This window comes from Triticum urartu, chromosome 5A, assembly GCF_056163025.1.
Source record: "Triticum urartu cultivar PI428250 chromosome 5A, HENAU_Tu73, whole genome shotgun sequence".
Lineage (NCBI taxonomy): Eukaryota > Viridiplantae > Streptophyta > Magnoliopsida > Poales > Poaceae > Triticum > Triticum urartu.
In genome coordinates this window covers 262,981,729-263,053,817 of record NC_141877.1, presented here as the reverse complement: position 1 = coordinate 263,053,817, position 72,089 = coordinate 262,981,729, and the positions used below count along the sequence as shown (strand labels likewise).

At 47.5% G+C, this 72,089-nt stretch overlaps 2 protein-coding genes across 12 annotated transcripts; both read right to left on the bottom strand.

The window, feature by feature from the left end:
- Nucleotides 1-34,357: 34,357 nt before the first annotated feature.
- Nucleotides 34,358-52,065, bottom strand: FUT13 (fucosyltransferase 13). The gene is made up of 4 exons (XM_048673127.2): nucleotides 51,326-52,065; nucleotides 35,981-36,154; nucleotides 34,800-35,376; nucleotides 34,358-34,718 (listed from the first exon to the last, which is right to left on the bottom strand). The coding sequence occupies exons 1-3, from the start codon at nucleotides 51,872-51,874 to the stop codon at nucleotides 34,807-34,809; spliced, it is 1,293 nt and encodes a 430-aa protein (XP_048529084.1). The 5' UTR covers nucleotides 51,875-52,065; the 3' UTR covers nucleotides 34,358-34,718; nucleotides 34,800-34,806.
- A 3,616-nt stretch (nucleotides 52,066-55,681) lies between these two features.
- Nucleotides 55,682-59,958, bottom strand: LOC125508415 (uncharacterized). 11 transcript variants are annotated; one of them, XM_087525860.1, is made up of 7 exons: nucleotides 59,556-59,958; nucleotides 59,332-59,421; nucleotides 59,187-59,257; nucleotides 58,426-58,514; nucleotides 57,387-57,507; nucleotides 56,823-57,293; nucleotides 55,682-56,654 (listed from the first exon to the last, which is right to left on the bottom strand). In XM_087525860.1, exons 1-6 carry the CDS (start codon nucleotides 59,684-59,686, stop codon nucleotides 57,142-57,144), a joined length of 654 nt encoding a protein of 217 aa, XP_087381986.1. In that variant the 5' UTR covers nucleotides 59,687-59,958; the 3' UTR covers nucleotides 55,682-56,654; nucleotides 56,823-57,141. The 11 variants fall into 11 exon arrangements, 5 of the variants coding, with proteins under 5 accessions (XP_087381986.1, XP_087381983.1, XP_087381985.1 ...); XM_087525857.1 differs by having other exon boundaries at nucleotides 55,682-56,132; nucleotides 56,555-56,654; nucleotides 59,332-59,952; XM_087525859.1 differs by having other exon boundaries at nucleotides 55,682-56,128; nucleotides 56,555-56,654; nucleotides 59,332-59,952.
- Between the last annotated feature and the right edge of the window lie 12,131 nt (nucleotides 59,959-72,089).

The following is a 72,089-nucleotide window of genomic DNA, read 5'->3' as shown; positions in this document are numbered from 1 at the left end:
TCAACCTTGTTAATGGATTCCTTTTGATGAGCATGAGATGGATGAAGTTAGAAAGCACAACTCTCTGTACCCTCCTTTTACTTTCTGTTATTTAGATTAATTAAAGCAAAAATAGTATTTTCTGTTGTTACCTGACTTATCCTTGCAATAAAAAATACCCCGAAAATTAAATCTCCCCAAATGTCCTGAAAATTTTATATGATTTTTTCTAGAATATTTAAGAATTATTAGCACTGAGAACACACCAGGGGGACCCACCATGTGCCCACGAGGGTGGAGGCGCGCCCACCCCCCTGGAGCACACCCCCCTGCCTCATGGACCCCACGTGGGCCCGCTCCACTTATTCTTGCACCCACACACTTCGTCTTCCTCCAGAAAAAATCATCCACCATCTCAAACCCGAGTTCTAGCTCATCTTGCTGCCATTTTCGATCTCCTTGCTCAAAGCTCCATTCACAAAACTGCTTTGGGGGATTGTTCTTTGGTATGTGACTCCTCCAATGGTCCAATTAGTTTTTGGTCTAATGTTTTATTTATTGCAAATTTTTGCTGCTTAGGTGACACTGTTCTTGAGCTTGCATGTAAAATTTATATGGTCCCAAGTAGTTTTAATGCATGATATGGCCTCTAGGCACTTGTAGGAGTAGTTGCTATCAATCTTGTTGAGTTTGATTCACTAAAAATTTCAGAAATTTTTTAGAGAAAGAAAATGATGAAGAGATTGTTGAGGGGCTCTGAGGGAGTCCTCGACTAAGGGGTCCTCGGGCGTCCGACCTATTAGACATGGGTCGGACTGATGGGCTGTGAAGATACAAAGGCCGAAGCTCTACCCGTGTCCGGATGGGACTCTCCTTGGCATGTAAGGCAAGCTTGGCAACCAAATATGAAGATTCCTTTCTCTGTAACCGACCTTATGTAACCCTAGATCCCTCCGGTGTCTATATAAACCAGAGGGCTAGGTCCGTAGACATATATCCTGATAATCATAGTTGGACATGCTAGACTTTTAGGGTTTAGCCATTATGATCTCATGGTAGATCAACTCTTGTAACAGTCATATTCATCAAGATCAATCAAGCAGGAAGTAGGGTATTACCTCCATAGAGAGGGCCCGAACCTGGGTAAACATTGTGTCCCCCGTCTCCTGTTACCATCGACCTTAGACGCACAGTTCGGGACCCCCTACCCGAGATCCGCCGGTTTTGACACCGACATTGGTGTTTTCATTGAGAGTTCCACTGTGACGTGGTCAAAAAGTTTGATGGCTCCTTCAATCATCTACAATGACGCTGTCCAAGGGGAAGTCTTCCTCCCCAGACAGATCTTCGTGTCCGACGGCATCGCACTGCGGGCCAACTCGCTTGGTCATCTAGAGCAGATCGAAAGCTACGCCCTGGCCACCGGGTCAGATTTGGAAGCTTGAACTATGTCGCGGATATCCGTGGAGACTTGACCTTCGATGGATTCGAGACCACGGCAGCCGCTCCCTACCACCATGATGAACATGACGTAAATCTGTCATTGGTCCATACGCAGGAGATAGTACTAGTAGCTGCTCTGGCCCTAGATCTGGAGCAGATCACGCCATCCGAAGACGGGAAGCTCAACCCCGCCGCAGAAGCCGCGGACTCAGCGACGTTGGAGCCGCACACAGACTTAACTTGAAGTGACATCGATATCACCGGAACCATGGACTCGTCTCCGGCTACAAGTTCTGAACCTTGCGCGTCCACGTACATTGAGCTTGATCGGTCATCGATCGTCGAATTCAGCTCCGCGGACATCTTCCGACATTCACCCTTGGGCGACGTGTTAAACTCGTTAAGAGCACTATCCTTAGCGGAGGGCCCACAGCTGAATTGTATTCGGTTCGAACCGGAGGCTGATGACGGAGAATTTTGCTTCCCACCCACCACCCACTTCGTAGCCACTGTCGAACTTAACTGACATGCTCGATTACGGCTCCGACGACATTGATTGTATGGACGAGGATGCCGGAGAAGAGGAGGCTCAAAACCCGCCGTTCACCGGACGCTGGACGGCCACTTCCTCGTATGATGTATACATGGTGGATGCACCAAAAGAGCATAGCGGCGATGACAAGGAAGATCCAGTTGAGGATAAACCTCCTGAGATACAATCACAGCGCCGGCGTCAACGGTGCCGCTCTAAGTCACGCTACAGCAAAAACAGCAACACCGGCACATGAGAGGATAACACTCCGGAAGGTGCCGAAGACAACGAAGACCCCGTTGATGCAACTGCTGAACAGGATGAACGGGAAGATGGGCAAGTTAGCCCTGGTAAAAAGGCCACGCACGAAGACTCGGAGGACAGTAATTATCTTTCGCTCTCCGAGGATAAGGCGAGCCTCGGCACTGAGGATTTCATCGTGCCTGAGGAACCTCTGGCGCAAGAGCGCTTCAAGCGCCAGCTAATAGCCACTGCAAGGAGCCTAAAAAAGAAGTAGCAGCAGCTTCAACCTGACCAAGATATGCTCAACGATAAATGGACCGATGTCCTAGCAGCCGAAGAATACGACCTCAAGCGCCCAGCCAAAAGCTACCCGAAGCACAAATTGCTACCTCAGTTTGATGACGAGGCGCTGGAGTACATGCCACTATCACGCAATGCGGCTGACCGACCACCACGTGGTCGGGATAAAACGGCAACTCAAGCCGAACACCAGCCCACCCCGCCTCATCGCAAATACAGAGGTAAAACAGCTCGCGGTCATACATATGAACTTTGACAGGACCTGAACAAAAGAGAAGGACATACCAGATCGATCTACGGATCGCGAGGACGTGCCTTGACACGTGACGACGGCTATCTATTTGGACGTGACAAACCTAGTCCCGCCCGGGCCGAAAGCCGCAGACGGACTCCATCGGAGCTACGTTGCGATGCGACCCGATATAGAGGCGCCACACACCCTCTTTGCTTCAATGACGAAGTCATGGAACATGAATTCCCAGAAGGGTTCAAACCCGTGAATATCGAATCATACGATGGAACCACAGATCCCGCGTATGGATCGAAGACTTCATTATCCATATTCACATTACCCGCGGCGATGACCTTCATGCCATTAAATACCTCCCCCTAAAACTCAAAGGACCAGCCCGGCACTGGCTGAACAGCCTGCCCAAAAATTCCACCGGCAGCTGGGAAGACTTGGAAGAAGCCTTCCTTGACAACTTCCAAGGTACATATGTTCGACCTCCGGACGCTGATGACTTAAGCCATATAGTTAAACATCCCGGAGAGTCATCCAGGAAATTATGGACTAGGTTCCTAACTAAAAAGAACCAGATCATCGACTGTCTGGATACCGAAGCCCTAGCGGCCTTCAAACACAGCATTCACGGCGAATGGCTCGCCCGCCACCTCGGCCAAGAGAAGCCGGAGTCCATGGCAGCCCTCACGGCACTCATGACCCGCTATTGTGCGGGTGAGGATAGTTGGCTGGCCCGTAGCAAAAACAATGCATGCGACGCCGGCACCCCTAAAGCCAGAAACAGCAACGACAATCCCGACGCAACAAACACAAGCGTCGAAACAACAATGACACCAATGATACGGTGGTCAATGCTGGATTCAGTGGCTCTAAGTCCGGTCAGCGGAAGAAGCCGTTCAAAAAGAACAATTCGGACTCATCCAGCTTGGACCGCATACTAGATCATCCGTGCCAAATTCATGGCACCCCGGACAAACCACCCAATCATACCAACAGAGATAGTTGGGTTTTTAAATAGGCCGGCAAGTTAAATGCTGAAAGCAAGGAGAAGGGATCACAGAGCGAGGACGACGACGAGGAGCCCCGGCCATCGAACACAGGGGGACAGAAGAAGTTTCCCCCTCAGGTCAAAATGGTGAACATGATATATGCTACCCACATCCCCAAGAGGGAGCGCAAGCGCGCGCTCAGGGACATCTACGCGATAGAGCCAGTCGCCCCAAAACTTAATCTATGGTCGTCATGCCCCATCACCTTCGATCATCGGGATCACCCGACCAGTATCCATCACGGCGGTTCGGCCGCACTGGTCCTGGACCCAATAATTGATGGGTTCCACCTGATGCGAGTCCTCATGGACGGTGGCAACAGCCCCAACCTGCTCTATCAGGATACAGTGCGCAAAATGGGCATCAATCCATCACGGATCAAGCCCACAAAGAATGCCTTTAAAGGAGTCATACCAGGTCTAGAGTCCCGCTGTACGGGCTCAATCACACTAGAGGTTGTCTTCGGATCTCCGGACAACTTCCGAAGCGAGGAGTTAATCTTCGATATCGTCCCTTTTCGCAGTGGCTATCATGCACTGCTCGGACGAACCGCATTTGCTCGCTTCAACGCGGTGCCACACTACGCTTATCTCAAGCTCAAGATGCTCGGACCACGAGGCATCATTACAGTTAATGGAAACTCGGAGCGCTCCCTCCGCACTGAGGAGCACACCGCTGCCTTAGCAGCAGAAGTACAGAGCGGCCTTTTCAAGCAAACCTTAATTCGGCGGCCGATCCCCCGGACACTGTTAAGAGAGTCCGGACTATTCTGCAGCAGGACAGCTCGGCTCGTCAAGAGCTCGACTAGCAATTCGGCCTCCGTCCCAGTCCCGACCAAGTGGCGGCAATTGTACCACACGTACATAAATACGCACTCAAAATACCATGGGCATGGATGGAGGCATAACCAGCTTGTCATCCACAATGCGGCTCGACCGCCCCGGACACACATACTTTCATCGCTTCCTTTTTCCCCCTTTTTCAAGTTTCTTTTTCACAGGCCTTCCCTGACGGCTTGACCATTGATTCTTTTCGAAGGATAAATACACCAAGATGACAGGAAGCATGGACGCACTGGGGAAATTTTAGGTGGTTTCTTTAACGATCCCTCTACCTGTTTTCAGGACCCACACGCAGCTCTCCCTTGGTCAAGGCATATTAAATAGCCTTCTGCTTATTACACTACTTGTATAAATGCGCCTTTACGCACCAATGAAATTATAAGGGAAACAGTTTGCGGCCCAAATTTTAAGGCTCTAACTTACTACCTTTTCTTCTTTTTCTTTTTGGTAACTTTATCAGATAGCACCCGTACACTCTGGTGCGTTCCAATTTGCCAGGGGCTTCATAGCGCCCCACAACATGGCAACAAAAGTTCGAACACTTATACAGTATTGTTAGGCACCCCGAATTTAGCACTATATGCATTGGTTCTGAATCATGTCTTTGGTCAATAGTTGGGTTGCCCGGCTCCTGTGCTTACTACCTTACGTTCCACTGTATCGGCTAGGGTAGTAAAGGGAGAACTACTGCGAGTGTGCCCTGGTTTACCCGAATGAGCACCTCAGTAGAGAAAGCCGAAAACTAACTGCCATGATGCAGCGAGAGCCGGTCAGCTCTTCGGAGGTCTCAAATCCTTAGAGATTTTTCCCGCATTACACGAGGGATTGGTACTTACCCGATCAGGTGTTTACAGCATCCTAGTTCGGATACTAGGGGTTGCGCCTATATTTCTATTGTCAAACTCCTATGTCTAAGTGAGGGTGCTAAAGCCACATAGTCCGATTACCTGGTTCGTCGCGCTAAACACCTCCTTCAAGGACCAAACAATTGGATCAAGAGTGTTTAGATTACATCCCGAACACCCCCGTACTGCCTACGTGGGGGCAGAAGCCGACGACTGGCCAACTCTCAGATTTCACACAACACGGCCGCACAGGAGGAGAAATTCTTTAAATAACAAACATTATATTACATAATGACTTTGTTTCATCATACAAGGCAGAGACAACATAAATGTATTCATTCGAAAATAATGTCTTGTGAACATTGCGTTGCCACAATACGAGACCCCTCCAGGACATCTGCAAAGTATCGCTCGGGTGTGCGGTGCTCCTTTCCCTCTGGCGGTCCCTCGGTCGTAAGCTTGACGGTGTCCATCTTCGCCCACCACACCTTGACGCGGGCGAAGGCCATGTGCGCACCCTCAATGCAGGCCGATTGCTTGACAACGTCCAGCCGAGGACAGGCGTTCACCAGCCGCTTCACGAGCCCGAAGTAGCTGTCGGGCATAGCTTCGGCAGGCCACAGCCGGATTATTAAATCCTTCATGGCCAGTTCGGCCACCCTATGCAACTCGACCAATTATTTTAGCTGGTCGCTAAAGGGCACTGGATGTTCCGGCGCAAGATATTGCGACCAGAACAGCTTCTCCATTGAGCTCCCTTCTTTGGCTTGGAAGAACTCTGCAGTGTCAGACACACTGCGCAGCAGATCTGCAAATTCCCCTGGAGAACTCCGAATCCGGGTTAGTAAGAAATACTTCTTCTTCACATACTTGCTTTCCATACTAAACGCCTTACCCGCCGTGATTTTCTTGGCCTTCTGGATCTCCTGGAGGGCGCCCTGGGCCTCAACCCGGGCCTCCTCCGTGCTTTGGCGGGCCTTAGCGAGTTCGGTCTCTCGAGCCAAAACATCGCGCTCCAAGGATTCACATTTATTAACTACATCCTGGAGCTCTTGTTGGACTTCATCAAGTCTGGCCTCGTGCTGCTCTCGAGCGGCTTTTTCCTTGGTGGCCTTCTCCTCGGCCTCGGCCAGGGTCTGTTTAAGGACCTCGACCTCGGTCGCCGCTCCTATGCATGCCAAGGCACTACGGTCAATACGCATTAATTACTCTTTCCAAAATATATAGCTAGTCAGTACATACCTTGCTGGTCTTCCAGCTGCTTTCTCGCTTGGTCGAGCTCCTGCTCGACCCGCTCTAGTCTCTGCTTTAGTCCGGAGACTTCGGAAGTGTGCGCGGTCACGGCCAGCAACGACGCCTGCTTATTCATATAAGACATCTAGTTAGTTCCCTGCAAAAGTAAATTGATCCTCTGTCCGGCTCTTCTTTCCGAACATCGGATAGTGTCTCAGGGGCTACTGTCTATATTAGGACTTTTTCCTTTTTGGCGACACTTACCTCAAAGCCTGTCAGCAGGCTGCCGTAGGCTTCGTCAGTCCGTTTTTGACAGACTGAACCCTCTCAATCACCGTACCCATAAGGATACGGTGTTCATCCACAATGGAAGCACATCGTAGCGCTTCCAGCAGATTATCTGGTGCCTCTGGTTGGATAGAGGTCACCGGTGGAACAGCACACCCCCTTCTTTCGAAGGAGGTTGCTTGTCGGATTCCGGAGCCGTATAGGTCTCCGGACTTGTATTCGGCTGGGGGCCGAATTGAGGAAGGCCCCCATCCCCAGACGCCATGGGGGTTTGCTCCCCCATGTGTCCGGCGGCTGAGGCTTCGTCCTCTGGCGCCACCCTGGCGGCCTCCTGAACCTCTCCCTGGCCGGGGAAGGTCCTTTGGGACAACACCTCGTTGTCGCCCTTGGCCGTGGGAGAGTGAGCGGCTGACGGTGACTCGTTGGCCATCGCCTTCGAATCCAACGAACCTCTTGATGAGGATCGCTGGGAGCTGTCGTGGGCCGGACTGCAACGGCATCATTTAAACATATTAATATCATGAAGCAAGAGAGGCCGGATGTATGGACGTATGCGGGTTTTTAGTACTTACAATGCGGCCAGAGGCTTGTTTCGGGGGCGTCGCTCCGGGCTGCTGTCGACGTCCCACGCGGAGTTATCCGCAGGGGGACCCTTCCCCCTCTTGGGAGCCTCAGCCTCCAGATTTTTGGAGGCCGCCCTCTTCTTCCTCCCCCCATCGGGGGGAGAGGTGCTTTCTTCCTCCTCCTCGTCATCGTGTTCGGCGGCAGAGGAGAGAGTTTTGTCTTCAGACAACACGTCCAAAGCCCCCTTGCGGCGGAGGCCACTCCGAACCCCCTTGGCCTTCTTCTCCGGCGCCTTATAAGGCGCTGGCACCAGCATCTTTGCCAGGAGCGGGATGACTGGTTCTTCAGGCAGCAGAGCCGAACAGTGAATCCGCTCCGCCCTCTCCGTCTATACCTGAAAAAACAATAATAATAAAGTTTAGATATCCTCCTTGAAACAAGCAAGTCAAGGATGCGCCTTGGGACATGAAAGACTTACCGCATTGGCATGATGGGTAATATCGTGCCCGCGGTCTGAGTCCATGGCTGGCGGCATCTCGTTGCCTTTGAAGAGCAACTTCCAGGCATCTTCGTGAGTGGTCTAAAAGCCTTTCCAAGGTTTGGTGCTTCTTCGGATCGAATTCCCATAAGGGGCAGGTTCGGCTTTGGCATGGGAGGACTGGCGTACCAGCATCACCTGGATGACATCGATGAGCTTGATGTTTTTATCCACCATGCTTTGGATGCGCGTTTGCAGCACTATCAGTTCGTCCGACGAAGACCAATTTGGGACCTTCCCTATCCAGGAGGTGAGCCGCATTGAAGCTCCGGAGTTGAATTCAGGAGCCATGGCCCAGGTGGCGTCGCGGGGCCCTGTGATGTAAAACCACAGTTTCTGCCACTCCTTGACGGTCTCCACGAAAGTACCCTTGGGCCATGTGACATTGGGCAGCTTGCTCACCATGGCGCCTCCGCACTCCGCGTGCTGGCCATCCACCACCTTCGGCTTCACGTTGAAGATCTTGAGCCACAGTCTGGAGTGGGGTTGGATGCAGAGGAAGGCCTCACACATGACAATGAATGCCGAGATGTTGAGGAAGGAGTTCGGGGCTAGATCATGGAAATCTAGCCCGTAATAGAACATAAGCCCACGGATGAAAGGGTGGAGAGGAAACCCTAACCCGTGGACGAAATGAGGGATGAACACCACCCTCTTGTTGGGCTTCGGGGTGGGGACGATTTGCCCCTTAGCTGGAAGCCCGTGGTCGATTTCTTTCGCCAGATACCCGGCCTCCCAAAGCTTGGTGATGTCCTTCTCCCTAACGGAGGATGCCATCCACTTGCCTTGCCCTCCAGATCCGAACATGGCTGAGGGCTTCCTTGAGGCGGAAAGAATGAGAACTTGGGCGCTGGAGCTCGAGAACGGAAGGGCGGAGAAAGAGAGAATGCGTGGGTGAAGAAAGGGAGTCCTTATCTCCTTATAAAGGCAGTGAATATCAAGCGCCTCCCCACTAGCCTTAAAACTCGCATGTTCCCAAGGGTTGTGTAAACGGCACGGTTATATTACCCACGCTCGTATTGATGAGAATCCCGCAATAAGGGGACACGATCTCTGCTTCGACAAGACGTGCCTATTAAAACCGTGTCTCAAAACATGGAACGGCAGACGGAAAATGGTTCGAAATGATAACCAAGCGGACGTGATGTCACATTACAAAAAGTTGACACCGGATTGGACTCGTGCAGTATTATATTCTCTGTGGTTGTGTGTGGTGCTTGTATTACAGATCCGGACACGTTCATTACGTCCGAAGACTATCTTGGAGTATTCGGAAAGGAGAACTCGCCTTGCAATGTCGAAGACAATCTGCGCGCCGGACACCTCGCCATTGAAGCCTGGTTCAGGGGCTACTGAGGGAGTCCTAGACTAAGGGGTCCTCGGGCGTCTGACCTATTAGACATGGGCCGGACTGATAGGCTATGAAGATACAAAGGCCGAAGACTCTACCCGTGTTCGGATGGGACTCTCCTTGGCGTGGAAGGCAAGCTTGGCGACCAAATATGAAGATTCCTTTCTCTGTAACCGACCTTATGTAACCCTAGATCCCTCCGGTGTCTATATAAACCGGAGGGCTAGGTCCGTAGACATATATCCTAATAATCATAGTTAGAAAGGCTATACTTTTAGGGTTTAGCCATTACGATCTCGTGGTAGATCAACTCTTGTAACACTCATATTCATCAAGATCAATCAAGCAGGAAGTAGGGTATTACCTCCATAGAGAGGGCCCGAACCTGGATAAACATTGTGTCCCCCGTCTCCTGTTACCATCGACCTTAGATGCACAGTTCGGGACCCCCTACCCAAGATCCGCCGGTTTTGACACCGACAGTCTCTTCGAGCCGGAGCTCGAAGGATAAGCAAAGTGAAGAAAATAAGATGCCCAAATATAATCTCCCTCGCACTGCGTAGGCTTCACCGACTTCCTCCATGACCAGCGCGAACGGCACATACCTCATCTTGCCGAAGGCTGTTTATACATACTGGAGCCTGACACTAGCTCCAGAGCCTGAGCCGGAACCACCACTTGACCCTTATCGACACTCTGTTTATCAGTGGAATCCATAGGATATCGCCAACCAGTGGCACCCAGATGACACTCCTCCGCACACCGGAGAGGGTCACTTTGAGCCATGGCCATATACCAACTTAGGCCAAAAGCCTAAGCTTGGTGGGCACGTATTTCTCACCGACATTACATTCATGTTCACACACTCATGCCAGTTGTCGGTGCTCATACTTTTTCATTGTATCATCCATGCTAGTTTATTTTCTTTTTCAGTATTCTTCTTGTGTGTTTGAAAAACCTTAAGAAAACCCAAAAAAATTAGTTGTAGCTTTTAGCTAGTTTACTTTACATGCCTGTAGTAGTAATAATTAAAAGAAAACCCAAAAAGATTTCTCGTTCTTCTTTTGCTTGTTGGGAGATTTCCCGTGTAAATAGTTTTATTTCTTTTCTTGTTCTTTGGGGGTCGAGAGGAGAAGACCATAATGAAAATGTTGAGTGGCTCTTATATGCATTATTGTTGATCTAACCAAGAGCCCATATTACCTTGTCTTCTCCCTTGTATTGAATTCTTGCAGATTCCAGCTTAGTCCAATGCACGTGCACTATTATTATTATCCACACTTTTCGGTTGTGCAAGTGAAAGGCAATAATGACGATATATGATGAACTGATTGAGATGAGAGAAGGTGGTATGAACTCGACCTCTCTTGTTTTTGTAAATATAATTAGTTCATCATTCTTGATTCGGCTTATTATGAATGAAACATGTTTGCAATGACAATTAGAGATTATAGTTGCTCATGACATGCTTAAGTAGCTAGGAGTTTATAATGGTTTACCTTGCGTGCCAACATGCTATTAAAATGGTTGTGATGTGGTATGATAGGGTGGTATCCTCCTTTGAACGATTTGAGTGGCTTGACTTGGCACATGTTCACGCATGTAGTTGAAACAAAATCAACATAGCCTCCAGGATATTTATGTTCATGGTGAATTATATCCAACTCATGCTTGCATTCAGTGTTGATTAATTTTAATGGATGTTCATGATTGTTGTTGCTCTCTAGCTGGTCGCCTCCCAGTCTCTTTCTAGCCTTCACTTGTACTAAGCGGGAATACTGCTTGTGCATCCAACTCCATAAACCCCAAAAGTTATTCCATATGAGTCCACCATACCTTCCTATATGCGGTATCTACCTGTCGTTCCAAGTAAATTTGTATGTGCCAAACTCTAAACCTTCAAATGAAATTATGTTTTATAAACTCGAATAGCTCATGTATCAACTAGGGCTATCTATATCTTCCATGCTAGGCAGGTTATTCTCAAGAGGAGTGGACTCTGCTCCTCATTCACGAGAAAATGGCTGGTAACCGGGATGCCCAGTCCCATGCTCAAATCAAATCAAAATAATTGCAAACAAAACTCCCCCGGGATTGTTGTTAGTTGGAGGCACCCGTTGTTTCGGACAAGCCATGGATTGATATTTGTTGGTGGTAGGGGGAGTATAAACTTTACCATTCTGCTTGGGAACCGCCTATAATGTGTGTAGCATGGAAGATATCGAGGTCTCTCGGTTGTTATATTAACAATGAAAGTATACCACTCAAAATATTATTCATCTCTATTTAAAAAATCAAGCTCTGGCACCTCTACAAATCCCTGCTTCCCTCTGCGAAGGGCCTATCTATTTACTTTTATGTAGAGTCATCATCCTCTTATTAAAAAGCACCAGTTGGAGAGCACCGTTGTCATTTGCATGTATTATTATTAGTTTACTGTGACGCCCGGATAATTAAGCTACAGTAATCCCACACTAATGATGCCACATCACCACTATTACTATTACTAATCTCACGTTGATCCAAATCCGGTTCAAATTCAAATTCAAATAATAAGTGAAATTCTAAAATTCTCAAACATGAAAACTAAAATGTTCATCATGTGGCAAATAATCCCTAACTTATTTTGGTGTTGGAACCAACCTTTTTCAAAATGTTTAAATGCCCTAAATTAAATAAAAACACGGGCTAAAATAACAATTTAATTGCTTTTTAAATTATAAAAATATTAAACTAACTTGTTTTGGTATCAAACTAGGTTTGGCAGTGGCCTATATTAATGATACTAATTTTGGTGCTGACTCGGTATATTATAATACTAAAATATATAGAAGCTAAGTTAGAAAGGAAAAATAGATAAGAGAAAAGGGTCAAGCAAAAAAACATGAAACAGAACCCCCCCCCCCTGGCCAACTGGGCCATGACCCAGCCAGCCGGCCCACTGGCCCAACCGCGCCCCTGGCCTATATGGCCTGTCGACACCCGAACCCTAGCCTCTCCCCCCACTACTCCACCACTCGCACCCCCACTCCCCCCACGACCCGCACTCTCTCGTCCTCCTCTGCACCGATCTGGATCGGGGGATCGATCCCGTCGCCGCCCGTGGGCTTCGCCGCCGACGCCACGCCCCGCCATTCACCGCAACGTCGCCGGCCGGAGCCCCACCTCGCCGGCATGCCCGCGCCCGAGGAACCGTCGCCAACCGCCATCGCCCGACGCTGCCCGAAGCTACCTCGCCATCGAGTCGCCGCCCCGTCGCCGGATCTGTCTTCCCCGACTCCTCCCCGAGCCCCGCTGCCCTAGTCCCTACGGCCCCATGGTGAGGAACCCCGGCGTCCTCCCCTGCTCTGACCCCGCATGACTGCGATCAGTCATGCCTCCGCTCACACGTAGCTCGCCCCTCCCCTGCACATCGCTCGAGGCCGCGCCAAGCGCCCCCCTGCACGCGCCTGTGCGCGCCCACTCGCGCCCCGTGGTTGCGCCCTCGACCATCGCTGATGATTGCCCGCGTAGCGCCCCTCTCCTCCCCGTGCTCGCACCGCTGTTGTGCACCCCGTGCCGCGCGCTCCAGCCCGCCCCTACTTCCCCCCGCTCTGCTCCGCCTCTGGCCCCGGCCAAGCCCTACATCGCGCCCGTGCGCGGACGGCCATGCTCGTCCGCCGTCACCACTGCCGCACCCCCCCCTCGCACCCCCTGCTTGCGGCGCCATGGTCGGCCCGAACGCGCCGCCCTGGTCCCTGTGCCCAGCTACCCGCGCTGCTCGCCTCCCCTGCTGCGGGCGCCTCGCCACCGCTCATCGCCGGCCCCGCACTCCGTCCCCCCCCCACGTCGGCCGGCCACCGCGGCCGCCCTGGCTACTGGCCTCGCCGCCGCACTCCCTGCGGGCGAGCGCCCGTCCAGGCGCCCATAGCCCCTTCCCGTGTGGACTCGGGCACACGCCCGCACGCCCGTAACCGCGTGCCCGCTAAGGCCTCCCCAGGCCTATGACATGTGGGGCCCTGCCCCCAGAACATTTATATAAAAAAATTAAATATATATATATATAATTAATAATTAATAATATAATTAATTAATTAATTAACTTAATTAATCATGTTTAGTTAAACTAATTAAACATGATTAACCTAAAATATATAATTAACCTAACTAATCTGTTAGTTAGGGTGATGTGTCTATGACAGACGGGACCCACACGTCAGTTTGACCCAGTCAACCCCCTGTTGACTGCTGACATCATGCTGACATCAGCAAACGCTATTCTGGATAATGTTAGTTTAAATTAATTAAATAAATTCTAAAATGATTTAAAACTTTAGAAAATCATATAAAATAAACCATAGCTCAGATGAAAATACTTTCTAGATGAAAGTTGCTCAGAACGATGAGACGAATCCGGATATGCAGCCCGTTCGTCCGCCACGCATCCCTAGCATAGCGAACATGCAACTTTCCTCCTCTGTTTCATCTGACCGAAAACGCGAAACACCGGGGATACTTTCCCGGATGTTTCCCCCCTTCACCGGTATCACCTCATACCGTGTTAGGGCACACCTAGCATCACGCTTTGTCATGTCCTGCATCGTCATGCATCTGTTTGCTTAATATTTATTGTTTCTTCCCCCTCTTCTCTCGCTAGACACCGAGACCGACGCCGCTGCTACCCAGTACGACTACGGTGTTGACGACCCCTCTCTGTTGCCAGAGCAACCAGGCAAGCCCCCCCCCCTTGATCACCAGATATCGCCTATTCTTCTCTACTGCTTGCATTAGAGTAGTGTAACATGTTACTGCTTTCCGTTAATCCTATCCTGATGCATAGCCTGTCCTTGCTACTACTGTTGTTACCTTTACCTGCAAACCTAATGCTTAGTATAGGATGCTAGTGTTCCATCTGTGGCCCTACACTCTTGTCCGTCTGCCATGCTATACTACTGGGCCGTGATCACTTCGGGAGGTGGTCACGGGCATATACTATATACTTTTTACTATTGCATTACTTATGATATTGTTCGGAGATGGGAGCTGAAGGGGCAGGTGGCTCCATCCCGGTAGAGGTGGGCCTGGGTTCCCGATGGCCCCCGACTGTTACTTTGTGGCAGAGCGACAGGGCAGGTTGAGACCACCTAGGAGAGAGGTGGGCCTGGCCCTGGTCGGCGTTCGCGGTTACTTCAAGATAACACGTTGAACGAGATCTTGGTATTTGATCTGAGTCTGGCCACTGGCCTATACGCACTAACCATCTACGCGGGGACAGTTATGGGCACTCGACGTCGTGGTATTAGCCGAAGCCTTCGTGACGTCAGCGACTGAGCGGCGCGCGCCGGGTTGGACTAGAACGCCTGCTCTTGTATAAGGGAGGCTAGGTCTGCTCACCGGCCACGTACGCAACGTGCAGGTGTGCAATGGGCGATGGGCCCAGACCCCTGCGCCATAGGATTTAGACCGGCGTGCTGACCTCTCTGTTGTGCCTAGGTAGGGTTGCGACGTGTTGATCTTCCGAGGCCGGGCATGACCCAGACAAGTGTGTCCGGACAAAGGGGATCGAGCGTGTTGGGAAATGTGGTGCACCCCTGCAGGGAAGTTAATCTATTCGAATTGTCGTGATCTTCGGTAATAGGACGACTTGGAGTTGTACCTTGACCTTATGACAACTAGAACTGGATACTTAATAAAACACACCCTTCCAAGTGCCAGATACAACCCGGTGGTCGCTCTCTAACAGGGCGACGAGGAGAGGATCACCGGGTAGGATTATGCTACACGATGCTACTTGGTGAACTTACCATCTATTCTCTTCTTCTGCTGCAAGATGGAGGTTACCAGAAGCGTAGTCTTCAATAGGACTAGCTATCCCCCTCTTATTCCGGCATTATGCAGTTCAGTCCACATATGATACCCTTATTCCATTTGATACCAATGCATACATATGTAGTGTAGCTCCTTGCTTGCGAGTACTTTGGATGAGTACTCATGGTTGCTTTGTTCCCTCTTTTCCCCCTTTCTATACCCGATTGCTGCGACCAGACGTTGGAGCCCAGGAGCCAGACGCCACCGTCGATGACTACTACTACTACTCGGGAGGTGCCTACTACTACGTGCAACCCGCTGACGACGACCAAGAGTAGTTTAGGAGGATCCCAGGTAGGAGGCCTGCGCCTCTTTCAATCTGTGTCCCAGTTTGTGCTAGCCTTCTTAAGGCAAACTTGTTTAACTTATGTCTGTACTTAGATATTGTTGCTTCCGCTGACTCGTCTATGATCGAGCTCTTGTATTCGAGCCCTCGAGGCCCCTGGCTTGTAATATGATGCTTGTATGACTATTTGTAGAGTTGTGTTGTGATATCTTCCTGTGAGCCCCTGATCTTGATCGTACACGTTTGCGTGTATGATTAGTGTATGGTAAAATTGGGGCGTCACATTTACATTGAGTATGACTATGTCTAGATCTCTTTTAGCATGAATTACAATGTTTAGTCAGTCCTTGATCTTCAGAGGTGCTCTGCATTTATGTTTTGCAGTCTCAGAAAGGGCTAGCGAGATACCATCTTATTATATCATATTATGATTGTTCTGAGAAAGTGTTGTCATCCGAGATTTATTATTATTGCTCGCTAGTTGATTATGCCATTGATATGAGTAAACATGAGACCTAAATGTTATTGTGAATATGGTTAGTTCATAATCTTTGCTGAAAATTTGAATGTTGGCTTTACATATTTAAAACAACAAGAGCAAACAGAGTTTGTAAAAGTTTCTCTTTATCACTTTCAGTTTGTCAACTGAATTGCTTGAAGACAAGCAAAGGTTTAAGCTTGGGGGAGTTGATACGTCTCCATCGTATATACTTTTCCAAACACTTTTTCCCTTGTTTTGGGCTCTAACTTGCATGATTTGAATAGAACTAACCCAGACTGACGCTGTTTTCAGCAGAATTGCCATGGTGTTATTTTTGTGCAGAAATAAAAGTTCTCGGAATGACTTGAAAATCAACGGAGAATATTTTTGGAATATATAAAAAATACTGGTGAAAGCATCAAGGCCAGGGGGGGCCACACCCTGTCCACAAGGGTGGGGGCGCGCCTACCCCCCTGGGCGCGCCCCCTGCCTCGTGGGCCCCCTGGTGCTCCACCAACCTCAACTCCGACTATATATATTCACGTTCGGGGAGAAAAAATCAGAGAGAAGGATTCGTCGCGTTTTATGATACGGAGCCACCGCCAAGCCCTAATCTCTCTCGGGAGGGCTGATCTGGAGTCCGTTCAGGGCTTCGGAGAGGGGAGGGGAAACCGTCGCCATCGTCATCATCAACCTTCCTCCATCACCAATTTCATGATGCTCACCGCCGTGTGTGAGTAATTCCATCGTAGGCTTGCTGGACGGTGATGGGTTGGATGAGATTTATCATGTAATCGAGTTAGTTTTGTTAGAGTTTGATCCCTAGTATCCATTATGTTCTGAGATTGATGTTGCTATGACTTTGCTATAATTAATGCTTGTCACTAGGGCCCGAATGCCATGATTTCAGATCTGAACCTATTATGTTTTCATGAATATATGTGAGTTCTTGATCCTATCTTGCAAGTCTATAGTCACCTATTATGTGTTATGATCCGTTAACCCCAAAGTGACAATAATCGGGATACTTACCGGTGATGACCGTAGTTTGAGGAGTTCATGTATTCACTAAGTGCTAATGCTTTGGTCCGGTCTCTATTAAAAGGAGGCCTTAATATCCCTTAGTTTCCAATAGGACCCCGCTGCCACGGGAGGGTAGGACAAAAGATGTCATGCAAGTTCTTTTCCATAAGCACGTATGACTATATTCGGAATAGATGCCTACATTATATTGATGAACTGGAGCTAGTTCTGTGTCACCCTATGTTATAACTGTTGCATGAGGAATCGCATCCGACATAATTATCCATCACTAATCCATTGCCTACGAGCTTTCCACATATTGATCTTTGCTTAGTTACTTTTCCGTTGCTACTGTTACAATCACTACAAAACCAATACTATTACTTTTGCTACCGTTACTGCTACTATCATATTACTTTGCTACTAAATACTTTGCTGCAAATATTAAGTCTTTCATGTGCGGTTGAATTGACAACTCAACTGTTAATACTTGAGAATATTCTTTGGCTCCCCTTGTGTCGAATCAATAAATTTGGGTTGAATACTCTACCCTCGAAAACTGTTGCGATCCCCTACACTTGTGGGTTATCAGTGGCGTACCGCAAAACGGAGGAAACGGACTTCTCTTCGACCTCCTACGATCGAAACGGGGGTCCTGTTCATTGGGAGGGGTGTGGCGTACCGCAAAACGGGACTCCACGGGCTACTGTTCATCCACTGTCGACTTCCTCCAATCTCTACCTGCTACTGTTCATCCACCGTCTCCAGCCTCCACCAGACACTGTTCATGCAAGGGCTACTGTTCATCCAGCCTCCACCGGCTTCAGTTCAACCAGCCTCCATGGGGTCCTGTTCATCCACCCCAACCGACTGGGGTGTGTGGCGGCCTCCTTGGGCTCCTGGTCATCCAGTAGCAACCGCATACTATATACCACGGGGTCATGTTCATCTAGCGTCAACCACCTATACATACGGTCGGGGTCCTGTTCATCCAACCCCCCACCGGGAACTATTCATCCACAGCCAACCCAACAAGCTCGACTCACACCACGTCTTGACTCGTTCTACGTATCGCGCGCGCGGCAGCAATGGGCACTGTTCATCCAGAGGCAACCCAACGGGCTAGCTATGTCTCGCACGGGGGTTCGATCGGCTTCAGTAAGCATGCAGCAGCAACGATCGATCGGGTTCAGCTAGCAGCGTAGGAGTCTTGGTTGGGTTCAGTTAGGAGCGAAGGGATCGATCGATCGGGTTCAGTACGTAGCGGCAGGAGATCGCTCGGGTTCAATTATAGCGACATGGCTCGCACCACGCGCGCGTACGAGAGAAACATGCAAACCCCACTGCATCGCTCGACCTCGACCACCCACCGTAACCGGGAACTCCCCGATATTTTCCTCTCCCTCGCTTCTACAACAATTTTCTCCGTCATGGACGACCCAAAGAATGTCACGCAGGTGCGCCTTCGGCCCGCCCAGGACAAAAGGCACATTTTTCTGTCATGATTGTTTGTCATAGAATTAGGAGCCCACCACATCTACGATGATACCGGGTTTTGTCATAATTACTATCATAGAAGTGTCATAAGCATGACAAAAAAAATCATCCGGCCCAAAATGTCATGGATGTGTCTTTTTTTGTAGTGCCACCAACTCTAGGACAATATCATATCATGCTATGTCTTAACTATGAACAATGCATATTATGTTCATATTATTTAAATCGTGTCTCTTTATTAACCAAACTGAAATGGGATATATTGAAAGTACACTCACCATCGATGCTTATACATTCTTTAGCACTACATGTATGCTTGTGTTCTTCATTTGTAATCATGTGGTGTGGTGAAGCTGGTCACTCCTGAACAATGCCATTTCCTGCCATGTCTTAACTGTGAACAATTTTTATTCTATTTTAATCCAGGTCTCTTTATTTGCCACTAAGAAATGGGACGAATCAACAACATTGTTGCTTATATGTGCAAAGCATGTTATCTGTCTGCTTTTTATGTTTCATGGTGATATCACTAACGCCAAGAACTGCCATTGATGCTATGCAACTAGAGTTGGATACAAGCGTCAAACAAGTGCAGTCACCAGCTTGCTTGGCTGCTTGCGCTGCAGCTCCTAGGCAGGGCTAACCTTTCTTGAATTGTGTTGAAGAGCTATCAGTTTTGTATATTATTTTAGGCGGCGTGTTTATTTGCACTAGTGGAAACCTTTTATGCTCAGTGTATGAATCTGCTATCTGGTTGCGCTTTATTATTGTTGGCAGGGAACTTTTATGCCAAGTGCATGTAATATGCAGTAATTTCTTTGTTGTATAGTATAGGTATATTCTTCGTCATGATCTTGTAATTTAATATCTATATATGTTGTCGTCGCTCCCTAAAAAGGTCGTAAGCTTTGACAAAGCGCAATGGGCCTAAACATTCGGTTTATTATATATAAAAATCATGGTACTAAAACTGGTCGGCCTGCCAATCACTGTGAATGGGACTAAAAGTGGGCCTACAATCATGTCAGCCAATAGCAGGCCTAGATGTAAACTCACCAACTATTAGTTCGGGCCTTTAACAGGCCGAGTAAACTAGTTGTCTAAGTTGGGCCAAAAAATAGAATGGGCTTTAAACAGTCTAAAAAGTAGATGGCCCAACCACAAAACGGGCTGTTAACAGGCCAAAATATGTGTCAGGCCACAACTGGCCCAATAAAATTATGGGTCGTAAGCAGGCCAGTTGCAAAGCGAGCCATCATTAGGCCTAGTTATCTCACAGGCCATTAATGGGCCAATAGTCAGGTTGGGCTAAAATGTATCCACAAAGACTACGGGCCTTTAAGAGGCCAAAAGTTACTTCGGCCCAGAAATACGCCCACATGAAGCACATGTCATTAAATGGCCAAAAGTGCAACCGGGCCGACAATGGCCCATATCTACCAATGGCCATTAACAAGCTGAACTATTACATGGGCCTTTAAGAGGTTGTAGTTAAAATGGGCCCCCAATGGGGCCGAGAGCACCATACTGTTATATATGGGTCGTAATTTGGCCCAAAATATGTCAGGCAATTAATGGGTCGGATCCGATATGGGTCGTCAGTTGGGCCAAAACATGGTAGATTGTTAACGGGCCGGATTTGATGTGGGCTGTCATTCAGCCCAAAATGTGACAGACATCTAATGGTCCGGATCATATGTGGGCCATAATCTCGCCCAAACCATGGCAGGCTTTTAATGGACCGGTCTAGTAGAGTATGACAAAATCTTGTGGGCCCTTTGCTGGGCCGACCTTTTTATCTTAAATGGGCTACTGTTGGGCCATACCACATGCTGGTGCAATGATAGGCCCCTTATGTTTTGGAGTTTGTTGACATAAACAATATGGGACTTATGTGTTTGCTAGAGCACACAGAGTAACAGGTCCCTGAGATGTCCAGGAGTTTGATGCAAACGACGAAGATATTCTCCCTGCGTTGCAGCGAACGTTATCACCGAAGATGATGCCAAACAAGAGTGACCCCTAAAATTGATGAAGTTCAAGCAATTGGTTCGTTTTCTGTTTGAAGAAAGTGACTGCGTTCGAGGAAGAATCAACACAAAGTGAAGATGTAGCATTTGTTTCATTGTTCTTCTTTTTTTCATTGACCTTGATGCCATAATCCTTCAGTGTATGCTTCATCCACAATAACTGAGTGCAACAAGAGCCAGCAGCAATATATTCAGCCTCAGTCGTAGATAGAGAAACACAATTCTGCTTTCTTGAAGACCAACAAACCAAAGATCTACCGAGGAAATGACATGTCCCTGAGGTAGATTTCCTATCAACCAAGTCACCAGCCCAATTTGAGTCTGAATATCCAATAAGATCAAACCGTGCTCCCTTAGGATACCATAAACCTAAGGTGGGGGTGTGAGCCAAATATCAAAATGCTCTTGACCGCTTGGTAATGCGATTCTTTCGGTGCAGCTTGATAGCGGGCACACATGCAAACACTCAACATAATGTCAGGTTTGGATGCACATAGGTAAAGAAGAGATCCAATCATCGAACGATGGGCTTTTGGATCATAATCCTTACCGTACACATATGTAGCTAGCTTACCATTTGTGGGCATTGGAGTTTTATAGCCCTTCATTTTGGAATCTTGCATTTTGAACTTCTTCAGGCACTCCTTCAGATATTTTTCCTGAGAAATGAAGATGGCATTCACTTGTTGACGTATTTGCAGTCCGAGAAAGAATTTGAGTTTACCCATCATGGACATTTGATATTTATCGGACATCATTTTCCTGAATTCTAAGCTGCAAGCATTGTTAGAACAGCTAAGCATAATATCATCCACATAGATTTGACAAACGAATAAATCATTGTCGACAGCACGAGTGAAAAGTGTGGGATCTGTGGATCCTAGTTTGAACCCCTTGTCAAGCAAAAACTTCTTCAGGGTGTCATACCAATCTCTACGGGCCTGCTTTAGCCCATATAAGGCTTTCTTCAACCTGAAAACTTTGTTAGGAAACTCAGGGTGTTCAAAGCCAGGTGGTTGTCTAACATAAACTTCCTCATCTTTCACCATTGAGGAAAACACTTTTCACATCCATTTGATACAGAAGGATATCATTGTAATTTGCATAAGCAAACAAAATGTGAATTGCCTCAAGGCATGCAACAGGAGCATATGTTTCACCAAAATCGATGCCTTCTACCTGTGTGTACCCCTACGCAACAAGTCGTGCTTTGTTTCTTACCACAATACCATTTTCTTCTAGCTTGTTGCGGAAGATTCATTTCGTGTCGATTATATTGTGCCTCTTGGGATCCGGTTTGTCAACCAGTTCCCATACATCATTTAATTCAAATTGCACCAACTCCTCTTGCATGGCATTTATCCAATCTGGATCATTCATGGCTTGTTCATATTTGGTAGGTTCTGCCAACGAAACAAAAGAGAAAGTGCCACAGTAGTTATCCAAACGAGTGTGCGAACGAGTTGTGGGTCAATAACCTGGATTCTCAAGTTCATCGATAATTAGTGAGGGATCAACTCGATTTGCCACTCGAGGATGGGCATTTTCTTCGTGATGGTCATCATAATCAGCATCTGCATTTGTATCATCATTTCCTTCAGGATTGCCATTTTGATCGGCATTTGTGTTCTGATTGCCATTTCCATTTGGAGGAGCATTTGCTTCGGCAGAGGCTTCACGAGTTCTGCTTCGAGTCATAGGAGCATCATCATCGGATGACTCGGGTGCATTTCAACAGGCTTGACACTTCCAATGGCCATTTGTCGAATTGCGTCCGATATCAGGGGTTCATCTAACACATTTGGCAGGTTCTCCTTTTGAGAGTCGTTAGATTCATCAAACTGCACATTTACCATTTCCATAACTTTCATGTGGTGAGAGTTATAGACTCCATCCGTATGCTAGTTTGAGCCATAATCAAGAAGAAAACCTTCATGTGCCTTAGGTGCAAATTTTGAAGAATGATTCATATCAAGAATATAGCAGGGTGCACCAAAAACACAAAGATAAGAAACATTTCTTTTCTTGCCAGTGATAAGCTCATATGAAGTTTTCTTAAGGAACTTGTGAAGATAACATGACAAGCAGTGTTAATGGCATCAGCCCAGAAACAAATGGCGGTTTCATACTCACTGAGCATTCTTCTTGCCATTTCAATGAGAGTTCAGTTCTTCCGTTCAACAACACCATTTTGTTGAGGAGTGTAAGCAGAAGAGAACTCATGAATGATACCATGATCATCGAGAAATTCAGCAATGTGAGTATTCTTGAACTCGGTTCCATTGTCACTTCTAACATGCTTAATTCGCACATCATGTTCATTCTTAGCCTTCTTGGCGAAACTTTTGAAGATATCTTGAGTACAAGTCTTGTCTTTGAGGAAGAATACCCATGTGTATCAAGAGAAATCATCAACAATAACCAGACCATAATGATTGCCACCGAAGCTTGCATAATTTTGAGGACCGAATAAATCCATATGAATAATTTCCAGTGGTCTTGTCGTGGTCATGACTGTCTTTGATGAATGATGCTTCTTAGCCAATTTTCCAGCTTCACAAGCAGCACAGACACGATTCTTGTCGAATTTTACATCAGGAATGCCATGGAGATGATTTTTCTTCACCAAAACCCGCAAATTTCTCATACCTGCATGAACAAGTCTACAATGAACTACTCACACATCATCGGAGAAGCACCAATGAGGATGATGAACCCCTCCGTGATGGTGTCTAGATTGGATCTGTGGTTTCTAGAACTTGTGGTGGCTGGGATTGTGTTTCGTCGACTCCCCTAGGGAATATTGGGGTATTTATAGAGCAAAGGGGTTGTGCGGGAGGCCACCAAGGGTTGTGCCCCCCTCGGGGCACCCCTCTGGTATTTATGTGGCCCATCCTGTGTCTTCTGGCCCAAAAAAATTCTCCAAAAAGTTTCGCTACGTTTGGACTCCATTTGGTATTGATTTTCTGCGAAGTAAAAAACAAGCAAAAAATAGCAACTGGCATTGGTCACTATGTCAATAGGTTAGTCCCAAAAAATGATATAAAGTTGCTATAAAATGATTGTAAAACATCCAAGAATGATAATATAACAACATGGAACAATCAAAAATTATAGATACGTTGGAGACGTATCAGCAACTTCTTGCTCTACTGGTCAGGGTGAGGATAACCCGAACAAGCCCCTCAAAGGATTATTCTCCATAGTAACAAGTGATGGTAAATTTCAGCACGTAATATAAATGTTTCCTTACCAAATTCCACTTACCAAAGGCGCTTGACTTCCCGACAACGGCGCCAGAAAAGAGTCTTGATGACCCACATGTATAGGGGATCTATCGTAGTCCTTTCGATAAGTCAGAGTGTCGAACCCAACGAGTAGCAGAAGGAAATGACGAGCGGTTTTACCCCGGTGTTGCCAATAACCTGACAGTCATGAGCCACGCATGGTTGTGTGATCAGCTCTTCCACAAGGCCGGCACCTTCCACTTACCAGCAAGGATTGTACTGCTGCATATAAACTCTGCGTTGGACCAGATCCTCAAGTGGATGCTGGACTGCAATGCCAATGGATTCAAGGTAGACTAGGTGCTGCCCATCTTAGAGGACGAAGTGAACTGGGCTTCAAACTTAGTGGAGAGGGCCACCAGGAAGGAGACTGATACGTCCATTTCGCATGATGCTTTTATATTGATATTTATTGCATTATGGGTTGTTATTACACATTATGGTACAATAATTATGCCTTTTCTCTCTTATTTTACAAGGTTTACATGAAGAGGGAGAATGCCGACAGCTGGAATTCTGGACCAAAAAGAAGCAAATCTGATAGACCTATTCTGCACAACTCCAAAAGTCCTGAAAATTTACAGAGAATTATTTTGGAATATATAAAAAATATATGCAGAAGAAAATACCAGAGGGGATCCACTAGGTAGCCACAAGCCTGGGGGCATGCCCTACCCCCTGGCGCGCCCCCAGCGCTTGTGGGCCCCCTGGCAGGTCTCTGGTGCCCATCTTCTGCTATATGGAGGGTTTTGACCTGGAAAAAATTATAAGGAAGCTTTCGGGATGAAGCGTCGCCGTCTCGAGGCGGAACCTGGGCAGAAGCAATCTAGGGCTCCGACGTAGCTGTTCTGCCGAGGAAACTTCCCTCCGAGAGGGGGAAATCGAAGCCATCGTCATCACCAATGACCCTCTCATTGAGATGGGGTCAATCTCCATCAACATCTTCACCAGCACCATCTCCTCTCAAACCCTAGCTCATCTCTTCTATCCGATCTTTGTCTCAAAACCTCAGATTGGTAACTGTGGGTTGCTAGTAGTGTTGATTACTCCTTGTAGTTGATGCTAGTTGGTTTATCTGGTGGAAGATCATATGTCCAGACCCTTACTGATATTCAATACCCCTCTAATTATGAACATGAATATGCTTTGTGAGTATTTATGTTTGTTCCTGAGGACATGGGAGAAGTCTTGTTATAAGTAATCATGTGAATTTGGTATTCATTCGATATTTTGATGAGATGTATGTTGTCTTTCCTCTAGTGGTGTTATGTGAATGTCGACTACATGACACTTCACCATGATTTGTGCCAAGGGGAAGGCATTGGGAAGTAATAAGTAAATGATGGGTTGCTAGAGTGACAGAAGCTTAAACCCTAGTTTATGTGTTGCTTCGTAAGGGGCTAATTTGGATCCACATGTTTCATGCTATGGTTAGATTTATTTTAATTCTTCTTTCGTAGTTGTGGATACTTGCGAGAGGGGTTAATCATAAGTGTGAGGCTTCTCCAAGTAAGGACAACACCCAAGCACCAGTCCACCCACATATCAAATTATCAAAGTAACGAACGCGAATCATATGAGCATGATGAAAACTAACTTGACAATAATTCTCATGTGCCCTCGCGCTTTGCTTTATATAAGAGTTCGTCTAGGCTTATCCTTTGCTACAAAAAGGATTGGGACACCTTGCTGCACCTAAGTTACACTTGTTACTTGTTACCCGTTACGAATTATCTTATCACAAAACTATTTGTTACCGATAATTTCAGTGCTTGCAGTGAATACCTTGTTGAAAACTGCTTGTCATTTCCTTCTGCTCCTCGTTGGGTTCGAAACTCTTACTTATCGAAAGGACTACGATAGATCCCATATACTTGTGGGTCATCAAGACTCTTTTCTTCCACCATTGTTGGGGAGTGAAGCGCCTTTGGTGAGTGGAATTTGGTAAGGAAAAAATTATATTAAGTGCTGAAATTTACTGTCACTTGTTACTATGGAGAATCATCCTTTGAGGGGCTTGTTCGGGGTATCTTCACCTCGACCGGTAGAGCAAGAAGTTGCTCCTCAACCTAATGCACCTGCTGAAAAATAGTTATTATGAAATTTCTTCGTGTATGATAAAGAAACTGCTACTAATCCTTACGAGGAGATGGAACACTACATCCTAATATGCATCTAATCTATGTGGATGAAGTTTATGGATTATTTAAGCTTGCAGGTTTGCCCGAGGATGACATCAAGAAGAAGGTCTTCCCTTTATCTTTGAAGGGAAAGGCATTGAAATGGTATAGGCTATGTGATGATATTGGAGCTTGGAACTACAATCGATTCAAATTGGAATTTCATTAGAAGTTTTATCCTATGCATCTGGTTCATCGTGATCGAAATTATATATATAATTTTTGGCCTCGTCAGGGAGAAAGTACCGCTCAAGCTTGGGGGAGGCTTAAGTCAATGTTATATTCATGCCCCATTGATGATCTCTCAAGAGAAATTTTTATTCAGAATTTTTATGCTCAACTTTCTCGTAATGATCAATCCATTCTAGATACTTCTTTTACTGGTTTCTTTTATAAAGAAGACTATTGAATTCAAATGGGATTTCTTGGAAAGAATTAAACTCGACTCTGAAGATTGGGAGTTTGAGAAGGTAAGGAGCCAGGTATAAACCATAAGTTTGATTGTGTTAAATCTTTTATGGATACCGATGCTTTTCGTGAATTTAGCACTAAATATGGACTTGACTCTGAGTTAGTAGCATCTTTCTGTGAATCATTTGCTACTCATGTTGATCTCCTTAAGGAGAAGTGGTTTAAATATCAATCTCCCATTGAAGTGAAAGTAGTAGAACCTATTAAAGCTGAAGAAACTATTACTTATAATGTTGATCCAGTTTTCCTACTGCCTATATTGAGAAACCACCCTTTCATGTTAGGATAAAAGAACACGCTAAAGCTTCAGTTGTGGTTCCTAGGAGTTATACTAGAACACCTATACCCCCTGAACAAATTAAAGTTGAACCTAGTATTGCTATGGTTAAAGATCTCTTGGTCCATCATATTGATGGGCATGTTATTTATTTCTGTGATGAAGCTGCTAGAATTGCTAGACCCGATAATAAAGATAAACATAGACTTGTTGTTGGCATGCCTGTTGTTTCTGTTAAAGTAGGAGATCATTGTTATCATGTCTTATGCGATTTGGGTGCTAGCGTGAGTGCAATTCCCTTTACTTTATATCAAGAAATTATGAATGATATTGCACCTGCTGAGATAGAAGATATTGATGTTACTATTAAGCTTACCAATAGAGATACTATATCACCAATTGGGATTGTTAGAGATGTCGAAGTCTTGTGTGGGAAATTAAAATACCCTACTGATTTTCTAATTCTTGGTTCCCCACAAGATGATTTTTGTCCCATTATATTTGGTAGACCTTTCTTGAACACCGTTAATGTTAAGATAGATTGTGAGAAAGAAACTGTTAGTGTAAGTTTTGGGGATGTGTCCCATGAGTTTAATTTCTCCAAATTTCGTAGACACCCCCATGAAAACGAATTTCCTAGTAAAGATGAAATTGTTGGTCTTGCTTCTATTGTCGTGCCTCCTACTGATCCTTTAGAACAATATTTGCTAGACCATGAAATTGATATGTTTATGAATGAAAGAAAGGAATTAGACGAGATTTTCTTCAAACAAATGCCTGTTTTGAAACACAATTTGCCTGTTGAGACTCTTGGAGATCCTCTACCACCCAAGAGTGATCCTGTGTTTGATCTTAAACAATTGCCTGATACTTTGAAATATGCTTACCTCAATGAAAAGAAGATATATCCCTTTATTAGTAGTACTAACCTTTCAGAGCATGAGGAAAAGAAATTATTAAAAACTCTGAAGAAGCACCGTGCCGCTATTGGATATACTCTGGATGATCTTAAGGGCATTAGTCCCACTCTATTTCAGCATAAAATTAATATGGAGCATGATGCTAAACCAGTTGTTGATCATCAACGACAGTTAAACCCTAAAATGAAAGAAGTGGTAAGAAATGAAATATTAAAGCTTCTATAAGCAGGTATAATTTATCCTATCGCTGATAGTGGATGGGTAAGTCCTTTTCATTGTGTCCCTAAGAAGGGAGGTATTACTGTTGTTCCCAATGATAAGAATGAATTGATCCCACAAAGAATTGTTACAGGTTATAGAATGGTAATTGATTTTAGAAAATTAAACAAAGCTACTAGGAAAGATCATTACCCTCTACCTTTTATTGATCAAATGCTAAAAAGACTATCAAACATGCACACTTTTTCTTTCTAGATGGTTATTCTGGTTTCTCTCAAATACCTGTGTCACAAGAGGATCAAGAAAAAACTACTTTTACATGCCCTTTTGGTACTTTTGCTTATAAATGATTGCCTTTTGGTTTATGCAATGCACCTGCTACCTTTCAAAGATGTATGGCTGCTATATTCTCTGACTTTTGTGAAAAGATTGTTGAGGTTTTCATGGATGATTTCTCTGTTTACGAAACTTCTTTTGATGATTGTTTAAGCAACCTTGATCGAGTTTTGCAGAGATGTGAAGAAACTAATCTTGTCTTGAATTGGGATAAGTGCCACTTTTTGGTTAATGAAGGCATTGTCTTGGGGCATAAAATCTCCAAAAGAGGTATTGAGGTGGATAAAGCTAAAGTTGATGCTATTGAAAAAATGCCATGACCTAAAGATATTAAAGGTATAAGAAGCTTCCTTGGTCATGCTGGTTTCTATAGGAGATTTATTAAAGACTTCTCTAAAATTTCTAGGCCTCTCACTAATCTCTTACAAAAAGATGTCCCATTTGTTTTCGATGATGATTGTGTAGAAGCACTTGAAATACTTAAGAAAGCCTTGATCTCTGCACCTATTGTTCAACCACCTGATTGGAACTTACCCTTTAAAATTATGTGTGATGCTAGTGATTATGCTACTGGTGTTGTTCTAGGACAAAGAGTCGATAAGAAATTTAATGTTATCCATTATGCTAGTAAAACTCTAGACAATGCTCAATGAAATTATGCTACCACTGAAAAGGAATTTTTAGCGGTTGTGCTTGCTTGTCATAAGTTCAGGTCTTATATTGTTGATTCCAAATAACTGTTCACATAGATCATGCTGCTATTATCAAACTCTTGATGTTATTCTCCCCTTTTGTCAACTAGTGTCAAAAAGGTGATGAAACAACACAAGTGAAAAACTGTGAATATGATTCACTCTGAGGCATCGCCTGAGGAACTGTCTGAAGAAGTTTATGATTCGGAAGTGTGTGGAACATCTTCATATTCAGCGGCGGCAGCATCAGCTAATCCTTCGAGACTGACTTGGTTCTTGGACAAGGAAGGGATATTGGGGCCAGACTCATCACACTTGTGAGACAGAGAATTTTCTTCAAAAGGTTGACAATTGGAGAAGTGGCTTCTGATTCATCAAGAAATTTGCACAGTTGTATTCGAAGTAAATTTGTTGTAGGTTCACGAGCTGGCAAAGGTGGAGTGGAGCGATCGTGAAAATCTTCAACAGTAAAGCCTTGGTCAATATACTGATATAGTTCTTGAAGGTGAGATTTGCTAAGTTTCTTCTTGGAGAAAAATTTCCGAAGCAATTTCCATAAGCGCTTCTTGTTTTCTGCTGTTATCATATGCACAACTTTTGTTCGGTTGTGAATGAAATTAAGTTCGGCAGCCAGATGTTCTTTCCCTTGGTGGCCTTCGGCCATATGCTTCAGTAGCAACTGCTGAGTGCACATGCTCACTTCAAGATGTGAAGGAGGTTGAGTATTCGACAGACGATCACGCTTGGGCAACTTTGGTCCGTTGAAAGTGTTATGATAGTCAGAAGTGCTTGACGCTGGTGCTTTTCCTAAAGAAATATCTTCCATAACTTTCAGTGTATCACGCATAGGAGGAATGAAGCTCTTGTGATTGACTTTAGCCAGATATTCGGTCTTCATTGCATAGTCAACCACTTTCTGAATCCATGGTGCAAAAACTTCGATGGTTTTAGGACATTGAGCTGAGTCCATTAGGATGCGCAAGAGCATGTCTTCGAGATCGAAGATATAACCCTGAGATATGGCATGGATGGTATTCCGAAGAACATCAGATATTACATTGTCAGTATTCATTCCAGCCAGCAGACATATGGTATATGTGAGGATATGGTATAGAGTCTAATTGTCGAAGGTTAAATGTTCCGGCAAAGGAGAGCCATGGTAATCACGAATCTTTTCTTGGTCCATTCTGCATCGGAAATCTTCATCAGTGACTGTGTCAATGTAGTGAACGCGAATCTTAGTTTTGCCATGTTCAAATCAAGGAAAATGAAAATGAGAGACAAGGTCCATACCAAAGCATTTGATTCTTTTTCCTTCTGTCATCCATTCCATTATCCATTGTGTGCTATCTGTTTCATCGCCGGAGATATATAGAGTTGCATAAAACTGAAGAATAATCTCCCTGTTCCATGGATGCTGATAGCCTAAGACACGAGTGAGACCATAGTCTTCGATGTCTTGCAGAATTTGATTGAAGCATCCGATGCTTTTCATTGCTGCAAAGTCTGTAAACTCATGAGGGGAAATCTTCAGGCTGTCATACAGAATGCGAGAGTAATAGATCGCATGTTCCTGAGTCCAAAATCGAGGAGAATCAGATGTCTTGGGTTTTCTGTCGGGACTCTCTCGAAAGAAAAGTGGGTGAGTATTTCTGTTGAACAGCGGCCCTTTGATGCCGACACCAGTGGTAAACATGGGTAGTCACTCACGAGGATAGGGGTACTTTAGTTCTTCTTCAATAGAAAGAACTTCACCGCCATAGATGACAGAGTTCGAATGATGAGTTGATGGTGAGTTTGCTGCAGAGGGGTTCACATCGGAGGGTCTTCAAGCTGCGATGAGTGAAATCCTCAACGGAGAGGGATTTGTCACTGATGCAGGGACAGATTTAGGCACCGAAGCTTTATCATTCAATTGGGGCAGTTAAGGAATTGCTTCTGAAGTTGGTGGTGCAGAGGAAGGAACTGAATCTTTAGGTTCTTCAATGATAGGAGAATCTCGTTGTTCTGACCGAGGAACGGACACTTGATGCTGAGTTGGTTTTTCATCATGAGCGGGATTAACCATAGGCACTGCTTCAGTTGGCCTTGGTGAGGATGGCTCATGTACAACTGGTTCTTGAGGAACCGAAGAATAAATTGTTTGCTATGCTATGCTTGGAATCTTTGTGAAATTTGTGATTTTACTTGTTACTCGAAGAACCCTAAAAAAACCTCCCCTATTTATGTGAGTTTAATGACAATGAAATCTTATCTTCTTATGCCAAGGAGGTTTATATTTACTATGATATCGAACAAATTGAAGAATTTGTTGCTTTTAAGGGTGCTTATAAAGTTGCTTCTTTGATTGAAAAGTATGATATTACTCTCTACAAATCTGAAAAATTTGACATACTTAAATATTGCTATGAAAACTATGCTCATAATGCCTATGTTAAAGATTTTACTGAGAGAATGTCCGCTTCTTTCGAAGAAAATAATGATATGCATGAAGCTATGGATAATTATGATTCCGTTGATTTGATTGAATTATCCCCTCTTTATGAACATGATGCTTGCTATTCTTGTGGCCATGATGCCAATATTAATGATGCTTATGGAAATGAACTTGCTATAGTTCCTTATGTTAAACATGAATTTATTGCTATTGCACCCACACTTGATATCTCCTTGAATGAAAAGCATGATTGCAATGATGTTATTACAAATTTTATTAATGTCAATTGTGTTAGTGATATGCAAAACCCCAAGCTTGGGGATGCTTGTTTTGCTATGTCCACTACTAATTGTAATGATCATGATTGGGTGATTCTTCTTATGATCTTGAAAATGTATTTAAGACTCATGATGAATATGTTATTTGCAATGATATTGAAAATGGGTTTGGAAGAGCGTCAACTTTAGGTAAAAATAATTCCACATATTTGGAGAGTGTTCAATCTTATGAATTTTTTTATGAAAGTGGGTTCAGAGAGGTCATGACTTTAGTTGATGTTAATCCCACTAACTTGGAAGATTATAAGACTTTATGCATGTGGATCATGAAAAGAAAATTTTATATGATTGTTATATTGTTGAATTTGAGTATGATCCTACATTTAATTATTATGAGAGTCTGGGATATGTGCACCACTGGATGGATGGTGTTGGTAGGAGGGAGATCGAGCTTGTAGGCCACCTCGCCGATGCGCGCCGTGATGGAGTTAGGCTCATAGAACTTGTAGGATAATTTGTGGTTTGCCCTCCGAGACACCGAAGACTGCATGTACGGCTGGAGCTTGAGGAAGACGTGGTCGCCGACGAAGAAGGAATGCTCCGACCGGTTCTTGTCCACTTGTCGCTTCATCCACTGTTGTGCTCGAGTAAGTTGTTGTTGCAGCAGCTCTGTCATTAGCTTCCTTTCCTCGAGCCATTCTTGGAGTTCCCCTGATATGCTCACATTCCAGTCCAGCCCCAACTGGGGTGGTTCCTGTCCATAGAGCAATGAGAATGGAGTTTTTCATAGCAAGTATTGTACTAGTACTCCGCAAGGGCGAGCCATCTCGCCCATTTGGTCGGGCATGCGTGGACGTAGCACCGCAGATAAGTCTCGAGGCATTGGTTGACGCGCTCCGTCTGCCCATCGGTCTGCAAATGGTATGATGTGCTCATGTCAAGCTCCGTGCTCGTGGCCTTTGAACAGTTCAGACCGAAAATGACTAGTGAAGACCTTATCTCGAACGGAGAGAATGGTTGATGGCATGCCATGGAGCTTGTAAATGTTGTCCAGGAACTTAGTGGCCACTTGCGTCGCCATGAATGGGCGCGACAGTGGCATGAAGTGTGCGTACTTGGAGAACCGGTCAACCATAACAAGGATGCAGTTATACCTACTGGATCATAGTAGGCCCTTCACAAAGTCCATTGAGATATCCTTCCAGGTGCTCTTCAGCACTGGCAGCTATTGCAGGAGACCTGGGTACTTGGCGCGATCCGACTTGGCTTGCCGGCAAACTTGGCAGCCCTGGATGCACCTCTTAGTGATAGACTTCATCTGAGGCCATGAGAGCAACCCCTTGAGTCTTTGATAAGTCACCGAGAAGCCGAAATGGCCAACCACCGCGCTACTGTGAAGGGCGTGCATGACCTTGGACTGCGTCTATGTGTTATTGCCCAGCCATATACGGTTCTTGTATCGGACAACTTCATCGCGCAGAGTGAATCGCCTGTCTATGTTGGTGCCTACAGCCAGTGTTGCCAGGCACTCACGGTCTGTTGGGTTCATCTGGTACCCCTCTGCCACTTCCTTGAGCCAAACTGGAGTGCACGACAAGATCACCGCCAACTCGCCCCCAATGGTGGGCGGCTTCCGGGACAGGGCGTCGGCCGCCCTGTTTTCCACTCCCTTCCGGTAAGTGAGCTTGTATTGTAGCCCAATCAGCTTGGTAAAGGCTCGTTTTTGCCATGGGGGTGGTAAGGCGTTGTGCATCCAAGTGAATCAGGCTCTTGTGATCCGTACAAATAATGAACTCAACCATTTGGAGATATGCGCGCCAATGGTCTACTGTCGTGAGGATGGCCATGCACTCTTTTCCATATGTTGAAAAACCTTGGCTCCGTGGTCCCAATGCTCGACTCATATATGCGAATGGGTGTCCTTCTTGCTGGAGTATGGCACCAATACCCTTGTCACTTGCAACAATCTCAACAATGAATGTTTTGTGAAAGTGAGGGCTAACACCGGGGCCTCGATGAGAGCCGTCTTGAGAGCTTGAAAAGATGATTCTGTCTCCGAGGTTTGGAGGTCCAAACGTACAATGTGTGCTTCTTCAGGAGATCGGTGAGGGGCCGTGAAATGATGCCGTACCCCTTTGATGAACTTGCGCTAATACCCGGTGAGTCCTAGGTAGCCTCGGAGTTCTTTTGACATTGGTGGGTCTCTCCCAGTTCTTCACATCATCGATCTTGGATGGGTCCGTGGCGACCCCTTGGTCGCTAATGACATACCCCAGCTAATGACATGCCCCAAATAGTTGAGACTTTGCTGTGCAAAAGTGCACTTGGAGTACTTGACTTTCCATTGATGCTGACGCAGAACTTGCAGAGTCTGACGCAAGTATTTCAAGATCAGAATTGATCTCCAATGGAACGCCATGAACTGAGACTATCGAAGAGACATACAATTCCTCATGAACAGGAAGAAAATGAGTAATGTTAGAAAGACGGCCAATGACTAGCAAGATGGTATCATTACCCTTCTTGGAAACCGAGTGACCCACTTTTATCCCATTTTCATAGGTCAAACGTTTAAATAAAATGCCTAGTTTCTACACACAAATAATTGGTTCGCAATGTGTTGACAAGTAGTGGAGAAACAGATATACAAGAACCCAACACATGTCTTTAATTTGTCAGTGCCTCCTTATAAGAAACGGTCATACGACCCTATAATGTATTCATATTAACAAGATGAAGTGTATTTGTGAGTTTCACCACCTACAAACATGAACCTCTGTCAAAAAAACAGTTTCACCACTTAACTGCAGTCAACGAGACAAAACAAGATTGAGAAAATAATATATAAAAAGGCGGCCGGTGTGGTCTTAGAAGAATATCAGCTGTTGCCATTCCATAATATGACCACTTCATCTTCTTTATAATCTCATCACTCAGGCAGACCATTTGTTGCAAGTCATTCCGTTCTCATTGAATCAAAGTATATGTAAGACACAATGTTATCACCTAGTATAAACAAAAGAAAGGTTTACTATGAATGTGCTAACAACATAATGTGAATGCGGAGGATGTAAGTAGGGTACCAACCAGCCAATCAAAATGAGTCTGCACTTCTACCACCTCTCTTGCTAACTAGTTCGCAGAGTCGGCAAGGCAGTGTATCAAGGCTCATTTCACGTGTCCTGCAAAAGTTGCCGAGAACACCACATCGCCTCCATGCATGGTATTCTGCATACGCTACCGGGTCATTCGCAAGTGCTTTCACATATGATGCCAGTTCTTTAAGAGAGCTGAATTTGGAGGCATCAATTGCGGAATTGGGAGGAATGAAATCCCAGACATTGGGTGCACCAAAGTATATTGGCACTGACCCAGCCTCCAACGCATAGAACAGCTTCTCTGTCACATAACTTTCTGCCTTGGTGTTCTCGATTGCAAGAACAAACTTGTAATGTGACATTGCACAGTGTAGGTGATCCCACCAATGTGGTGATCCATTGCCATTGTTTGAGCAAATCGGATACATGGATAGTGCCATGTCAGGACCACCAACATTATTCAAACATTTTCCGAAGGAATGGTGTGGCACCAATGAGAGGAAATCTTCTGCAAGCTTGTCTCTGTGAGGAAGACACCTTGAAGATGACCAATAGATAAGTGCATCCTGATAACAGGAAATCAGAAGTTCAGACAATTATACAAATCGTATTATAGCAGGATGGATAGCATCTTTGTGCAAAACCAATGCAGCAGTGGACATGCAAACTTATATCTTTCTGACAGGTGTAGCACAAACTGCAGAAACAATTTGACATCATGTGCTGTTGTGTTCACTCATTTCCATATATGAGTTGAGACCATTTTTGGTAGCCTCCACTATAGTACTCTTCTGGCTTTTGCCAAGATCTCCAAAAGGACAGAAACACCTCCAACTAAGGTGTACCATGTGAGGCTGTAGATGCCTGTTTAGTGTTAAATGTTCTACAGATAATTATACTAGTAGTGTCAAAAAACGTCTTACATTATGGGACGGAGGAAGTATGTTCTATTTGTACTGTTCCAACTGATGAAGAACAGTGATTTAGCACAGGGAATCATAATGCCAAATGATACATTGTTGGAGATACTAATGTCAAGTAAAACATGGTTGGACATACATAATGCATGGAATGTTAAAAATCACTGCAAAGGCGATACATGTAAGAAAGTGCCTTAGACCATGATATTGTTGTGTTGTGTAATATATACTGTGCAGAATTTGGACGTACAGTTGTCTTTTCTGTGGATACATGGTAACTCCGGCTAGTGTGGAAAGATTTTCCAGCATATGTTACTTGTAAATCATCATTAGCATGGTAACCTATAAAAATGTCCTCAAAACCAGTTGGTTTCCTGCTAGCCTCCAGATCCAAATAAACACGAAGAGGCAGACCTTTCATTCTCTGCAAAATATGTTAAGAATACTTGAAATTGAAGCTCAGAACAAATTACGAATTTAAGTCAAGAACAAAACAAAGTAAACGGTATGTATTGGTTAGTGAAAAGGACAGATGGTGTTTGATTCCACAAAGAGGTTGTTGCAGAATTGCAATTTTATGAATACGAGCATGTGGCACTTATGACCCAACTGAAACCACCAAGGTAACGAAGAGCATTTTGGTAATTTCACGGTGAGGTGAAGGAGCATTGACATGCAACATTTGATAAGAATATAAAAAACTAGCTCCTTGCGGAAATGTTGATTCTTTGATCCATAGTTATAGCTCCCATCTAATACTCAAATGATTCTCTGAAAAAAAAATTGTATTAGTTCACGGAACTAGCTGTTATGACCGGTTTGGTCTATACCCGGAAGAGGCCCACCGGGCATTAGTATTAGGGGCTTGGCCCACAAGTTATCTTAGGCAAAGTTATCTTAGGCTAAAGTTATAAATACTAGTTGTAAGACACCGTTTGAGATTAAGCAATAAAGATATTATAATCTTCTGTTGCCCGGCTCCCCGAGGAGCCGGGGAGCCGGAACCCTAGCCGCCACCGCACCCAACTCTAGCCGCGACGGCGCCCGCCGGGCGCGCCCTCATCCCCCTCCTCCTTGTCCATACAACCTACGCCGAATGCCTAGTAGGAACCCTAGTCCTACCAATTTGGTATCCAGAGACACCAGACCAATCATGTCTGATGCGGAGCATCCCAAGGTCATCCCCATGGACCTACCTACATCTCCCACGACACCACTTGGACCCATGACAAGAGCCCGTGCGAGAACCATCGAGAACGAGGTTAACTCTCTCCTTGTTGAACTTCCCTTTGACCCACGTGAGACATGGCTACTACCTTAATCGGAGTTGCTCTGTGTGCTTAGGTACCATATAAGCAACCAAGGAGATGGAACGGTGCAAGATGGACATCAAGAGCATGGAGACATTTTGCCCAGCCCTGAAGGACCGGAACAACCGCCCGACCACCGCCCGGGCGGAACAACCGGCCGACTACCGCCCAACAACCGGTCTACCTTCTGTGATCGAGCGGTGCAAGGCCGGCACTACACCGGATGTACCGGTAACTACCAAAAGACCGGTACTGCCGCCCCGACAACCGGTACAACCGTTGGCCCCTTCGACGTCCATCTCCGCAAGCCAGCGCCAGACCTCCCAGCGGAACTACCGCCTTCCAGGACCGGTACTTCCACCCTGCATGAGCTCCCAGCGGAACAACCGCCCCCTTGACCGGTACTACCGGCCCTGCCTGTGCGCAGTCACTTGGGCCAAGGCCCGTGTACCCTTTCGTTACCTAGACTATAAATACTCTATCCCGTACAACTTTCTAGGGTTAGCATTGGTTTAGCTCATTTGAGAGATAGAGCATTGCTCATCCATATCGGATCTACTCCACGAGAGAGACCGCGGCCCCTCTACGGAGAAGATCCACTTTTGGATTCAAGACCCCCTTTACGGGAAGATCCCCTTGTGGATTCAAGACCTCCTCTCGGAGAAGAACCGGTTACCCTTTTTGTATCGTCCTTAGTTGACCGTGGATTCGTGTATCGTTCTATGTATCCGAGGATCTAGCACATGTGTGACTTGTTCTTGTTTGGTTTGAGTGATTCTCTTGTGTTTCCCCTCGTCTTCTTTCCCGTGTTCTTCGTGTTCATCGTTGGGACCCGCTCCTTTCGTGAAAGATCGGCCTATAGGGTTCCTACCCTACATCATCTTGGTATCATGAGCAAGGTTGATCACGATTTCGGAGCCTCCCCGTTGTGTTTCTAGCCTAAATTTTGTTGTTTTTCGTCCTAATTCGAAAATCCCCACCAAAAATAGCCCCAAATTTTTTTTGTGATTTGTTGGTGTGTTGATGTTTTGTTGGATCTGATCCGTGGATTTGCTTGGTTTCAAGTGGATCTAGCATCTACCCATTTCCCCTCCACCTTCCATCCTTGAAATCGCTCGAATTTCGACAACGAATTAATCATTTTCCGTCCCAAAAACCCATCCCCAATCCAGATCTTGCGATCTTCCCGACCCCAGCGGTACTACCGCCCCCACGAGCGGAACTACCGCTAAGGCACCAACCGGTACCACCGCCTTCACAAGCGGTACTACCGCCCCACCCGGTTTCAGTTGAAACCGACTGGCACCTTTGCCAACCACTTACACACCATCACCACTTCCGCATACTACCCCCTTTGTGCCCATTTCGCACTCCGACACGTGTTGCCACTTCGAGGTTTGAGAATTTGAATTGCGGTACCGTATCCTTTTGTGTTTCGGCTATTTAGGTACGGTTCGAGATCGACACCACCGCCGCTCATCTTCGCCACGGACGCGTCATCAACAACGACCACCTCGACTAGGACTTGGTATTCGTGCCACCATTTTGACACCATACGGAAGCAAGACCGGTAACCTCATCTTGGTATTAGACACATCACTCTTGCCATTACATTGATAGCCATCATAGCCTTACTCATTTGCGTTGCTTACCCATCGAGACTAGCCATTGAGTATTGCCAGCAACGAGACTTGTGCACATTAGTGATCATACTTCCCATAGCATACATACGTCATTGTTGCCTATATTGGTATCATCTCTTGTGTCACCAAATTGTCATCGCATACTAACTTGCTATCTTGGTTCGTCAAGCTTTGCATGAGAAAAGAGCTCAAACATCAAAGAGCCAAACAAGCTTTTAAGCAAAGAGGAAAGATACGCAAAGAGCTTTTAAGCAAGAACCATAGCATCATACAACATTAAGATTGTCATACTCGATCATCTTGGATCGTATCATCGCCACACCTTGCATACAAAATATTTGGGATAGAAGTCGTTGCATTTTTGCTAAGTAGGTTGTGCACAAGTTCTTGTATCCGCCTATCGTGCAATCGTGCTAGCGTCTCTCTAGTGTTGTGCAACAAGAGCATTTTTTGTGGATTCCACACTTTGGCTCACCCTTGGTTGCACAACCCCACTTATCTTTTTGCGCGTGTGTTTCCGTGTACCTTATATGCTTGGTCTACTTGTTACATTGCATCTTGCAAATCTTTTCCAACATTATTGAAGCTCACTTACAATTACATCAAATTTTTGTGCCACCATCCTAACCAAGCTCCACCAAAAGCTTTTACTTGTGTAGGTGTGAGAAACCGACAAGAACTTGTACCAATTGTGCTATTTCCTTGTCCTACATTGGAGTGATCCTCGATCCACTTTCAACTTCGGTCAAGGTACATTTGGTATTCGTTCTTCTCTTTCTACCACTCACATTTGTCTTGGAATGATGGATAGGCCAAGTACTTCTACCAACCCACTCTTCATGGAGCAAGATGACGACATGAACTCCTTCGTCACCAAGAGTCACCTCTTTGGTGCACAACGTGCTTTACATCAAGAGCAACAAGCTATGAGTGAACGCATCGACAACCTTGCCGCCGACTTACGACTTTCCGAGCAACGTACAAGGGACTACTTTGACAACAAGCTCGACGATCACAAGCAAGAGAATGACGCAAGGATGGACGAGATTCGCGCTTTGTTGCTCAACCGCTCTTCCTCCACTTCAAGGAGCCGTTCAAGTCACCATTCCGACTTTACCCTCTCCGGCTCAAGTACACCGACATCGAACACTCTTCGTCGAGCCGCGCGCACCGACCGTCAAGCAAACCTCAATCCACTTCGAGACACCGACTCTCAAGAGCGCCGACGACGTCAAGCCGAAGAAGCCTTTGCGCTAGCTCGAGAACGGCAACAACAACGCCAACATGAAGAGGAAGAACGTGCGCGTCTACACCAAAATGCACAAGATGTTGAGGCTCAACGTAAAGAACAACAACTCCGTGACGCTCAAGCACTTGAGGCGCAACAAGCTCTACGCGATGCGAGCCGAGCCGTTGCCGACCGAGGCCGTCAAGCCCGTGAAGAAGAGGAAGCACTTCGCGAAGAAATTCTCGAACAACGACTTCCAGCTCTCATGAATCGTCAAATTCCTCCTCGAGCTCGACGCGCTCCTCCACAAGCTCGCCAAGACCATCAAGTTCATCAAGAGCATGACAACAATGGGAATACTCCGCGACAAGAGCAACACGAGGTTGACAACCCTCCGCGACAAGTGCACCATGAGTTGAACAATCATCTACAACATGGGCGTCATCATCCTCAACCCCAACACAATGAAGAGCAACGCTACGGCAAGCTCAAGTTCACCATGCCCAAGTTCAACGGAAGCAACGATCCCGAAGAATACCTTTCATGGGCATTGAAAGTCGACAAGATCTTCCGTTTGCACAATTATGAAGAAGAGAAGAAGATCGCGATGGCATCCCTTGAGTTCCAAGACTATGTCCTCATTTGGTGGGAACAAGTCATTGAACGCCGCGAGACAAGAGGTGATCCACCCATCACTACTTGGGCACAAATGAAGGATGTCATGAGAGCACGCTTCGTGCCTACCTACTACAACCGCGACCTCTTCAAGAAACTCCAACAACTCAAGCAAGGAACAAAGAGCATTGAAGATTACTACAAGGAGATGGAGATTGCAATGATAAGAGCCAATGTGACGGAAGATGATGAGCAAACTATGGCACGTTTCTTGAATGGACTCAATCACCCTATCAAGAAGATCGCCGACTTCCAACCATACTCAAATCTCATCGAGCTCGTGCACCAAGCTACCAAAGCGGAACGCCAAGTGCAAGATGACTTCAAGTACGCCAAGTTCTCATCCAAGTCCTACGGCTTCTCCAATAACCAAGCCTCAACGACTCCAACACCGACTACAAGAACGTCTACTTCCAACACCGACAAGCCGAAATCCAAGAAAGCTTCGTCAACTACAAGTCATCCTCCTACGAGCAACTTCAAGCCGAGAGCTTCATCATCATCAACCCCAACCGATGAGACCGTCAAGACAAGTTCCTTCAAGTGTTTCACTTGCGGAGGCCGAGGCCACAAGTCCTACGAGTGCACCAACAAGCGGACCATGGTCTTCAACGACGATGGCACTTATGACTCCATGAGTGAAGGTGAAATGGAAGCACTTGAGCAAGTCGCCATGCACCGCCAAGTGAACAATGAAGAAGAACAAGTCTTTTGTGATAAAGACTCGAGTCCCGCACTTGTTGTCTCCAAAGTCTTGACTCTCCAACATCACCAAGAAGAAGACCAACGATGCCACATATTCCACACCAAGGTCGGCATCAATGGACGATCCGTCAAGGTCATCATCGATGGAGGGAGTTGTCACAATCTCGCAAGTGAAGAACTTTGTTCCAAGCTCCAATTGTCCAAGACGAAGCATCCACATCCTTACAAAGTGCAATGGCTTAGTGACTCCGGCATCATCCAAGTCGAGCACCGAGTACAAGTCTCCTTCAAGATCGGCGCATACGAAGACACCTTGGAGTGTGACGTTGTTCCAATGACCGTTTGTCATTTTCTCCTTGGATGGCCATGGCAATTCGATAGAGGAGTCGTCCACAACGGTCGAACGAACCACTACATCTTCAAGATGAAGGGCAAGGAGTACGTCCTCCGTCCAATGTCGCCAAGTCAAGTGATCGCCGACAAACATACCACCCATCGTGGAGAGAATGGTGAGAGAGTGAGCCACCAAAAAGAGAGTGAGCGCCACAAGCCCAAATTGAGTGCCTCCACGATGAGCGAAAACAAGAACTTCGTTCTATTTGCAACCAAACGTGAGATGAGAGAAGTGTGTGAGAACCCATCTAGTGTCCTACACTACGTCCTCGTGTGCAAGGACAATGCACCACAAACTAACACCTCTCACACTCTTCCTCTAGTGTTGTCTTCTCTTTTGCAGGAATTTCAAGATGTTTTTTCCGATGAGCTACCTCCGGGACTACCCCCTCTCCGAGGCATTGAGCACCGAATCGACCTCATACCCGGAGCACCGCTTCCGAACAAAGCTCCCTACCGCGTCAACCCCGAAGAAACCAAAGAAATTCAAAGGCAAGTAAAACATCTCATAGACCATGGACATGTGCGTGAAAGTTTGAGCCCTTGTGCCGTACCGGTCATTCTTGTGCCAAAACGTGACGGTAGCTTTCGCATGTGCTCCGATTGTAGACCTATCAATGCTATCACCGTTCGTTATAGATATCCCATTCCACGCCTAGATGATATGTTCGATGAGCTTAGCGGTGCCACTATATTTTCCAAAATTGATCTTAAGAGTGGTTACTATCAAATCCGCATACAAGAGGGCGATGAATGAAAAACCGCCTTCAAAACCAAGTTTGGTTTGTATGAGTGGTTAGTCATGCCTATGGGTCTCTCGGAAGCACCGGGCACTTTTATGCGCCTTATGAATCATGTCTTTCGCCCTTACATTGGTATATTTGTTGTGGTTTACTTCGATGACATTCTTGTCTTTAGCAAATCTATACAAGAGCATGTCACCCATGTCCGCACCGTTTTGCAAACTCTTAGGAAAGAGCGTCTCTATGCTAATATGGAGAAATGCCTTTTTGGTGTTGATAAGCTCATTTTCTTAGGATTTGTTGTCTCTTCTAAGGGTGTTCATGTAGATGAGTCCAAGATCAATGCTATTAAGACTTGGCCGCAACCAACCAACTTGCATCAAGTGCGTAGTTTCCTTGGCCTTGCGGGCTTCTATCGTCGCTTTGTAAAGGATTTTAGCACCATTGCTTCGCCTTTGCATGCTTTGAGCAAGAAGAATGCGCCTTTTGTTTGGGGACCATCCCAAGATACCGCATTCAATGAGCTTAAGAATTTGCTTACTCATGCTCCCGTGCTTGCTTTACCCAACTTCGACAAACCCTTTGAAATTCATTGCGATGCTAGTGGTAACGGTATAGGAGGTGTGTTAACGCAAGAGAAGCGCCCCGTAGCTTACTTTAGTGAGAAACTTTCCAAAGCGCAACTCAATTACCCCATCTATGACAAAGAGCTATATGCTTTAGTCCGCGTTTTGCATGAATGGGAACACTACCTTCGTCCCCATGAGTTTATCATTCATACCGATCATGAGATTCTCAAATATCTTAAGGGATAGACTAAGTTGAACAAGCGTCATGCTAAATGGAGTGAATTTATTGAGTCTTTTCCCTATGTCATCAAGTACATTAAGGGTAAAGAAAACGTTGTGGCGGATGCGCTTTCCCGCATTTGCATGCTTGTCACGCAACTTGAGTTAGATGTCATTGGCTTCGAGCATATCAAAGACTTATATGAGCATGATACGACTTTTGCCATTCCATATGCCAAGTGTTTATCGAATACATTTTGGGAACGCTATTACATCAAAGATGGCTACCTTATGAGAGCTAACAAACTTTGCATTCCCGAGTCCTCGCTTCGTTTGTTGCTTTTGCAGGAATCTCATGGAGGCGGCTTAATGGGACACTTCGGACGCGACAAGACGTTCGCCACGCTCTCAAAGAGCTACTTTTGGCCAAAAATGTTTCGGGACGTCAATCGCTTCACCAACCGGTGTTCTACATGTCGCAAAGCTAAGTCCAAAGCTCAATCTCATGGTCTCTATATGCCTTTACCAATTCCATACCAACCTTGGGAAGACATTAGCATGGACTTCGTACTTGGTTTGCCTCGGACTCGCAATGAGAAAGATTCCATATTTGTCGTTGTGGACCGTTTCTCAAAAATGGCACACTTTATTCATTGTAACAAGATAGACGATGCTTCACATGTGGCTAATCTCTTTTGTAGGAAAATATTGCGTCTACATGGTGTGCCAAAGACTATCGTCTCGAACCGCGACGTCAAGTTCCTTAGCTACTTTTGGAAGACCCTATGCGCCAAGCTCGGAATCAAGCTACTCTTCTCCACGGCATACCATCCTCAAACCGACGGCCAAACGGAGGTGACAAACCGCACACTCTCCGCTCTACTTTGAGTACTCATCAAGAAGAACATCAAGGAGTGGGAGGAGTGTCTACCCATCGCCGAGTTCGCCTACAACCGAGCAAGACACTCAACAACCGGCAAGTCCCCTTTCGAGGTCGTCTACGGATTCAACCCTTTGTCACCATTGGACATTCTACATCTACCACTCCAAGAGCGAATCAACTTGGACGCAAGTGCACGAGCGACCCATATCAAGAAGGTGTATGAAGATACAAGAAACACCATCGAGCGCCAAGTACAACGCCTTGCGACCAAGCTCAACGTCAACAAGCAACCTATGGTCTTCAACACTGGTGATCTCGTGTGGCTACACCTTCGCAAGGACCGCTTTCTACAAGAACGCAAGTCCAAGCTTCGACCACGAGCGGATGGACCCTTCAAGGTGCTTGCACGCTACAACGACAACGCTTACAAGATCGACCTCCCGCGCGACAAGTACAACGTGAGCGACATTTTCAACGTCAAAGATCTCTCTCCCTTCCATGGTGATGAAGAATTTGATCCGAGGACGGATCTTCCCCAAAGGAGGGGAGATGATGCGGAGCATCCCAAGGTCATCCCCATGGACCTACCTACATCTCCCACGACACCACTTGGACCCATGACAAGAGCCCGTGCGAGAACCATCGAGAACGAGGTTAACTCTCTCCTTGTTGAACTTCCCTTTGACCCACGTGAGACATGGCTACTACCTCAATCGGAGTTGCTCTGTGTGCTTAGGTACCATATAAGCAACCAAGGAGATGGAACGGTGCAAGATGGACATCAAGAGCATGGAGACATTTTGCCCAGCCCTGAAGGACCGGAACAACCGCCCGACCACCGCCCGGGCGGAACAACCGGCCGACTACCGCCCAACAACCGGTCTACCTTTTGTGATCGAGCGGTGCAAGGCCGGCACTACACCGGATGTACCAGTAACTACCAAAAGACCGGTACTGCCGCCCCGACAACCGGTACAACCGTTGGCCCCTTCGACGTCCATCTCCGCAAGCCGGCGCCAGACCTCCCAGCGGAACTACCGCCTTCCAGGACCGGTACTTCCGCCCTGCATGAGCTCCCAGCGGAACAACCGCCCCCTTGACCGGTACTACCGGCCCTGCCTGCGCGCAGTCACTTGGGCCAAGGCCCGTGTACCCTTTGTTACCTAGACTATAAATACTCTATCCCGTACAACTTTCTAGGGTTAGCATTGGTTTAGCTCATTTGAGAGATAGAGCATTGCTCATCCATATCGGATCTACTCCACGAGAGAGACCGCGGCCCCTCTACGGAGAAGATCCACTTTTGGATACAAGACCCCCTTTACGGGAAGATCCCCTTGTGGATTCAAGACCTCCTCTCGGAGAAGAACCGGCTACCCTTTTTGTATCGTCCTTAGTTGACCGTGGATTCGTGTATCGTTCTATGTATCCGAGGATCTAGCACATGTGTGACTTGTTCTTGTTTGGTTTGAGTGATTCTCTTGTGTTTCCCCTCGTCTTCTTTCCCGTGTTCTTCGTGTTCATCGTTGGGACCCGCTCCTTTCGTGAAAGATCGGCCTATAGGGTTCCTACCCTACATCAATGTCGCTTCCTCCCTCACCGCCGCCGCTGCCAACCACCACCGCCCCACCCTCGCTGCCGCCGGCCACTTCCGTGCCGATGCCAGCGATCACGTCCGGGACCGCCACCTCGCCAGCGCCGACCACCACCGCGGCGGAGCCGCCCCCCATCCTCTCGCCCGAGGAGGTGTCGGGCACCCTTCGGGAGCTCGTCCAGGCGGTCCGGGGCATCAGCCTCTATCTCGCCAGGAACCAGCCCCCGCCGCCGAGCGCCGCCACCACCGCCTACGGGCCGCCGCCGCCGCTCCAGTGGCCCGCCCCGGCCTTCCAGTCGCCCTACAGAGGGGCGCCCCCGCCGCCGCTGATGCTGCAGCACTACCCGTCCGCGGGGACTCCTTGGCCAACGTGGCCGGCCACCACCGCACAGCTGGGGGGCCCTCCCCAGCAGTCTCTACAGGCGCCACCGCCGGCCACCACGACGCTGGCTGCAGCGCCGCAGCACCACCAGGCGCCACCAAAGTCGACAGCACCACCACCCGCGCCCAGGCCCACTGGTCGGCCCCTGCACCAGGTGCAGTTTCCGCCATCGCCATCGCCGCTTCCCGCGTGGGCGGCCGGCTCGTCTCCGGGCCCGGTGTATACCACGGCGCCGGAACACCCGACGCCCTCCATTCGGTTTGATCGTCCCTCCAGCTCGGCATACTACGCCCCGGAGATCCCCGACCCGGCACACGCGCTGCCGTCGACTGCAGCAGCCCCCGGGCACGGCGGTCCGACACCCCCTCGATTCGCCAAACTGGACTTCGCCACTTACGAGGGCACGGAGGACCCCCTCAACTGGCTCAACCAGTGCGAGCAGTTCTTTCGAGGGCAGCGGACGCTCGCTTCGGATCGTACCTGGCTCGCGTCCTATCATCTCCGAAGCGCGGCGCGGACCTGGTACTACGCCCTCGAGCAGGACGAGGGCGGCATGCCACCATGGGAGCGCTTCCGGGAGCTCTGTCTCCTCCGGTTCGGGCCTCCTATCCGCAGGAGCCAACTGGCGGCCCTCGGCCGCTTACCTTTCACATTCACGTTGCAGGACTACGCCGACCGCTTCCAGGCCCTGGCGTGCCACGCGCCGGGCGTCTCCGCGACTCAGGCGCCGAGTTATTTGTGGGCGGTCTGCCGGACCATATTCGCGTGGACGTCGAGCTCCGAGATCCCCCCGACCTCCAGACGGCCATGTACTACGCCCGGGCTTTCGAGCAGCGGGTCCAGGCACTGCAGCAACCGCTCGGACGGGGCGGCCGCCAACCCAGTCGACCAGCGCCGACTCCACCAGCACCGGGCCGGCCTCCTCCAGCCGCGACGGCCGCACCCCCGGCCACCACACGGACCTTCCGTCGGTTGTCACCGGCCGAGCAGCAGGAGCATCGCCGTCAGGGCCTCTACTTCAACTGCGATGAGCCCTACACGCCGACCCATGTCTGCCCCCGCCTATTTTACTTCGAGACGGTCGACTACACCGAGGTGGACGACTCGACTGATGCACCACCACCACCCGCGGCGACCGCGGACACGCCTGCGGATCCCACGGCGACGGCGTGCGTCGTCTCCCTCCACGCCCTCGCCGGCATCTGTGGCGAGCGGACCATGCTGTTGCCGGTGACGGTCCATGGCGAGCGGCTGGTGGCCCTGCTGGATACTGGCTCCACCCATAACTTTCTGCCCAAGGCGACCATGCGTCGGCTAGCCCTTCCAACGACGGGCGGGGAGCGCCTGCGGATCACGGTGGCGAACGGCGATCGCCTCCGGTGTCATGGGCTCGCCCGCGACATTCCCATCTCCATCGGTGGCGAACACTTCTCCATTACCTGTGCAGGGATCAACCTCGGCTGCTTCGACTTCATCCTCGGGGTGGATTTTCTCCGGACCCTCGGTCCCATCCTGTGGGACTTCGACGCGCTCACGATGACGTTCTGGCGGCTGGGCTGCCGCATCCGGTGGGACGGCCTTGGGGGCGCTGCGCCGGCCGTGCCACACCTCCAGCTGGCCGCCGCGTCCTCGGAGGCCGAGCAACCCCTGCTGGATTCCCTTCTGCAGCAGCACAGCGACCTCTTCGACGAGCCACGGGGTCTTCCGCCCGCCCGGGTGTACGACCATCATATTCACCTCATGCCGGGCTCCACCCCCGTGGCGGTTCGGCCCTACCGCTACCCTCAGCTGCAGAAGGATGAGTTGGAGCGCCCTTATGCTCGCCGCGGGCATCATCCGGATCTCCACGTCACCCTTCTCCTCGCCGCTACTTCTCGTCCGCAAGTCGGACGGCACGTGGCGTTTCTGCATCGACTACCGCGCCCTGAACGCGCTGACGCTCAAGGACAAGTTCCCTACACCGGTGGTCGACGAGCTCTTGGATGAGCTCCATGGGGCGCGCTTCTTCACCAAGCTCGATCTCCGGTCGGGCTATCATCAGGTGCGTATGCATCCAGACGACATCGCCAAGACGGCGTTTTGCACCCACCATGGCCACTTCGAGTTCTTCGTGATGCCCTTCGGCCTCGCCAACGCCCCGGCGACTTTCCAGGCCCTGATGAACGACGTCCTTTGACCCTACTTACGGCGGTTTGTGCTTGTTTTCTTTGATGACATTCTTATCTACAGCGCCACCTGGGCCGAGCACCTCCAGCACGTCGCCATCGTCTTCAACGAGCTTCGGGCACACCACCTCCACCTTAAGCACTCGAAGTGCTCGTTCGGGACACCTACCGTCGCCTACCTCGGCCATGTCATCTCGGCCGACGGGGTGGCTATGGACGCCGACAAGGTGGCGGTCGTCTCCGCATGGCCGACGCCTCACTCGCCGCGGGCTCTCCGTGGGTTCCTCGGCCTCGCCGGCTACTACCGAAAATTTATCCGGGAGTTCGGGCTCATCGCGGAGCCCCTCACGCGGTTGCTTTGCCGCGACGCTTTCGCCTGGGATGACGAGGTGACGACGGCGTTCGAGGCCCTCAAGGGGGCCCTCACAACGGGCCCCGTCCTCCAGATGCTCGACTTCGACCGCCCGTTCGTGGTGGACTGTGACGCCTCGGTCGCAGGTTTCGGCGCCGTGCTTCATCAGGGCGATGGGCCCCTCGCCTTCTTCAGCCAGCCTTTCACTCCGCGCCATCTTAAGCTGGCGGCATACGAGCGGGAGCTCATTGGCCTTGTCCAGGCCGTTCGTCATTGGCGGCCGTACTTGTGGGGACGGTCCTTCCACATTCGCACGGACCACTACAGCCTGAAGTTCTTGCTGGACCAACGGCTGTCGACCGTGCCGCAGCACCAGTGGATCAGCAAGCTCTTCGGCTTCAACTTCTCCGTCGAGTATCGGCCGGGCCGCCTTAACACCGTGGCCCTGTGCATCCGCTCCGGGCCGATGTTCGGTCTCTTCAACGACATTCGCCGTGCAACTGCGATGGCCGACGACGCCGTCCTTCTTCAGCAGCAACTCACGGCCGATGACCTGGAGGAGCCTTGGCGCTTCTCTGACGGACTGCTTCTCCATGGGCGCCGGATCTTTGTTCCGGCGCATGATGATCTCCGTCACCAGGTGTTACAGCTCGCCCACTCGGCGGGTCATGAGGGTGTGCAGAAAACCCTCCATCGTGTTCGCGCCAACTTCTACATCCCTGGCGATCGCGCCCTGGTCCGCGACTGGGTTCGGTCTTGTCAGACATGCCAGCGCAACAAGACGGAGACCCTGAGGCCGGCTGGGTTACTTCAGCCCTTGGAGGTGTCGTCTCAGGTCTGGGCGGATATATCCATGTACTTCATCGAGGGCCTTCCCAAGGTGGGCGGCAAGTCGGTCATCCTCACGGTGGTCGACCGCTTCTCCAAGTACGCCCACTTCATCGCGCTCGGCCATCCGTACACGGCGGCGTCAGTGGCCCGGGCCTTCTTCAACGGCATCGTCCGTCTACACGGGTTCCCTGCTTCGATCGTCAGTGATCGGGACCCAGTGTTCACGGGCCATGTCTGGCGCGACCTCTTCAGGATGGCAGGTGTCCAGCTCCGCCTGAGTACGGCGTTCCATCCTCAGACGGACGGTCAGTCCGAGGTGGTTAACAAGGTCATTGCCATGTATTTGCGTTGTGTGACAGGTGATCGGCCTCGAGCGTGGGTGGACTGGCTCTCTTGGGCGGAGTACTGCTACAACACCTCCTATCACTCCGCCCTGTGCACTACGCCGTTTGAGGTGGTCTATGGTCGACCACCCCCGCCTATACTTCCGGTGGACCCGGAGACGGCTCGGACGGAGGTTGCGGGTGACCTTATCCGCACCCGTGACGAGATGCTTGCTGAGGTCCGTCAGCGTCTCCTTCAGGCACAGCAGCTGGCCAAGCACTACTACGACGATCATCATCGCGAGGCGGAGTTCGCGGTGGGTGACTGGGTGTGGCTGCGTCTTCTCCACCGCTCTACACAGTCACTCGACCCGCGCGCGAAGCGCAAGCTCGGCCCTCGCTACGCCGGGCCCTTCCCTATCTTGGAGCGCATTGGGAAGGTGGCCTATCGTCTTCAGCTTCCAGCCCGCGCTTGCATCCACGACGTCTTCCATGTGGGGCTGCTCAAGCCCTTCCGTGGCGAGCCACCGGCGGCTCCTCCGGCGCTTCCTCCAACCGCCGATGGTCGCCTTCTTCCAGAGCCGGCAAAGGTGTTGCAGGCGCAGCTCCGTCGTGGCGTGTGGTTTGTCCTCGTTCAGTGGGCGGGCCTTCCGGAGGAGGAGGCTACTTGGGAGCAGCGTGAGGAATTCCGCCAACACTATCCAGACTTTCAGCTCGAGGACGAGCTGTTTGCGCAGGCGGGGAGAGATGTTATGACCGGTTTGGTCTATACCCGGAAGAGGCCCACCGGGCATTAGTATTAGGGGCTTGGCCCACAAGTTATCTTAGGCAAAGTTATCTTAGGCTAAAGTTATAAATACTAGTTGTAAGACACCGTTTGAGATTAAGCAATAAAGATATTATAATCTTCTATTGCCCGGCTCCCCAAGGAGCCGGAACCCTAGCCGCCGCCGCACCCAACCCTAGCCGCGACAGCGCCCGCTTGCCGGCGTGCCCGCTCCAGCCCTCGTCCCCCTCCTCCTTGTCCATACAACCTATGCCGAAGGCCTGGTAGGAACCCTAGTCCTACCACTAGCCTACACAAGCATTGAAATGCTGATTGATCTTGAAGATTTATCTTTAGCCTTTAGGACATTTCTAGCCATCACCCTTGCACATACTTATTTATAAAAGGAACTTTATTGATTATCTGGTGACATGGCGCTAGGGTTTTGACAAAAACTTAAATCAAGACAAGACTTTATCACTTCCTCAATTTAGGCCAATACCATCCTCTAAGAACTCGCCAAAAACAATGAATCCCTGTCCTTTCAAAAAGCAAACTTGTGATGCCTGCCCAATTTGCCCCAACAAAAAAATGAATCCATGTCCTTGAGAAGAGCCGAGACAATCAATACAAGTCACAACTCCACAAGGAAGCAAACATTTGCACCTTGTCAATTTGGATGACACTAAGCTTAGAGTTGAGCTATCTATATGCACCAATTCAGCTCAACTTACACGGCCAGCTCCGGACTCATGTAACAAAGAAATGCCACTTTACCTCGTTATCACAGCAAAGACGGAGCGGGCTGCAGTACCTGCAGTGGCGGCGTAGCGCCCTCGAAGAGCAGCGCATCGGGGCGGTCGACGACTGCGGCGGCCTTGCTCCACACGCAGCTCACTCCACAACGGCATGTGTACACGCCGTCGAGCGAGTCGGGGATCCACGTCCACCCCTTGACGAACACCCCCACGTGCCGCGTCTTCATCTCCTCGCACCTCGCGCCTCCCCACCCCGCTCCGCCGGTGATGGAAGCCATGGCAGAGGCTGTTGTAGCGTTAGCGGCGCCGATCTTGGCGCGGATGCGGGGGCACCCGACGGAGGCATCCCAAGCGCTGAAGGCGGCGAGGGTGGACGTAAAAGCCGACCGCTCGCGGGAGCCGACGGAGTCGAGCGCTGTCCCAAAGCGGCGGCTCCCAGTGGCGCCGGCTGCGGGGACGGTGGGGGAGAACTGGGTGGAGAGGGAGGAGGTTATAGAGGGGAGCTCGAAGTAGCCGGAGAGGAGGAGGAGTAGGATGAGGGCGGAGGCGAGCATCGGGGCCACGTAATTGATGCGCTTCGGCACGAGCATCGGGGGAGCGCGCATCCGGAAGCCTTCTCCGAAACTCCGGTCGCCGGAGCAGGGAGAGATCTCGGAGGCGAAGCGGGAAGGAGAAGGAGGGAGTAACGTACTAATGTGGGGTGCTTTCCAGAAAACTATCGATGATGTTTCTTCCGGCGGCTTAGTGGTATTTCTTTCGTTGCAGTAGCTTTGCAGTTTGAGTATTTCTCGTTACGAGGCGCGGTGGTTGGACTGACTGGGTGGCGGTCGCCGGCGGTTGTTTACCATTTCTGCGAGGCTTCCAAGTTCCAATCCATTACGGATGGTTGTTCTTGACTTTGGCTTTCCGACAAGAAATGAAACGAGTGTATGAGCATAATTGGTTTGCATGCCAATGTTTAGCATTGTGACAAATATTAACAACTACTTGGTTGGCTACGAGATGTTTTACCTATCTCACATAAAGTTATCAATAGTTGGCAAGTCTCGGTATTGCCAATAGTTGGCGCCAACATTTGGCAAGCCAAATATTTGTTCGGTCTTGAATTCTACTGTTAGAGCATATCTCTTGCAGGCTCGTAAACCGTAATTAAAACCATTAAGCTATGTGTGGAGGGCCATCAACCAGTTATGTCGCGTGGCGCAAGCTGACTGACCACGGTGAAAAAGCTTTTGAATAATTTTTTTAGATGGAGGTGAGAAATTTTTTAAAATGTTTTATTTAGATGAAGGTGATGACCCCGCATTTTTTTTAAATGAAGGGCTACACAAAGTGGCGTTCGCTGGTAGCCTGTGTTGGTGATTTTTCCTTCTTTTTATTATTTTTTTAGATGAGGGTGAGGATTTTCTTTTAAATATTTTTCTAGATGGGTGAGGATTATATGTATTTTTCTAATTGAAAACGTGCCCACAACTTCTTTTTAAGTGGCGCTACCGGGTGACGCTCCAACCACTAGTACCGTATTAAATTTGCGGTACCGCAGACGACACAAAAGATCAAATTTAATAAATAAATAATACATTGAATTCAACATGGTTCATATGATAAATTTAAACATACCACTAGCTTAAAAACCTAAATATACTCATCATCATCACCGTCCTTCTTGACGCCAAGATGGTACTCCATCAAGGAGTTAGCGAGGACGAAGGCGAGGTCGTACTCCTTCCTCGCCGCCTCTGGCCGTGCCACGGCACCTTTTTCTCTGGCAGCGGACGCCTCCTTTCTCGCGAAGAATGCGTGCTCCGCCGCCTGAACATGCTTGGTCGTCGGCCAGAAAATCTCATGGAGGCGGTTGAAGTTGCGCCATACCCGCCGGCCACCACTACGAGTGAGCGCGCCGCACTCCCGCGCCTGCACTTTGCACCACTCCTCCACCGAGGGGCGGAGGGAGGAGCTCCCCGTCTCATCGTCATGGCGGGCGCCCCTCCCGCGACCAGCTCTCGACATCGGGGCGAGTTTTGGGTGGCTGCGCGAGGCAAACTACAGGCGGAGGGAGAAGCTCCTCGACTCGCCGGAGCTACCGATTTGCAGCAGAGTAGGGAAGAAGAAATAGCGGACGCAGACCCTAAATCACGGTCGCTCTACTATATATATCAAAAATGCGGGCGGTTACGGGCAGCCCGTAAAAAAATTACGGGACGGGCCGTTTTTTCATGTGTCATGTATATCCGTCGGAATTTAACTGGGCGGCGAGCTAGTACTTAATTGTCTTAAAATAAATAAAAATATTTCCGAAAAAATATTGTTACTTTGAAAATCACTTAATGTGGACTTCTAGTTTTTCAAGATGGGGAGGTATTCAACCAAGGAAATGAATGAATCATCTAACGAATGACGCTCGTCTCTGCAACCGGAAAGAAAGAATTGCACAATACTTGCAATAGGACTGTCTTCCATGCCGTCATATGTGCACGTGATAAAGTTATGCTATTTTATACTTTTTCCGCAGATCAAGGCATCTATTGTGGAGGTGTGTGCCTATAGAGAATACCTCCAAACTCAAAGTGATGACATGAACACTTAACTTCAAAATTTTCCTCATTGAAATATACATGGTACATAGTATATATTTTCCATCCCTTTTCCCCATCAATTAGCACATCCTCGATTGTTTCATATGTTTATATTGCCTCTTCTTTTCTATTCACTTTCGAACACAATCCATGATATCTATTAGCTCTTCTTGAAATTCTTTGAACTCCAAACGTTATAGATTAACTAGTTGACTCGTTGCGTCAAATGGCGCAGAGACCTACTGAAGCCATGTTGTCGATGAAAATAGTTTCATTTTGCAAGGACCATCTGTTAAACCATGCTATTTTAGAACATGTTTATCACGCCGCGAAATTTGAGGTTGCAAAAAGAAAACATTTGTGTAATATGTACAGTTTTAGTTTAAAAATATGGTCATCATGATAAGAAACCTAAGCTAAAACAAACATATTTGTATGGGATGTGTAGAGCAGGCATGGTTATATTTTTTTAGCAGTGGTTGCACCAAACTTTTATTGTATATGCACATGAAGGGAAAAAACATCTTTGTGTTGTGCATATATGGAGGTATAGGTATTTGAATGGCCCATATGCTACCTAGCCCAGCCCACGAACAGCGATGACTGCGGCCTGTCAGGAGAAGAATATGAAGCGGTGGCGAATGCATCCACCGAGCCTGTCTATCCCCTCTTCTTCCTTGGTTCGTCAGCTGGGCGATAGAGGCGTTTCCAGAGAGGCGCTCCCACTAAAGACCGTGTTGCAGTGAAGATATGGTAACAAATGGCGCTCAGACCTGCTAAACACCATGTGTGCTTTGAAAAGAACCCATGTCTTGGTAGGTTTAGTTGTAGACAAGCACCTATGGTAACAATTCTAACCCATTTGTATAAAAATGAATGGAGGCTTGTTGTTTACAAATAAATGTACATTAATATTTGAATATGGTAGTAGTGTTAGGTTTGAGTAAGACATATGTTAATTACTTTAACCCCTTTATTATATAAAAAGATCAAGGCAAGATCATGTTTTAAAACCATGAGTGCTTTGAAAACATTTGCACCTGTTAGTACTTTACGTTTGAGCAAGCACACATGGCATGAATTGTGACCCTTTTTATATGAAAAATTAAGAATCTGTTTTTCAAAATCAATGCCATGGGTGTTTTTAAAAGGTTTATCTTTCTCGGTAAAAGTTCATTTTCGCAGCCACTTAGGCTATGGTTTTTGTAACAACATTTATTGTCTTTGCAGTTTGCATTTTGAGCTCCTTGTTCTAACACAAACATGAGGTAGGTGTCGTTCATTCTTTAAGTGCAACAAAGTTGCATCAATACCATATATATAGCAGTGTTGTTATGTCTGCCATGCCACGACAATTCCCAATTCACACTTGTGGTGTTTTGAAACAGTTTGTCTTCTTCAAACGTTTATTTACAAAGGAAAACTTAGTAGCGTGAATAATACTTTAAACATTTTAGGTAGAAAAAAATGAGGATTTTACTTTGGAACGCGAAGTCCCAATTTAGACTAATAGTTACTTGAAACGCTTTGCATTTCTCGTATACATATAGGTCTTAAATACAATTTAGCTGCACATAAGGATTTTCAAGCTTCAGAACATATGTATATTCCAGAGAAATAACCCACAACTTGACATAATTTGTTATGTTATCTGGGCAACATGGGGACATATTTTTTTTTATTTCATTATAGATGTGTGGCATTTAGGCCCACCTTTTTTCTACCAATACTATTTTTCTCTCATGGTTTGCATTGTTCAGAGGAATACATACAATATAAACCATTAGGGCCATAGAAGAGACTTATTAGGTCCTGCATACTTGGCCTGGGCAAGTCTTTAGTAACAGGTGCAATTAAGATCCGCACTTAGCTTTAACAAAAGGAGCGAGATTCACTGAAAGGAAGTTCTTCGCTTAACCTAAACATAAGGAGTGAAATACATTGCGATTTTGAAAGTTTTTTTCTTCAGAATGAGATATAGAGTAGAAACTACTCGGGAGCCTTGTTTACAATCCGATTTAACTGCTTCACGTAGCTACAGAGACCCCTGCAATCTTAAGTAGATCCTTTTTAGTTCTGGCACACACACCAAGGGCATGCGCGATGGTATTCTGGTCCGTGCCGATCGCCAGGAATTGGACAGAATCAAAAGAAGAGCTGCATGGAGAGAGAGTTGATATCGGGTAAAGAGTCTCGGCGTAAAGAGTCTCCGAGAGTTCAACCCAGAATCTTCCAGATAGAAATAATGGATATTTTGCTGAAATGTCAGGAATAATTCACAATCTACCTGAATGGGAAAATTCTTGATTGTAAGAAACATGAATAATCCAGCTATACTCATATATGAAAAAAGAAAGTTAAATGGTCTTGAGTACCAAATACCTAATATCTAAACCTTTATATCAGAAGAAAATGAGCAAACAAAGGAAGGCATTTATTTCATAAAATTAAAGATGCAACATGCTATTGAGTGCTCCCAAATGAGCAATCAGCTAAATACCCCAACACACGGAAGCACTCTATGCCCCGTCAGTCTCCCTATCGCCTTCTCTACACAACATTTACACACAACTTACTACAAAGTATTCTACTAATAGTCATGCATATGTCACCACAAGATTAATAATAAATGACTGCCATATGTTCATTTTTCATGACATCGCTAAAAGGTGACAGCCTGACAAGTTAGCTGGGATAAAACGTACTCACTTCAAATTCTTGGTATGCTTTGTGACATCAAAGGAAATATTTGTCAGGATTGTGGATGAAGCTTTCTGGAACCATTGAAGCATTCAACCCTCAACTGATCCTGGTGTCAAAAATCAGAATAAAAAACTTCAGTTTTGTGTTGATTAGACTTTGGACAAAATTCTGCAAATTCTAGTACAACCAAGACACTTACAAACAGTTAAGTTTACTGGATAATTTCATTCTGCCACCAGAGTTGCTAGATGGAATAGAAAAAAAGAAGTCAAACCTGAATCATGCTGTAATCTTCTCCCCCTTCGTCCCTCCTCCATGATAGGTGGAAGAGGTGGAAGAGCTAGGCGAGGCTCACCGTCCTAGATCTTGGTCCTCCTTGCATTGGTCGCTCTGCTTGGCAAGACATATCAAAAGGAAAACAGTGTATCAAGTTTAGGAGCGATATGAGCGTTTAGCCGTCTGATCAACAAGACTTCTCTTTTTCAGAATGCCTAACTAAACTCCTGAAGATTCTATAGGAAGACTGAACTCTTAACTACTCAATTCAGAAAGAAAAAACTTCAACTGGTACAACTGGTATTGTTGTTCATTTTTTAATTAGGCAACACCGATATCTGAATAGAGGAAAAAGGTGACAATGTGTACGATACATCCTTGAACAGAGGAAAAAGTAAATGATGCAGCAACCAGCTAGAAAGTGAGCAAATCTTGAGTAGGAGAACAAAGAAGCTGCAACCTTCTAGATCTGACAACGTGAGAAATGAAAGCAGAGGAACTTGTTAGAGCATAAGCATGTCAGCAGACAGTTTACAGACAAGGAAAAGATTAGTCCATTTACCCAAGGTTAAAGCCCAAAACTGGTGAGAAAAGCAGCCAAGATTAATGGAACATCTAAAATATAGGCACCAAGCCACCAAGCCAGACATGAGCAGCCACCTGATTTCAACCTCCAAAGCGACCTAATATGAGCCTCCAATAAAATTGGAACAAAAGCAGTGGTGTAAACATATAAATATAAGAGAAACAAAACATTATAACTTATTATGGCATGGGAACTATTTTTAGAATCTTTATCATGCGAATCAAACAACTCTGGAATACAACTATTTGATATGTACTTCAACTGTGCTTGATGTATACTCTGTAAAGCAATGTAAATGCTCTAATAATGAGAAATACCTTGAAACATTAGGAGAATGAGTACCAGGCATTCACTTTAGGTATTAAGAAATATAAGCCAAAAAAGAAGAAAGCAACGGCAACGGCTGGCGGTGAACGTGCTAGAGGCGTCCTTGTGCGTCGCCTCCACCCTGCCTAAATGGCGAAGGTACTAATGTAAAGTAACTGCATCTTTCACTTAAAGATTATTTTTAAGGTGCATAGAGTACTTCACTATTTACAAATATATAAGTCATTGTAGGCTAGTAGCTGAGCAAATCTGTACTCTCTAATAAACTCATAATTACCTTATCAGTTTATAAACTGAAATATCTGTATGGTATCATGCAGTAATATTTCCAATGAGGCATGCAGGCATACACTAACTACCCCACAAAATCAGAGGCATAAGTACTAACAATTCAACCTCCGCTGGGTACCACCAACTGATTGTGCACGCAATAAAGGCGAATATTATGAAAGACAAGACAAGAGCACACCTCCGCCAAATCCTGGGCACATAACTCTGTTTACAAAGCTATTTGCAGGTTTGAATGCATTGCAGCAAGATATCATGATAATCTATAGTAACCGAGAATGTTTGAAAAACACGACAGAAAAGCATAGTAGAGGAATTGAACAAACCAGTCAAGCGTGATATGTAAGATATGACTGACATGATGGAACAAGATGCATGAATGGCAAGTAAATACTACTACCACATGATGTAGATAAGGAGAGCACGATGTTTTAAGCATATAGTAATATGAATGGAGCTCATGGCACGACGAATGGCCGTCTTCACTTCCTGTAAAACAATTATGATTTCCATCAGATAAAGGAGAAAGCTACTTATAAACCGACAGTAGAGATGCTACACAATGTAAGCTCAAAATAACACATGTTTTCAGATTATGTAATGAACAAGCCAAGACTTTGCACCTATCATAATCACAACTGTGGACATATGATGTGCTATGTATTTTCAGATCTTTCATTCAAATAATTTGTAGCACTGGCAGACATACGAAGGCTGACCCATGATATTTCAGTCTTATGACTTTTTTACTTTAGCAGAACACTCATTTGGTCAATCTTGGTAGAAGAGCACCTAAACAATTTTAGGAGCATCCATTAAGAAAATAATACAATAGAAGCACAGTTAGGCATATAAATTGGTGAGTAAAACATATCTTCTTTTGATTATTCTACCAGGATAGATAATAAAACTTCACCTGCCAGGTCCATTTTCAGCACAATGCCAATATATACTTCAAAACAGCATTGGACTACCATATTGTCTAATATATTCTGGGATCCCAGAGGAACGTGGTGAACAACAACTTTAAAGATCTTTGGGGCAACAGATTAGAGTTCCAGGTCAAACCAAATGTTCCTCAACCAAACAATTTTTCTGATACATTTCGATCAAACCCCATCTGCAGTGGGTACAGCAGTGGTTGCAAACAAAGAGCTCTACCTGAATGTGAAACGATGCTTGGCCTGAGCCACCTAGCAAGAATTCTGCCTTCTAATTGATCTGCAAAGGATCTTCATACCAGAGAACAGATGAGAGAGAGAGAGAGAGAGAGAGAGAGAGAGAGAGAGGATTAGGCGAAGCTCACCTTGTCGCCGGAAGATGTCGCCGTCTTCCCAGGCATGGACCACCTCGGCGAGCCCCTACTGTCCAGCAGCCCCGGTCGCCGCCATGCTCCCTGCCGCCGAGTGCCCGCATAATAGGAGGAGAGCACACAGAGGTGGACTGAGGTCGAGTCAATCGACGAGGGAGGAGGCCGGCTGCACGGGAGAGAGAGAGAGAGGAGGAGGAGGACGAGGACGGACGGACTACCGGTGCCACTGCAGGCTCAGCCACCGGGGCTCCAGTGCGGCGGTCGGAGGAACAAGCTTGGCGGCCATTCCTCGCCTGTGGACGACCTCGTCCAGCCGCTGCCATCGACCCCACGCTCTGCCGCCCGCCATCTTACTCCCCGATCTGGAAGGAAGGAAGGGAGGAGGCGGATGTGGATTGGGGGCAGGGATAAGGGAGGTAGGAGGAAGGGGAAGAAGCGGTGCGGCGGCCGGCGGCTATTCAGACGAGGAGAAAGGAGGAATAGGGGGTGCGGCGCGCCGGCGCCTGTGATGCTGAGCTAGGGAGGAAGACGGGATGTGGCGGCTAGGGTTCGAGTGAGCTGTGGGCTTTCAGCTTTGGCGCAGCCAACCGCGCGGTGCGCAACGAGAGGGCGCAATCGCACCTGGAAACAGCTGACCCAGCCAATAGGCAAACGAAACGAGCCCACCCGTCATTGGTCCTGGGAATAACCACGCGGTGAAAACTCTCAAGAGAAAGATCCAACGGATGAAGCGAATTTGAAGACCTGTTTCATCACGATCCAACGGCCAAGGAAGGCTGAAATCGGTAGAGTCTTGTGAGAGCGAGTTGGCTAGCTTCTGTTTTGTTTTAAATTGGAAATATTTTTCAATGTCAAATCGTGTGATAGCAGGTGAGGGACTCCTGGACTAGGGGGTCCTCGGGATGCCGGCCTATCTCACATGGGCAGGACAGCTGGGCCTTAGGGCATCTCCAGCCGCGCCCCCAACAGGGCCCCCTAGGCCACTTTTTCGGCACCAGCGCCGAAAAAACGGCCCAGTCGCGCCCCCAGGACGCCGAAAATCGCCGGTTCGGACCCTTTTTCCGCCCGGCGGTCACAGGCCGAACCCGGCGCGCTGGGGAGCAGTTGGGGGCTCCGGCGCTAGGGAAAAGCACGCCTGGCCCACACCGACAGGGGAAAAGTCAAGGTTTTCTTCCCCCGACTCGCCTCGCACCCCCCGCGCCCTCGGCCACCACTAGCTATATCCCGGCGACGGCCGCCGCCCCACTCCGCTAGATAGCCATTCCCCGTCGAAAAATAGCAGCGCTTCGCCGCGGCAGCCCCTCCCACAGCAGTTGGGCGTTTCCGGCCGCCGTTTCCGGCCGCGGAGGCGCGGTTTAACCGCGGGTACACGCCCACCGAGCGCAAGGTGTTCGGCGTTTTGCCTGCCTCGACGATGGACTCGGATGAGGAGGAAGAGCTCGCCGCGCTGCTGGAGGAGGAAGCCGCGGCCGACGTCCAGGAAGAAAAGCATCTCATGGTGCTCGCCGCCCTCGCCCAGCTGCTGGCGAGCAATGAAAAGCCGCGGCGAGGTGGCTCGGCGCCGGGGCGGATGAAATCAAAGAACCGGCATCGTCTCTAAGGCTACTGCATGCTCTACTCCGACTACTTCGCTGATGCTCCACTTCATGGCGAGAGAACATTTCGGCGCCGTTATCGGATGAGCCGAAAGCTCTTCCTCAGGATTGTGAATTCCATCCGGGAGTTTGACAACTACTTCAAGTGCAAGATGGATTGCACTGGCGCTCTTGGATTCACCTCCATCCAGAAGTGCACGATAGCGATGAGGATGCTTGCATATGGAGCTCCCAGTGATTCACTCGACGACTATGGATGCATGGCCGAGTCCACCAGCATAGAGTGTTTCTACAAGTTCTGTCGGGCAGTGGTGGCAGTGTTTGGGCCACGATACTTGAGAACACCCAATGCGGAAGACACTGCTCGGATCCTAGCCCAGAATGCAGCAAGAGGATTTCCTGGGATGCTTGGAAGCATCGACTGCATGCATTGGAAATGGAAGAATTGCCCATTTGGTTGGCAGGGGATGTACAAAGGCGCCAAAGGCGGTTGCAGTGTGGTGCTTGAGGCGGTAGCCACACAGGACCTCTGAATTTGGCACTCCTTCTTGGGTATGCCAGGAACTCACAATGACATCAACGTGCTGCAGTGCTCTCCTATTTTTGCCAAGCTCGTTGAGGGCCATTCTCCTCCGGTGAACTTCGAGATCAACGGGCACCAATACAACAAGGGGTACTGTCTAGCTGACAGCATCTATCCGAGATGGTCGACATTTGTGAAGACGATCTCAAACCCTGTGGCAGGAGGCAAGAACGCCTGGTTTGCGAAGCTTCAGGAGGCTTGCAGGAAGGATGTTGAGCGGGCATTTGGTGTGCTCCAATCTCGATTTGCTGTTGTTCGGTACCCCGCTCAGACCTGGTCCAAAGATCAAATGTGGGAGATTATGACTTGCTGTGTCATCTTGCACAACATGATCATCGAGAGCGAGCAAGAAGACCCAGTGTTTGACACTGAACCATACTACAGGCAGGGTCCTCTAGCCGAAATTGATCACCAGCTACCGGCAACTTGGACTGCCTATCTCAGTATGTGTCAGGAGATCCGAGACCCACAGGTGCATCATCAACTGTAGAAAGATCTGATTGAGCACCTATGGAGGCTCAAGGGGGGCGCCGTGTGATGAAATACGAGTTTTTATTTGTTGAACTATATAATTTGTATCGAACTATTTGTTGTTGTACTATTTTGTTGAAGTATTTGATTTTTCTGTGATGAAATATGTGATAAGAAATAATTGTGTTGATAATTGAACGCCGAGACACGGCGAAACCACGCCGAATATGGGCCTATTCTCGCCCATATGGGCCCTTTATTCGCCGAAATTGGGCTGCAAAGTGGGCCAATTTCGGCGCCTGGGGGCGAGCCGGGGGCGACGACTGGGCGCAAAACCGCCCCCAGCGCCGATTGTATCGCCGGCTCGCCCCCAGGGGGCGATTTTTATGCGTCCTGGGGGGGCCAACGGCTGGAGATGCCCTTACTATGATTGCTGGTGGACCGAACTATGGGGCGACATTGTATCCGGATGGGTGACGTTTTTGTGTCTTGGTGTGTACTCCAAGTCAAGATAGAAGATTATGCATGCTTGTTCCCCTGTTGTAACCGACTATGTGTAACCCTAATACCCCTCGTGTCTATATAAACCAGGGGACTTAGTCCATAGAGGCGAGAGAACAATCACCGTCCTACTAGCTTAGGGTTTAGTTCATCCGATCGCGTGGTAGATCAACTCTGTAATCCCCATATACACAAGCAATATAATTAAGCAAGATGTAGGGTATTACCTCTTATAGAGGGCCCAAACCTGGGTAAATATCGTGTCCCACGTCCCTTGTTCCCCATCGATCCAAGGTCCATAGTTCGGGCCCCCTACCCGAGATCCATAGGTTTTGACACCGACATTGGTGATTTCATTTAGAGTTCCCTTGTTGGATTGTCGAGGGATCGATGGCTCGCCCGATCATCGAAGATGGCATCAACACTGGGGACGTCTTCGTCCTCGAGCAACTATTCGCGTTCGGCAACATTGTCCTGCATGCTACTCAACCGGTCGTCTCATCCAGGTCGACAGTTTCGCCCCTGAGCATCAGATCAGGTTTGGTAACTTCGAGTACGTCATCGACGCTCGGGGCGATCTAATCTTCACTGGCTTCTCAACCTCACCTGGAACAACCATGGCTTCCAAAGCATTAACTTCGGGGCCTCTCCCCGATCTGATCTCCAGATCGACCCTTACCGCACTATCGGCTTTGAGCTCAGGAGCAGCTCTTACGTCCGAAGACCAGGAATCAACTTTGTCCAAACCTTTCCTCCTTACTATGGATCCGGCTTTGAGCCCTAACGGGAGTTCGGCGTCCGAAAACGAGGAGTCAACCCCAGCCGAACTCGCCCTCCTCACTACAGACTCGGTTTTGAGCCTTGACACGAGTACGGCGTCCAAAGACCAGGATCTCACCCTGGCCGGACTCATGCCCCACCCCACCGTGATGGCAGACGTCAGCTCCGAAGAAAACTCATACGTCCATCAGGCCAGCCTTGCCTTGTTAAATGAGGCGCTTGATCATATCTAGATGATGACTATTGTTGATGGCTCGTCCTCGGTTCACGCTCAACAGAACCTTGAGGCAAGCCACAGAGAATTTTACGTCCCACCCACCACCCACCTAATAGCCACTGTCGAAGACTTAACCGACATGCTAGACTACGCCTCTGAGGAGGCCGACGACATGGACGACTACAGCGAGGCCACGACCCGCACGGACGCCGACCCTCCCGTCTCTGGTCGATGGACGGCCACATCTACCTGTAATGTCTACATGGTGGACACCCCAAGGACGACGGCGATGGAGCTAATGGGGTCGGCACCCCCAGAAGGGACAGTAACAAGACTGGAAAGGAGCCCCCCAAACGCCGAAGACAACGTCGACAATCCAAGGGGCGACGAGGCAGGGAAAGCCACACGGGCACCAGAGAAGGCGACACCCCGGGCAATGGAGAAGACCTCGGCGACCCCGCCACTGAGCACTAGTCTGATGGCTTAGAGGGGCAGGAGGGTCAGTATAACCCCGAGGACCCCAACGATTCCGAAGATAGCAACTACATGCCTTTCTCCGAAGAGGAGGTCAACCTTGGAGATGAAGATTCCATCGTCCCAAAAGATGCATTGGAACAAGAGCGATTCAAGCAATAGCTCATAGCCACCGCGCGAAGATTGAAGAAGACGCAACAAAAAATAAAAGCCAAACAAGACACCCTCAACGATAGATGGACGAAAGTCCTAGCAGCCGAAGAAGGGTACGGTGAACAGCAAACAAGGAGCTACCCCAAGCGCAAACTATTGCCGCAATTCGATGACGAGGCCTTCAAGCCTGCACCACCCAGCCGAACTCAAGGTGACCAGCCCGACCGCCCCCCTCAAGGAAGGGATGGGCCGGCTGGAGAGGCCGAATACCCACCTGCCCCCTCCCTCGCCACAAAGGCAAGGAGGCGGCACAACCAGCATATCAATACGATCTGCGACACGACCTGGCCGCTAGAGCAGGTCAGTCAAGGTCCATTTACGGATCAAGAGGTTACCCTCCCGAAAGAAGAGATGGATACCAATCATGGCTCGACTGATACGATAGAGTTCGGGATCAATGTCCGGCACTGATGGAATCCGAGGCTCGACGCGATGTGGCCCGAATAAGGGGTGTCGCTCACCCAATGTGCTTCACCGATGAGGTGATGCAGCACCAATTCCCAGAAAGGGTTTAAACTCATAAACATTGAGCCATACGACGGAACCACAGACTCGGCCGTATGGATTGAGGATTTTCTTCTCCACATTAGTATGGCATGAGGAGATGACCTCCACGCCAGCAAATATTTGCCATCATAGCTCAAAGGACCAGCCCGATATTGGTTGAACATCCTCCTCGAAGACTCGCATAGGGAGCTGGGAAGAGCTCGAGGATGCTTTCCGAGCCAACTTTCAAGGCACCTATGTCCGGCCTCCGGATGCCAACGATCTAAGCCACATGGTCCAATAGCCTGGTGAGTGATGTCTCCTAGACTACGTCGGTATTTCCCCAAAGAGGAAGGAATGATGCAGCACATCGATGGTAGGTATTTCCCTCAGTGATGAGACCGAGGTTATCGAACTAGTAGGAGAACCAAGCAACACTACATAAACAACACCTGCACACAAATAACAAATACTCGCAACCCGACGTGTTAAAGGGGTTGTCAATCCCTTTCGGGTAACGGCATCAGAAATTGGCAAACGGATGTGAGAAAGTTGTAATAGATTGATAGATCGAATGCCAAATAAAACAAAGTGCAGCAAGGTATTTTTGTATTTTTGGTTTAATAGATCGGAAAATAAAAGCAAATAAAATAGATCGCAAAGGCAAATATATTAAAGAAGAGACCCGGGGGCCGTAGGTTTCACTAGTGGCTTCTCTCGACAAAAATAGAAACCGTGGGTGAACAAATTACTGTTGGGCAATTGATAGAACTTCAAATAATCATGACGATATCCAGGCAATGATCATTATATAGGCATCACGTCCAAGATTAGTAGACCGACTCCTGCCTGCATCTACTACTATTACTCCATACATCGACTGCTATCCATCATGCATGTAGTGTATTAAGTTCATGGAGAAACAGAGTAATGCAATAAGAACGATGACATGATGTAGACAAGATCTATTTATGTAGAAATGGACCCCATCTTGTTATCCTTAATAGCAACGATACATACGTGTCGGTTCCCCTTCTGTCACTGGGATCAAGCACCGTAAGATCGAACCCATCACAAAGCACCTCTTCCCATAATCCCATTGCAAGATAAATAGATCAAGTTGGTCAAACAAAACCCAAATGTCGGAGAAGAAATACGAGGCTATAAGCAATCATGCTTATAACACATCAAAGAAGACTCAAATAACTTTCATAGATAAAAAGGTAGATCTGATCATAAACTCAAAGTTCATTCGATCCCAACAAACACACCGCAAAAAGAGTTACATCATATGGATCTCCAAGAGACCATTGTATTGAGAATCAAACGAGAGAGAGGAAGCCATCTAGCTACTAACTACGGACCCAAAGGTCTACAAAGAACTACTCATGCATCATCGGAGAGGCACCAATGGAAGTGGTGAACCCCTCCGTGATGGTGTCTAGATTGGATCTGGTGGTTCCGGACTCTACGGCGGCTGGAATTGATTTTCATCGACTCCCTTAGGGTTTTTGGAATATTGGGGTATTTATAGAGTAAAGAGGCGGTCCGGGGGGCACCCTGTTGGAAATATGCCCTAGAGGCAATAATAAATTGGTTATTATTATATTATATTTCATTTTTCATGATAATTGTTTATTATCCATGCTAGAATTGTATTGATAGGAAACTCAGATACAAGTGTGGATACATAGACAACACCATGTCCCTAGTAAGCCTCTAGTTGACTAGCTCGTTGATCAATAGATGGTTACGGTTTCCTGACCATGGACATTGGATGTCGTTGATAACGGGATCACATCATTAGGAGAATGATGTGATGGACAAGACCCAATCCTAAGCCTAGCACAAAGATCGTGTAGTTCGTATGCTAAAGCTTTTCTAATGTCAAGTATCATTTCCTTAGACCACGAGATTGTGCAACTCCCGGATACCATAGGAGTGCTTTGGGTGTGCCAAACATCACAACGTAACTGGGTGGCTATAAAGGTACACTACAGGTATCTCCGAAAGTGTCTGTTGGGTTGGCACGAATCGAGACTGGGATTTGTCACTCAGTGTAAATGGAGAGGTATCTCTGGGCCCACTCGGTAGGACATCATCATAATGTGCACAATGTGATCAGGTAGTTGATCACGGCATGATGTGTTATGGAACGAGTAAAGAGACTTGCCGGTAACGAGATTGAACAAGGTATCGGGATACCGACGATCGAATCTCGGGCAAGTATCGTACCGATAGACAAAGGGAATTGTATACGGGATTGATTGAATCCTTGACATCGTGGTTCATCCGATGAGATCATCGCGGAGCATGTGGGAGCCAACATGGGTATCCAGATCCCGCTATTGGTTATTGACCGGAGAGTTGTCTCGGCCATGTCTGCATGACTCCCGAACCTGTAGGGTCTACACACTTAAGGTTCGATGACGCTAGGGTTATAGGGAATAGATATATGTAGTTACCGAATGTTGTTCGGAGTCCCGGATGAGATCCCGGACGTCACGAGGAGTTCCGGAATGGTCCGGAGGTAAAGATTTATATATGGGAAGTCATCATACAGTCACCGGAATAATTCGGGGGTTACCGGTATTGTACCAGGACCACTGGAGGGGTTCCGGGGGTCCACCGGGAGGGTCCACCTGCCCCGAAGGGCCCTATGGGCTGTGTGTGGAGAGGGACCAGCCCCTTAGTGGGCTGGGAGCCTCCCTCCTAGGGCCCATGCGCCTAGGGTTTGGGGGAACCCTAAAGGGGGGGGGCGCCCCCCTTGCCTTGAGGGGCAAGGCAACCCCCCTTGGCCGCCGCCCCCTCCTCGGATTGGATCTGAGGGGGCCGGCTCCCCTCTCCCTTGCCCCTATATATATGTGGGGATTGGGAGGGCAGCTGCACCCAAGTTCTGGCGCAGCCCTCCCCCTCTCCCAAGTCCTCATCCTCTCCCGTGGTGCTTGGCGAAGCCCTGCAGGATTGCCATGCTCCTCCTTCACCACCACGCCGTCATGCTGCTGCTGGATGGAGTCTTCCCCAACCTCTCCTTCTCCCCTTGCTGGATCAAGGCGTAGGAGACGTCACCGGGCTGCACGTGTGTTGAACGCAGAGGCGCCGTGGTTCGGCGCTTAGATCGGAATCAACCACGATCTGAATCGCTTCGAGTACAACTCCTTCATCCGCCTTCTTGCAACGCTTCCGCTTAGCGATCTACAAGGGTATGTAGATGCACTCTCCTTCCTCTCGTTGCTAGATTACTCCATAGATTGATCTTGGTGATGCGTAGAAAATTTTAAATTTCTGCTACGATCCCCAAAAGTGGCATCATGAGCTAGGTCTATGTGTAGTTTCTATGCACGAGTAGAACACAAAGTAGTTGTGGGCGTCGATATTGTCAATTTACTTGTCGTTACTAGTCTTATCTTGATTCGGCGGCATCTTGGGATGAAGCAGCCCGGACCGACCTTACACGTACGCTTACGTGAGACTGGTTCCACCGACTGACATGCACTAGTTGCATAAGGTGGCTAGCGGGTGTCTGTCTCTCCCACTTTAGTCGGATCGGATTCGATGAAAAGGGTCCTTATGAAGGGTAAATAGAAATTGGCATATCACATTGTGGTTTTCGCGTAGGTAAGAAACGTTCTTGCTAGAAACCTATAGCAGCCACGTAAAAACTTGCAACAACAATTAGAGGACGTCTAACTTGTTTTTGCAGCATATGCCTTGTGATGTGATATGGCCAAAAGGATGTGATGTATGAGATTGATCATGTTCTTGTAATAGGAATCACGACTTGCATGTCGATGAGTATGACAACCGGCAGGAGCCATAGGAGTTGTCTTAATTTATTTATGACCTGCATGTCAACATAAACGTCATGTAATTACTTTACTTTATTGCTAAAGCGTAGCCATAGTAGTAGAAGTAATAGATGACGAGACAACTTCAAGAAGACACGATGATGGAGATCATGGTGTCATGCCGGTGACAACGATGATCATGGAGCCCCGAAGATGGAGATCAAAAGGAGCAAAATGATATTGGCCATATCATGTCACTATTTGATTGCATGTGATGTTTATCATGTTTTACATCTTATTTGCTTAGAATGACGGTAGCTTAAATAAGATGATCCCTCGTAATAATTTCAAGAAAGTGTTCCCCCTAACTGTGCACCGTTGCGAAGGTTCATTGTTTCGAAGCACCATGTGATGATCGGGTGTGATAGATTCTAACGTTCGAATACAACGGGTGTAAGCCAGATTTACACACGCAATACACTTAGGTTGACTTGACGAGCCTAGTATGTACATCGGAACACGGAAGACCGAAAGGTCGAGCATGAGTCGTATAGAAGATACGATCAACATGAAGATGTTCACCGACGTTGACTAGTCCGTCTCACGTGATGATCGGACACGGCCTAGTTGACTCGGATCATGTTTCACTTAGATGACTAGAGGGATGTCTATCTGAGTGGGAGTTCATTAAATAATTTGACTAGATGAACTTAATTATCATGAACATGGTCTAAATTGTCTTTGCAAATATGTTGTAGATAAATAGCTCATGTTGTAGCTCCCTGTTTCAATACGTTCCTAGAGAAATATTAAGTTGAAAGATATTGTAAGAAATGATGCGGACTAGGTCCGTAGTCCGAGGAGTGTCCTCACTTCTACACAGAAGGCTTACGTCTTTGATGCACCGCTCGATGTGCAAACCCCTACAACATCGTCTGTGGATGTTGTGAACACCTGACAGACACATCCTAATGACTACTTGATACTTTAGTGCACCATACTTTACGGCTTAGAATCGGGATTCCAATGACGTTTTGAACGCCATAAGACATATGAGATGTTCCAAGAGCTGAAATTGGGATTTCAGGCTCATGCCCGTGTTGAGAGGTGTGAGACCTCTGACAAGTTCTTTAGCCAACAAGATGGAGGAGAATAGCTCAACTAGTAAGCATGTGCTCAGAATGTCTGGGTGCTACAATCACTTAAATCAAGTGGGAGTTAAACTTCCAGATAAGATAGTGATTGATAGAGTTCTCTAGCCACTATCACTAAGCTACTAGATCTTCGTGATGAACTATGACATGCAAGGGATGGAGTTGATCCCGGAGCTGTTCGCGGTGCTTAAGACCGCAAAAGGCAGAAATCAAGAAGGAGCATCAAGTGTTGATGGTTTAACAAGACCACTGGTTTCAAGAAGGGCAAGGGCTAGAAGGGAAACTTCATATGGATGGCAAACCAGTTGCCGCTCAAGTGAAGGAACCCAAGGTTGAACCCAAACCCGAGACTAAGTGCTTCCATTGTAAGGGGAACGGTCATTGGTAGCGGAATTACCCCAAATGCATGGTAGATAAGAAGGTTGGCAACTTCAACAAAGTATATACGTGTTATTAATGTGTACCTCACTAGTACTCCTGGTAGCACCTGGGTATTGGATACCGGTTCAGTTGCTATTATTGGTGACTTGAAGCAAAAGCTACGGACTAAACGGAGACTGGCTAAGGGCGAGGTGACGATGTGTGTTGGAAGTGTTTCCAAAGATTGACGAGATCACCATCGCACGCTCCATCTGCCTTCGGGATTAGTAATGAACCTAGATAAATGTTATCAGGTGTCTACGTTGAGCATGAATATGATTAGATCATGTTCATTGCAATACGGTTATTCATTTAAATTAGAGAATAATGGTTATTCTGTTTACATGAATAATACCTTTCATGGTCATGCACCCTATGTGAATGGTTCATTGAATCTCGGTCATGGTAATACACATGTTCATGCCAAAAGATGTAGAGTTAATAATGATAGTACCACTTTCTTGTGGCACTGCCGCTTAGGTCATATTGGCGTAAGATGCATGAAGAAACTCCATATCGATGGATGTTTGGAGTCACTTGATTTTGAATCGCTTGACACATGCGAGCCATGCCTCATGGGCAGGATGACTAAGACCCCGTTTTCAGGTACAATGAAACGGGCAAGTGACTTGTTGGAAATCATACATGCTGATGTGTGTGATCCAATGAGAATTGAAGCGTGCGGTGGATATCGCTATTTTCTCGTCTTTACTGAAGACTTGAGTAGATATAGGTATATTTACTTAATGAAGCACAAGTCTGAAACGTTTGAAAAGTTCAAGCGATTTCAGAGTGAAGTTAAGAATCATCATAACAAGAAGATCAAATTCCTACGATCTGATTAATGAGAATTTCCGAGTTATGAGTTTGGTAAACATTTAAGACATTGTGGAATTGTTTCACAGTTGAAGCCACCTAGAACACCACAGGGTAATGGTGTGTCCGGGCGTCGTAATCGAACCTTATGAGATATGGTGCGATCTATGATGTCTCTTACCGATTTACTGCTATTATTTTGAGGTTATGCATAAGAGACAACTGCACTCACTTTAGATAGGACACCATATAAGTCCGTTGAGATGACGCCGTGTGAACATTGGTTTGGCAAGAAACCAAAGTTGTCGTTTCCTAATGTTTGGGGCTGCGATGCTTAAGGCTTCAGCCGGAGAAGTTCGAACCCAAAGCGGACAAACACATCTTCATAAGATACGCAAAGGTGACAGTTGGGTATACCTTCTATCTCAGACCCGAGGGCAAATTGTTTGTCACTAAGAACGGGTCCTTTCTCGAGAAGGAGTTTCTCTCGAAAGAATTGAGTGGGCGGAAGATAGAACTTGATGAGGTTGTCGAACCTTTATTTCAACCAGAAAGTGATGCAACACAGAAAGATGTTTTCTGTGGCGCCTACGTCTGTTGAATAGGAAGTTAATGATAGTGATCATGAAGCTTCGGATCAAGTTGCTATCGAACCTCGTAGGTCGACAAGGATATGTGCTACTCCTGAGTGGTACGGTAATCCTGTCTCAGATATCATGTTGTTGGACAACAATGAACCTATGAGCTATGGAGAAGAGATGGTGGGCCCGTATTCTGACAAATGGTTAGAAGCCATGAAATCCGAGATAGGATCCATGTATCAGAATAGAGTATGGACTTTGGTGGACTTGCCCGATGATCAGTGAGCCATTGAGATAAATGGATCTTTAAGAAGAAGACGGACGTGGGTGGTAATGTTACCGTCTATGAAGCTCGACTTGTGGGAAAGAGTCTTTTCACAAGTTCAAGGAGTTGACTACGATGAGAATTTCTCACCCGTAGCGATGCTTAAGTCCGTCGGAATCATGTTAGCATTAGCTGTATTTTTCGATTATGAAATCTAACAGATGAATGTCAAAGCAAGTTTTCTTACTAGTTTTCGTAAGAAAAAATTGTATGTGATACAATAAAAGGTTTTGTCGATCCTAAGGATGCTAAAAGGTATGCTGGCTCCAGCGATCCTTCTATGGACTAGAGCAAGCATCTCGGAGTCGGAATATATGCTTTGATGGAGTGATCAAAGCTTTTAGGTTT

Excerpts from the sequence above, each read along its gene's own strand:
- FUT13 (XM_048673127.2), bottom strand. The coding sequence starts at position 51,874 with ATGCGCGCTCCCCCGATGCTCGTGCCGAAGCGCATCAATTACGTGGCC. Across the intron at positions 36,155-51,325 it reads GCGCTACGCCGCCACTGCAG|AGAATGAAAGGTCTGCCTCT; the intron begins GTACTGCAGCCC and ends CATATTTTGCAG. Across the intron at positions 35,377-35,980 it reads TATCCACAGAAAAGACAACT|GATGCACTTATCTATTGGTC; the intron begins GTACGTCCAAAT and ends TCCTGTTATCAG.
- LOC125508415 (XM_087525856.1), bottom strand. The coding sequence starts at position 59,660 with ATGGCAGCGGCTGGACGAGGTCGTCCACAGGCGAGGAATGGCCGCCAA. Across the intron at positions 58,515-59,186 it reads AAGCATCGTTTCACATTCAG|GAAGTGAAGACGGCCATTCG; the intron begins GTAGAGCTCTTT and ends ATTGTTTTACAG. Across the intron at positions 57,294-57,386 it reads GTTTTGGGCTTTAACCTTGG|ATCTAGAAGGTTGCAGCTTC; the intron begins GTAAATGGACTA and ends TCACGTTGTCAG.